The following is a 71,733-nucleotide window of genomic DNA, read 5'->3' on the forward strand; positions in this document are numbered from 1 at the left end:
GCCTTTAATCAGATCAGAGTAACACCCAAAGCAGGATAAAAAAAACCCTGGCATAAATATCCAGCCTTTTATGTCCTAAAAGAGACAGACTGCTGTTTCGGTTTTCTTGGGACGTTAGAAGCGAGCAGGCGTCGTGTGAGAAACTGATGGTATGTCGCCTCTTGGATTATTTGAGCCAAACGATTTGACGTTATTTAAAATGTAAGAATATTTTCCCGATAGAGTACCAAGCTACTGTCATAAGCCGGCACAACAGAGTTATTAAATGAGTTCACAACAGAAGAAAACTCAAAACGTCAAACCTTTGGAAGGTTCACAAGACTCGAGCAATTAAATCATTCTTACCGTGAACCTGTTGGAGTGAAAGTTCTGCAGGTGTCATAGGCCGAGTCTCAAAACTTTGTTAACTGTCAAGTGTGATTCGATACACAGCGCTGACCGTGACAAAACCTTGAACATAATTGATGTAAAACACTCTTTAAAGGCGGCAACTTTACTCAAGTGTCACTCTTGGTGAGATGCGAGACGTGCTGACGTGTGATTCGGGCATTAGCGTGTAGCTAAATTAACAATCAATACTCTTTACATTTAAATATAATAAAATATAGATCATTTAATATGGTAATAAATTGGGTTTAGATCAATTGGCTTAACGTATTTAGTATTCACGATACTTCTGAAGTAAATACAAATAATCATTTTTAACTGTATAAAAGATTGCAGTGCATTATGGGATATGGTATTTTGCTTACGAAATAGCATAACACAATTCTTAACTAATGTTCAAGGAGGCTGATTTATAGGAATTAGTACGTTTTATATCATGTTTTATGTTTTAAAAAAACTGTACAGTTTTGCACAGTTCACATCATATGAATTCATGCTAAATCACAGCCTCTTGAATTTGTACATTTTTACCATGAGATCAGGTTGGGTAGTTTAGAGTTACCCCTTTATTTTTCAACCTGATCTCAAGGGAATTTGTATTTTATTTTACAAGGTGGCTAATCCGTATGGATTTGTACGATGTGAATCGTACAAAAACGTATGATTATTGGAAAAAAGCAAAACTGAAGCCCCTCCCCTAGCTCCAATAGCCCCACCCCTAAACCTAACGCCACTGGTGCGAAAGCAAACCGTACTATAACCCACAAATAATAATAGTTACGAATTCCTGTGAGATTGTGTTGTGTTTTCTGACATCGCTGGGCTGCATTTTTTATCCTTAAATGGAACACGGAGGCGGAGCAATGTATAAAGAACCAGAAATGCCTGCTAGAAAGCCACCTTTGAGACACATCTCGATAATATCGGACACAGTAAGCAGCATTTCAGCGGTTAACCTGAAATCTAAAACTTTATGCTAATTATTTCGCGTGGTTTTGTACAGCGTGACTTGCAGCATGCTTTTTTACAATACGAGTCCCTCTGGATCAACCTGGGCTTAATGATCTCACTCAAGGACATGATGGTATTAGTTGATGGAACTACCCGTACCAGCCCAGATCTGTAACGACGAGGTCAATTCAAGTCAGCAGTTACAGCGCTATAATGAGAAGCTCGTAATTAATATATGACGGGGTAGGCAAGGCCGTAGGGTATACAGTATTAGTTTCTATATGGTTTTATTGCGCTCTGTTGTGATGTATGTTGGGAAAGACTGACAGGTTTAAACCCCAGCTGACGAACACGTTCCTCTCACCCGACGCATCCTAATATCTCAATAAGCACCTGGCTGAGACTCACGTCACACCTGTGCTTTTCCATGGTAAGGTGGCGCGGCGTCAGGAGACCAGTGCACCTGCCTACCACCCCTCCATAACTCTTGCTGAGAAGCAAGCATTTGGGATTAGTGCCTTGTGTCACTGGAGGGATGCAAATTTGTGTGGAATGTTGGTAGGTTTATAATTAACATCTGAAACCTAGTGAAGGCCTTCATGACTGTGATTTATTTTGAGAACAAACAGTTTAAAAGTTAAATTAAATTACGCAGGCACAGATCATTGAGAGCCTTTTATTCCATAATCACTCTGCAAATTGTGACGCTAAAATCCAGCAGGCTTTTTACATAATTTCACTCACCGTTTCAAAGAGCGAATGCATTTAAATTGCAAATATAAGCGTGGTTAATTATTTTCGATATTAGCAAGGAGAGCCAATCTTTCCTAATATGGCTTCACGCTCACGTCAAAACTATTTCCCGGAGAAAAAACGCAAAGTTGTGTAGCCAATGTATCCAAAAACATCAGGAAGGTATTAGTAGATGTTATGCGCACTAATCTGACGTAATGCGATTTAATGTGAACGCTGCGGCGGCTACAGAACAATTTTCATAAACACACCACATTAAATTGTTTAAATTCAATAAGCATATGCCTCTAAATGCAGCAACGCCACGGGGACCGAGCCGTTGATCAATATTATTGCACACTTCCCACTCTATCAATTTAGTGTCTGCTAAGAGTTCATTATCCACCCTAATACCGAGGCTTAAATTAAAGAGGAAAACTGGAATATATTAACAGTCCCTTTACCCGAAGGTATTTATTAATTTCACACAACAGCACAGTAACTCACCCCGCTGAATTTCCATGCAGATGAAAGATCTGCACTCCTAATACGGAAAATAAAACGCTCTATTTTCCATCACAAATAATGCCAGAACGCATCCAAATAGGTCACCGAACATATTATACCAGTTCTTAGGAGCAAATTTGTAATTTACTTGAATTAAATGCATGCCTCGGCGAAATAAGAAAGAACCCCGAATGGCTCTATTACAGGCCCATAATGTCAGTTAGTAATAACCAGTTGCACAGTCTTACTGCGTTTGATGCAAATCCCGCTACAAAGCCATTTCTGGGTGCTAATGGCTGTTTGGCTTAAAGCTGAGCTTCAGTCTTAATGAGGACTGAGCCCAACTCCAGTAGTCATTTGGATGCTCTTTGTAATTATGCAAATGACGGTGAATGTTTGATGAGGCTGAGTGCGGAACGCAGCGACTGTGACTGGGATCCAGGCAGGTGCTTCATCCATCAGTTCAATCGCACTGCAGACGAACACAAACACACGCCGAGGATTACAGTCAAAACTATGATGAGTGATTATTACTGCTTCTCTTTCAAATGTTGCGCTGCTGCAAAATAACTCGCTGCATTAATGACACCTTCCTCTGCGTTTTTATTTCTAGCAACTGAAAATGGTTTGTTGTGTTAATGTTTGGTTGTTAAGCTCCTCGTGTCCGTTTCACTCTACAAGATTTGTGGTTTAAGACGCATCTAAACATGCAGATGACAAGTTTCCTTTCCATTAGTGACCAGGCCACACAGGCATATAAAATGTGTGTCAAGCAAACCGCAAATACATTCAGAGATTTATTATTCTAACTGTGAAGTTTATTATGAGATGAACATGCATGAAGTCTGCATTGGGCATTCAGTGTATCGATTGAGATGAACCTTACCGTCTATAAGGGGTTGTTGAAGAAAATACAGAGTCTCTTTTGAAGCGCATTGAGATCCAATCTTACAGACAAACACCTGCAGTGTGATAACTCACTGTGTGTCTGATCATGATATTCATGAAAAGACCAAACTGAGCGCAACAGAAATCTGTAGCTTCGGGCGAAATCTACACCCCTGCATTACACCACATGACCTCTTTTTTCGGAAGGATGCGGCGGGCATAATGAAACTTCAGAGGATTGGCAGGTGAGGGGTTGTTTCTGATTATGTGTAGCCACCGTCATAAGCATCTCCATGATAAGAGCTGTGCGGAGAGATCATGTGATGATGACATCCCAATAACATCCTGCTAACAATCTGCTTTATCAGTGTTCGGAAAACTAGAAACCGGTGCTTGACAACCTATGAGCACTTCAGAATCAAAAAGTAGTTGAACCGCAGTACAGTTAACCTTTGGATAAAACAGTTATGAGAATTAGAGATGCACCGATATATCGGGCAATAATCGGTATCGGTTGACAAAAGCAATTTCACACTATCGGTTATCAGACGATAGTTTAAAAACTGCCGATGATCAGGGCTGATATTTCCTGTCAATCAAGTGAATACAGGAAAATGCAATGAATTTTTGCTCTGTATTTAGAAAATGTTAAGAAACATCACCAGTTTGATGTTTAAAATTAATAGTCATTATTAATAATTAATAATCTTATAATAATAATATTAATAATCTTATCAGTGGAGAAATTTAGTATCGGTGCATCTCTAAAAAGAATACAACCACGTTTTCAATGAATTGACGAAGAAATATAAAAAATCCGAAGACAATTTGCAAAAAACGAAAGAAATTAATGAGCATAACTCAGCAGTTGGGTTGTTTTCATTAAGTAAGCATAACTCAAAAATACAGCTGCCTAACTAACACAATAAAACAATAAAAACAATAACATTTAAATATAAATAATATTTTTTTTAAATGTAAAGTTTTGGCAATACAGTCAGAGGGGTTTTTATCTGCCATGAATAAAACGTTTTTGATTCCTCTGAGTAACTGGAATCTTTTGATTATTTGCCAAAACGTCCTTAGGCATTTACACTAAACACTAAAAAAAGAAGAAACTTGCAGAAGTTCATATTTTATACAACTTGAGTCAAAAACATAGCGAAAGACAGACGCATTAAACTAGGCTTGAATATTTCAATATAAGATTCACACATATTCACAAAGCCTCAAATTGAACCTGCGAGTTTGTTTGTTTGTTTGTTTTAACGTTTCTGCAATGTTAGAAAGATACATCTACAGTCACACCTCTAAAACACTGAGCTACTTTCAGTCAGTAACTCTGAAACAGACGGATGGGATTATTTCGACATGATTTTGGCCTACAGTTCATACACGCTCGTGTTGAGGATGTCGGCGCAGACGTGGCTTTTTGACAAGCTGAAGCACGTGAACGAAGTGCGTGGATTGCCGGTGATTATGAACTAGACTTGGATAAGGCCTGTTGTTATTATGCAGATTAGCTGCCGATGCAGCATATTGTACAGATGCAGGGCAGCAGCTGCTAGTGCAGATGGCTGTTGTACGGCTCCATCAGCACACAGCTATTGTCTCCACTCCGATTGTTCTGAGACCAGAGACGAGGGCTTCCCAACAACCCAAATGCAGTGAATTACGAAAGAGTAACGGAGAGCAGACAGCAAATTTATACACACGAGGCCGTGGGGACGACAATGCGGCGAACAGACACGCAGTCATCTACATACACGCCAACACGGTGGCGCCAGTCAACTATACCGTGCGGAGACGACATGCGATGCAGAAATGCACACAGACATATGCCGAACTGCTGCTGTTGTTTTGAGCTGGTGCTCTTTAACCGGTGATGGAGAAAGCAAATAGTTGAGTTGATAAATGTTGTGTTTACCCAGCAGCCCTTCATCTCACAGATAAATGCAACTTTGTGTTAAACTGTGTTAACAAGCATCTTTCTCTCCGTGTCTCGCTTCTGCCTGACGGGTTGTGTACGTGACAGACATCGGGTGTCATTATTCCATGAATTCAATTCCTTAAGTTCACCATTTATATTACATCTTTACACCTGCAGAGGGGTGGCATACTGCACCACTGGTCCATTGGGTGTACGGTTAATTCTTAAATGAATATTAGGTCTGGGTCATTTAGTATTGGGTCAAACTGCTTTAACATGTTGCTGTTCGCATCATTTTAGCTACTAAGACATTCTACTTGCCAGAAAAGAAAAAAATAGCTTAAAGGGTTAGTTCACCCAAAAACGAAAACTTGGTGTAAATTTATCTACCCTAATACTATTCAAGAAATAGATGACTTTTCAGTTAAATGGCCAAATAAAGCTGATTGTTAGCTGAAATTGCAAACTGCCACCCCTTTAAGAGTCAAAAAAGTAGAGACAGGCAACCCAAAATGAATATCAGCAAATATCTGGACTATATTGAGGATTTATGTAATCCATAGCTTCAGAAAAACAGAACCCAAGAGTCTGAAGAGTGAGCTTCTTGTCGCATTATAGCATATTGAGGTATTCAAGATTCTGCCATTTATACTTTAGAAAAAAAACAAAACAAGAATTTCATTGTACCAACTTTTTTGATTTTGATAAGGACGGCACCCATGAGCTTGCATTTTATGAATTACCCAGGACCATGATTTAAGCTAAACATTTTCTTTATTGTTCTGCAGAAGATAAGAAACCACCTACACATTGGATGACCTGAGACTGGCCGAAAGAACAGCTAATTTTCGTTTTGGGGCGAGCTATCCCTTTAAGCTGTACATTACATTGTGTAAAAATTGAGCTTAAGTTGTTTTTGTAGCTTAAGCTTCATTTGAAAAACGTGGTGCTAGCAACACCAATATCAAAGGTTAAATTCCCAGGTCAAAGATTACTGAAACGTGTACTATAATACCCTCTGTAAAATACTTTGCATGAAAGTGTCTGCCACATGCAAAACAAGTGAATGCAAATGGAAAATGGAAACAAAAATTCCAGTATCTCAGCTGAAATAGCATTGCGCTAACAGCACCAACATCATGTCTGATATACCTTAAATGACCCTTAAATAGCTTTGGATTAAAGTGAATTTGAACGACCGGTCAACTAGTAATCAGACTACCTGTGTGACCCCTACATGAGGCACTGACCTTTCACCCCACCAGACCACCCGAGACAAAATACACCTTTACGTTCTTCAACCATGGCAGCCATGTGGAACGTCCTTCATAAACGAGATGTGTCAGGCTGATTTGGGCTTCACACAGCGAGAGCTGGTAGATATGCAGATACGTGTTGTCAGCTTTGCCCTCCAGGGGAACCGTGGCTTGTCCGTTCAATGGAGCAGCTCTCCCCTGCTGGGCTGATCCGAGATCAGACCGCTGCAACCACAGAGACCTCTTGGCCCTGTTCAGACATGACACACCACCTTCACACACTACACGCTTTGTGTGCTGGGGAGGAGGTCACACACAAACGCTCTTAAGTCGTAGTGGCAGTTAAACACAGTGTAATGGTCAGGGAGGGTGATGCTGATCTGATACTACAGGGCGATACCTCTGACGGGAAGCGTGACCTCTGTACTCTGGTACAGCGAAAGGACGCCCTACCTCTCTTCATCCTGTCTTTTTATTAAGATTAATTAGAACGTGGTGAGGCTCTGTGCTCGAAGAAAAGGAAGGTAAAATAATAATACAAAAAGTTTAGCTGAAGATAGTTTTCGTACACAACTAAACTCAAAGGCATCAAGTTTGAAATATCTTCATGCAAATGATTGTAAATTTGTACTCAAGATGTTATGTTTTTATTGGTGATTTGTTAAATGATTAATGCATTTCTTTTAAATATAAATAAAAAAATTATATTTTCCTAAATGAGTGATCCCTTAAAGGGATACTTCCCTAAGTCATTTCAAACCTGTGTGACTTCCTTTCTTCTGCAGAACACCAAAGAAGATATAAAAAACCCAAACAACACTGACTGAACCCCATTGACTTCCGTTCTACAAAACCACAGAGACATTTCTCAAAGTATCTTATTTTGTGTTCCACTGAAGAAAGAGTCAAATACAGGTCTGAATGACACACAAGGGGAAGCAAATGACAGATTTCGCTATGTGGTTGCTAGGGGGTTCTGAGTGGTTGCTAAGCTGTTGCTAGGCTAGGTAAAGGGTGTTCGTGGTGGCTGCTCAACCCAACTCTATTATTGTAGTCTCTCTACAATAAAGTCTATTCAATGATTTATTAACGTAATTTAATACTTAACTGTGATCAGTATTAATCGTTCACCCCCAAGGACTGAGTATTCTTCTGAATTTAAAACTCACATCTAAGAAACTGAATTACTGATGTTTCCTTCTCCTATCGCTTTTTCAGCTTGCGCTTAGTAGTTACATTGTCTTCAAAAAACCCAAAACACTGCATCAGAAAAACTGGATCACATTTATTCTTCGGATGTATTCAGCAAGTATATTTGGCAATAGCGTTTTCCACATCAACGTTCAACATTCAACTCTACAATGAGAAAAAAGGCTATTCTGAAGTTTTGTACAATAGGCCAACTGCCACTGTCCCAAATCATAGTTTAAGCAAACAGCATATCCCATATTCTCTCTCAGTCTAGGAACTTGTGGACACACGACAGGAGAGAAGCGACGAAGGCAAGCCCCATTGCGTTTCTGAATTAGCATACATGTCAAATGAGATAATGATGGATATTTTTGTGACACCGAAGCAAGCCTACAACACTGTCGTGTCACTTTGACCCCATAACAAAAACACTTCACGTCCCCTCAACAGATCAGCGCACCCCAGCATTGGCCCTCGGAGCGGAGCCGTGTGCGGGGTGTGGAGGAGCAGGTTTCCCACAGCTGGGCTGCTCTATCAGCTCTTTAAAGCCGTTCCTCAGGGACCCACCACTCCTCACGGATTCTGACATGTACACCGCTTGTCATATGGTCCAATTTGGTCAATACGGTCACACTGCTGCCGTGTCGCAATACATTAACCAGACGCTCTGAAAGCAGGAACAATATTTGGGTTTGCGAGTAAAATGTTGACACGCATACGGAAAGAGCATCGGACTCCTTTATTTATCCGTTACTGACTCAGAACGCACGGTTTAACGGCACATAATCCGCCTCTCGTGATGAATTACACAGAGAGGGGGCAGAAGTGTTAAGTCAGCAGAGGCTCTCCAGAAAAGCCTGTCAATTAATATGTCATTTACACCCCATTCAGCCTCCAAACGCATGTTTAAATTTGATTAAAGCCTGTCTGTTTAAGTGCTAGTTCCAATAAAGGCGGCGTAATGGGTGAAAAGGATTAGCGTCTGCCACACAAAGCCGGTCCCCAAAGTGCTCTTTGACTCCTCCGTTGTCGCGGTTACAGCCGGGTCTGCATGGGGCCGATCTGATTGGAGGGCCCAGAGGGGAGGGGCCCCGGTCACCGGGGCATTGTTAGCGCCGTCAAAATGGCCCAAGAAGAATGGCTGATTATGCAGCTACATCCAGTGCCGCTAACAGGGAGCGGATTTGAATTTCTAACGCAGCAGATGTTGAGTGGGCACTGTTATGCTAATTTAGCAGTGTTTCCCTTCAACCCAGGCCAGAGTCGTCAGAGCAAATGCACAGATCCCTCTGTCAAACTCATAATTGGCCATTATTGATATTAATTAACATTTTTTGCACCCCATTTCCATTTCGTGACCCGGTATGTGTTGGTAAATCCAGTTACCGTGGGCCATTAGAGGCATCGAAATCCAAGAGACCTCATGCTAGTCACAAGCCATTTATCAGAAAGGAACACAGCCCAATTAGTGCGGCGTGGAGACGGTCGTCTTGATCCGCTGCTGACTGCTTTTTGATCACCATTATAAATTGCTAATAGGACGGTGAGAGTGGCGCGGCATGCAAGAGAGGCGGCCGTGAGGCCGGCCCATCAGACACTCAAACTAATGAGGCCCCAAGCATTGGGAGCCGGGGCCACCGAGGGTTAGCTGTCCCTCTGACAAAACAATACTTTGAAAAATCCTAAATCACAACAGCACTTGATATCGAATAGTCCAACCCATTATTCCACGATAAGGGCCGACGCTTAAAGTTTTTATCGCCGCAGATCAAGAGATCATAATAGGAGCATATTGACAGATATTTTTCTTGCAATGCTCCGAGGGACCCGATGCAGCAGGAAAATATATCAGAAGCCTATCATCAGTGCTGGGATCTCCGGTGTAAAATCGATAGTGAAGCATAGAGGGCTGGAGTTTTCACCGCTCCCCTCCGTCATTTAAAAAGACTGCAGCGGCCCCCGGGGACTCGGTAACTTAGCAACTGCGCAGTTTCTCCGATTAAGTATACAGTACTGTAATGCCATTGTTGTTTCCGCTGCCTTTTGTTGCAAATATTGATGCGGCGTAGGGACGGGATTGTAAGAGGATCACCTTTTAGCCCAGTTTACATGTGCTCTGCTGAAGTCTATACTCAACTGTCCATCGGTGAAGTGACAAGCTGTTGGTCCGAGGGCCAGACGTAAAACAGAAGACACACTGCATAATGAAAAGGCATTGAAGTACGTCAATAAAGCATCCATTTCAACAAAACACTTCCTAAAGAAGAGAGCCTAGAAGAAACAGCTTAACACAATGTCACAGTTAATGTTAACTATTTGACGAGGTGACTTAGTCGCATGAATTTGTAGAATCATGATCTGCTTTTGCGCCAGTGACAGAGGGGCGGGACTTCTTCGTTGCTTTTTCTCATAATCGTACAAATTCATACAAAAGCAGCCCAGTACTATGAAAACATTGCTCTGTTGGTTTAGCCAATGGTGTGCGGAGGCAGGACTGTCTATTTTTCAACCACTGGCACACAGGGATTGTTCAGGAAATGTATTTTCGCTAGGTGAAGCTTGTGGCGACGCACAATGTGTTACCTACCGATAGTCGAGATCACCGCTGCTTGTGTCTGACACCACAGTCTTATGAGCGTCAATACTGCAGACGAACACATCGCAGAGTACGTCAGAAAAACGCCGCTCTGATTTATCAAAGTCCCATTTATGGCGTTTAGCCTCGCCTCAGCACAACAGCTCAGCACGCTCGTGAAGTCCCCCTGTGCCCCGTCCAGCGTACTGGAACTCCTCGACTGTGATTGCCTTTCTCCCGCGAGACTATCTCGCAGAGCCCAATTACAACTTTCATCATCAATCATCAATGTTATTTATTCAGTAAAATGAATTTCTAATTAATAACTGATGAGCATTATGGCCTCGAAGACTGTAAAGCTATTAATTATGCCGGGCCGTGGGGAATAAGCTTGTAAAGAAGTACCTGCCGGATAGCCTGTGCCATTAGCGTTACAGTAGTGAATGTTTACCTCCTCCAGGACGACAGTATTTAGCCCGTGCCCAGTGAAGGATTATCGAGCTAATTAGACGACTGTGACTGGCATATGTTCCCTCTTCGGCTCTAGCGCCACCATAATAATGAAGTATAACTGCGGGACGATGACTCTCTCTGCCTCCGATTTCTCATAACGCCCAACTGCGGGGCCCGGGGGACGTGTTCAGCCCACAATAAAAGAGGACGCTTTAGACTTCCATTGTGTCTTTTGAGCGGCAAGCTCATTTTTACAGTGAAGATGGCTCTTTGTACTGCCACATTACGTGTCAAGGCCACAAGCGATGGGAGAAGAGTGTTTTTACTAGGCGCCGGTTACCTGAGCACCGGCCTTGTGGATAACAGATCGTATAAGAGGTGAAATGAGCGCAGCATTGAGGAGTTGTGTTGTGGTCTCAGTTCATCAGCTCCCTCCTCACCCAGAGCAGCGGTCCATGCCCAGCTCAGCAGTAATGATGACTTACAGACCGCCTTCACACACACACCTGCGTTTTCTTCTATGAGTACCCGGGGAAGCGAGCATTATGAGCCGGATGAAAGTATTTCTCCAATGAAGTAATGCAGCAATTATGCTGGAATACACCAAACGCTTTTGAGCATTTTGCCGTGGGTCTAACGAATAGTTCACATAGCATGACCGGCAACTAGTGGCAGGAGCTTTCAAGCTATATAGAACAATTCAGTACGTTCTATATAGTATGTGTGTGTGCAGTATGAACTCATTCCTGACAAACTGTCACGTAACCCGTATGTTCGGTCACCTATGACATATTAACTGGCCAGTTCTTTACCCATGTGTTGTTCAACAAGTACAAACACAGGGAATACATTTCTTGGTACCTATATCACATACACTTGAAAAGAGCTGTTTTATTGATGAACTCACCTCCCGGGCCCTCATAAGAGAGGTAGTTGTCAGTAGACAATCCAGGTTTTTCTCACTTATATTTTTGCATGCCGAGGTTTTCAGAAATTGGAAAGACTCGTACTGATTTTCACCTATTGTATTTTATTGAAGTAGGTTATCGGGTATGCAGGGCAGGTCTTCTGATGCCATACAAAACTAAACTAAATTCCTGTTTCACTGATACCGTTTTCTCACCATATTACCGCATATGACTCGCCATATTACTTTTTCGAGACACCGACATTAAACCTGGGCTGCGTTCAGCCCCGACAAAACGTTGCAAAACGTTTTTTAAACGGAAACGGTGGTGCGGTTGAACACTCTGTTGTGATGACGCAAGAGTTGAACTATGGCAGCTGAGAAGGCCATTCTTTGTGCCCTTTTTAAAGAATTTTCGGAGCCTGATGAAATCGGTATAAATACGTGTTGAATACTGCAAAATACATCTCTTCTAATATCTTTAATTGTTGCGTATACCGAGCTGCGGCGGACACGTTTAAACGACTTTACTTGGACCCATTGTGCGAGCTGTCTCTTTAACACCGCGTGGGTTATACACATGTTGCTGCTGATTGGGCCGACATTCTTGACACGCCCACCAAACAAGAGAAAACGTATCTCAAACCCTGTTGCACACCGTTGAAACCCGTTTCCAGGAAACGTGTCGTTCAACCCGGAAACCGTAGCAAAACATCGCGCACCGGTTTGAGCGTGAACATGCCCCTGGTGTGATGTATCTTCGCGTGCCATGTTTGAGAGAACGGAAAGCTTTTAATGAGATTTTCAGTAATAAATGAGTTGTATTTTGCCCTGTAGACATGTAAACTACTTCTATGTTGCTTTTATGGTTGTTAATGTGCTTAATCTTTTGGTTTTGGTTGACTGACCTATAGGTCACATTACACTATTAAAAATGAAGGTGTTACAAAAGTTTGCCGTAGAACCTTTTTGTGGTCCCCCCAAAAACATTTCTTTCTTACTATTTTATAACAGTAGCTTTCTTCTTTTATAAAGAACCTTTTGTTGCTAAAAACAGGCTTTTTATCTGGAACCATAAATGGTTTTTGGTTCAAATAGAAGAAAGCAGCATGAAAGGTCATCAAAATGACTCCTTTTTGTGTTATAGGGACAGAAAGTCACATGGGTTTAGAACATTGTGAGGGTGAGCAACTTTCTCTGAAATGATTTTATTCAGTCATAAATTTAGTCTAAAAACTATGGCTAAACACAGAGACCCTCTTTTACCTGCCGGTGACGTGTGCAGGAATTTGATGGATATGCCCCCCCAACGCACTTCCTCTCAGAATGTAAAGAATGCTCCAGAATGCTTATGTACTCAAAATATCAAGGTGAATATGTCGATGGGAGCCCTAATTGAAAGCAGAAGATCGATACTGAGCAGTTCTACGCTGTTCTCTCATAGGTCTGTCAGTCATTCATCTGCCGGTTAACCTCACACCACCTCGCAAATTAAGAGCGATTATTGTCTCATCTCAATGCAGCACATCCCAGCATCCGGTAGACAGGAATGCAAAACACAAGGGACGTCAAAGTTTTTGATGAAGAGCCATGAACAGATGTAATTCCTATATTTAGGAAACGAAAAGCAGTCGAGTGGCGCTTCAATTTACTCATTGTTACAATTCAGCACAATTTCTGCCCGTTTGTGTCGAATTGTTTTTTTTTTCTTTTGCATATCTTCATCTCATCTTGCGCAAATCTATCGCACTACAAACAGAGATGGATGGAGTCATGCATGGCTGTTTGAGGCATCTAGACCAAATACAATAAATGTACATGAGTCTTAAACTGAGTCGGAGCTCAGAGCTGTAATTTGCTCTCTTGGTTGGAGCTGCTCGCTTTTTCTGATATTCCCCACCACGTTCTGTGTGTGTGGTTGTGTGTGTTTGTGACTAAAATCCAGTAATAGATTCTTACCCACATCACTGTTGGTGTCACTATCTTCACTGCAGAAAACTGTCTAGACTATATTTTTGTGTTTGTATTGGAAGCACGGTGTGCAAGGAATGCTGAGCAAGACACATCTTATTCTTTCTTCCGGCTAGTTAGATAAACAATGGAAAACTTTTACAGGAAATAAATCCTGTAAGTGTAAAAAAGACACCCAGAAATCTGCAACAGTATCCCTCCAAGATACATAGATAGACAGACAGTCATCTAGTAATATTTTTTATCAAACTATGGCAAGGTTAGACACACACACGCACACACATAGAGTGATGTGCTGCTTCATGTCTGTGCGACAAAAGATATTGGGATTGATTTGTTGATTTGCTTCCTTGTTTTTTCGACTTCTGTCCATTTAAATGAAATAATCTACGGCAGCCATCTAGCAAGAGACATTTTGGAGAATCTATTTCGAAATCATTCGGGACGAAGCTCGGGGCAGTTTGTCTTCCGAGAGGACGGGCGTAAAGGATAATTGTCTGTACTCCAGTAAAACCCGGCATAACTGCCAGCACACTCGAGTGAGATTACAGCCGGAGGCTCGCAGGGCCCGGGGAAGATAGAGCAGTTAATGTTCCCTTTTATTTTAGAGGAGGTGTCACTTGCGTCTCAGATTTATGCCATGATACAGCAATTTCGTCCAAACAGATGGATAATAGTGTCAACGAGAGCAGACTGGAGAAGACGCCGCTTCTTTTATCGAGTTGAGCTCGGCATTGTTGTCGACGGAGGCCGCTCTCCGTTTTCCTCTTAATCTCCCTAATCTCGGCGGCATTAGGCTTGATCATTTTTGTTTGAAGGAGCAGAACGCGACGGTAATGGCGTCCTAATAGCCAGCGCTGGGGACGGGAATCGGGCGGACCTGTTTTCTGCTCTGCCTCCATAAGCACCTCTGATTTATTGCTCTCTTTATGACAGAGAGGAAAATGATGTGCTGCAGGTATATATCAGCGCAGAAAAGGAAATTGAACGCAGATATCATCTTGTCAGATGGTTAATGCTCTTCTCCCTGTCACATTCGATAGCACCAATTTGGAGAATCCTGCAGAGGTAAAAAGAAGACAATTAACAATGACAGAGCGGTAATGGATGAGGCCATAAAATGAGGCTGCGGGCTGCAGGATGCTTTGTATGATTTCCACATGAGATAGAGCTTTGGGTCCGCGCGAGCGTTAACGCCGCCCCTTCCTCCGTGGGGGTAAAGTAGCTCTGTATGGCGTATTGCTGGTGAAAGGGTCATCGGATGCACTCTCAAGGGGTTTGTAATTACCATAATTATTGGGCACTTGTGGGAATCGGTCTGTTTGCCGTTACATTGATTTCCCATATAGTAACACCTAAAACATAAACTCAAGGTAAATGGAAGTGTCAGATGTTATGGGATGGATTCAGGATGAGGTCTATTTATATGTAGGCCGGGTGATATTTAAACTCTCAGACGACAGGAAATTGTCCGTCTAATTTTAGGTCCTCTTCTTAAATGAGCTGCTCTGAATACGACTGCTGTGGCAGGCCAGGAACAGTCTCGCTCCGTTAGAAAAAGATTTCGGATAGAAAAACACGTAGAGTATAAAACTACAGAACCAAGGGCCCCTGAAGAAAACGGTTAAGAGCCAAATGTACAAAATATACACAGTACTCACACGAGTATGCTTTTGGACAAACATTTTGTGTATCTCAATGAAAATGGAGTGATATGGCTCCAAGATCCTCAGACCAACCCAAAAGCAAACACATCTGAAAAAGCTAATCGTGGTCTAACAGATGCGTTTTATTTGCGTTAAAACTTTGTCGTAAAGTCACCCTTCAGGACTGAAGATGAAAATTCAAGTCTTTACTACAAAAAGGCGACATTATTGCCTGTGAAATAAAGATGGGATTCATGTAACACAGGCTGACCTTTTTTGCCAGCTGGTGTGCAAAATTTTAAAAGTGAAACAATCACAAAACCAAACAAAATTTTTGTTTTGCATTGTTATGACTAAATTAACATGGTTAATAAATAAATTGTATAAAATGACATTGGCCAGAATAAAAATGTAAAATCTAAGCCTTGATTGAAATTATACAGAAAGTATACGTAAATAATAAAAATATGCTGTAAAAGGAAAAATGGCAAAACAACAACACACAACAACAAATTTTGTTAATACATAAATTGTATACAATTACAACATATTTCACGATTTTCCAGACTAAACATGTGAAATCCTGCCCTGGACTGAAATGTATAAAACCGTTTTTAATTCAGCTGTCATTGTGCATTTAACCCTTGCCAGTGACAATGATGCTTAATTGTGTTCACTTGCTAATCCAAGAGCAATTACAAACCAAATATGACTTGGAGCTCATTTTGAAAGATTTGCTGTGTTTAGTGAAGTACACTAACTATTCAATGCTCGAATATATAGTGCGCCGAGTACAGTAACAAGTTCAATGCGCGCCGACAGTTTGCTGTCTCCTCACAATAGAGAGGTCAAGCTGTTTTTCTAATGAAAATGACCAACAATTCATATTGGTGTGAAATGATTTGTTTGGTTGATACTCAGAAGTATGTCAATGACCATGAGAGATTGTGAGCATCTGAGCTAAAGATGTGCCCTTTCAGATGTGCCGGATAACACACGGGGTGATGATAGGCCTGGCATTTGTGAGCACTGGCATGCGTTTGAATACAGTCTCCATTCGAGCTACAGCAAGCTTTAATGACTTTTCTGCTCCAGAGAAGCTTATTGTTCCTGTCGGACAATTTATGGTGGGCTCTAGTCCGGCATGCCCGCGCGGGGCGGAGGGAAAATCGGCTCGCCTAAGTGTGTTTGGTGATTTAAATGGTAATTCGGTTCAAATCAACATATCTTTGGCACCTCGTGACCTTTTCGTGAAATGAATTCACGCCACTCAACTTTGTCTTGTGGCATTTAAGAATCACAGAGCCCAAAGCTAATTGCCAGAACTCAAGCGTCAGAACGTCTGCAGGCTCGGTCCGTGGCGCTGCACCGCCGATACGATTCTTTAATTCGATTTTAATGCGTCCCTCACGCTTACGGGGGTATGATGACTTTGATAATGATACAGTTGTCATCGTCCCACGGTGAACTCTAATTCCGGGACGTGTTAATTGCTTTTGTGACATTCAACTCATTATTGTCTCTATCGTTCTTCGCGGCGTCCTTACACGGCAACTGCGAAGGTCTAAATTGCGATATTAAAATGAGCCAAACTCCATTTGACGCAGACGTTCGTTTTTTTTATCGCCCTTCACGATTCACGCGTAATGTAAGCCAGACACAAAGCGAAACATAAGTCTTTTTTTCTTAAGAGGATTTTGAAGCGCTCACCCCAAAGGGCAGTAAATGGGAAAAGTGACACGGCTCGTGCACTTGTCTATTTAACTTATTCGGTTCTTCTGTTATATATATTCTGCCTGGAGCAGCGAGGTTATTTTCCTCCAGGGTTCAGAAGGCCAAGCTCTTTCATTTCGACAGAAAATTGTTTCTTAGGATTTCAATCTTTGGCTGCTCGATATGACAAAACACAATATCAAGAACACTTATGTTTCTTATCGGCCATATTTTCAGGGAATAAATAAAAGATCAGTATAAATCTGAGTCAAGAGACACGGCGCGTGACTCGGAGAAATTCAGAGAACGTCGGATTGGCCCAACAGGACCGGGCCGGGATTAACTCTGCTCATCTTTGAAAATCAATTAGTGGGTCACTGATTGCAGAAAGCACGTGGAATCTCCTTCCTGCGGATGAATGGATGTAAAGAAAAGACTAGATAATGCATCCTTAACAGTCTTTTTTTTCTTTCTCCACCTTTATAGATTACATATTCTCCTCATGCCAGCTGTGGTGCAAAGCAGGCCATTATGAATTTCTCGGAAATCTTTATTTTGCCTGTGCACCTGGGAAACGCATTCTTCGGGCATTCGTTATTACGACGTGTCGCACGGAAAATACCATGAAAGAATAGTGCAAACCGAACAAAACTATGGAGAACGTAACACAAATCTCTTTAAATGGATGGGAATTTCAAACACACCGAATGATATTACTAACAGTACACTACCGATGTGTCCAATCAAATGTCGCAACATGATGTAGTGATGTAGTTCGACTCGCTCGGGGTTTGGGGGTGGGCTGCCGAGCGCCCACCTCACGAGTAATTCACCAACACTTGATCTACATCATATTTGCTGGGAAAGGTTCAAATGTCCTATTGACGGGTTATTTTTTCAAGAGCGCCGGGTGCGTCTGAGGTCAGAGAGAAGCGCGCGCGCGGGAGTCAGGTGCAACTGTCCCCTGACAGTGATGCATTGCTGCGCTCAGGGGGTCACGTATCTGTAAACATGCATTATAAAATCCCAAAGACAAATGTAAGAGACTGACCTGAGAGAGAGCGCGTGCGTGTCGGGGGCGGCCCGAGCAAAGACAGCTCTCTTGTTGCAAATGAAGAGGGTCAAGTAATCAAGCTCGGCTGGGCTTGTGTGTCACTCCCATTATCTAATACTGTCCGAAATGATCAATGAGCTAAAATAAAATGATCACAAGCTAAAATAGGCTGCGTAATGAGAATGGACTGTGTTTTAACACATTCGTTTCAATGTCTCTCGGTGTCAGAATGGATGGACCGCAGGATGGGCACAATGCTGCAGGCCACTAACAGCCCTAACAACCCATTTCAGTCGAGCGCGAGCGCCCACACGCGCTCTCGGCCGAGGTCACTTAACCATTCAAGTGGCATATCAACTGACCGGCAATCTCCGCACAGATAACACCAGCTACAGCAATAACTACACATCTCCACATAGTAGCCCACCCATCCCAACTTCAGAACATCATATGAATGAATTAAATATGAAAATGTTTAAGTTGTGCAGGAATATGAGGTGGAGACTACAGCCATATCAGGGATCTAAAGGTGAAACATTGAAATCATGTGACTAACTGAAAGATCAGACATAACATATCATGTACAATGTATCATCGTTTTATTGAAAAGTTACACAATACATTTTTATCCAAATGATAACTAACTTTTTTAAATAACAGAGGATACGCATGTACTCCCTGAACCTTTGGTTCTCATATATTCTTATGTCTGTTACGCATATTATTTTCTGACAGACATCGAAGTCATAATAGTCAAATCATGTGGATTTAAAACAGATGGATGGTAAGCTATTAACTATTTCTTAACCGGCAAGTATTTAGTGATTGATGCCCATGAGTGTGTTATGACGATGTTTTTAGTGCCACAATTACATCAGCCAGCCGACAGCTTTTCACAGACGTGATAACATACAAACTACGTATAAAATGTTCTGGAGACGTTTTAAATGCTTTTTGCATAGTTCATTATACTTGTGGCTTAAGCAAATGACATGTTTGGCTTTCAAATAAGAAAAGCTACATTTAGCCTTCATGAATTTGTTGACTTGGAAAATCAACTTTTTTTTTTACAGGAAAAGGATTGGTTTTGATGCACAGACTTGTTTTATGGTCACTTTAAATAAATGGTTTAACATGCAAAAAAAGCAAACCCTAAAAATAGGGGAAATTACTTTAAAAATACCACAATGTTCCATTATTAGGCTACCCCTTAGCAGATTTTAACTTGCAAATGTATGCAAACAGGTCATTTCCACACTGAAATGAAGAACCTAAAACTCGTTTTAATATGATGCTGCATTCATACACATAGTTAACAGTGTGAAATCCACTGTTTTACATCAGCCAAATGAAAACGATAAAGAAAACACTATACTTTAGAATTACTAGACAAATCATGTTTTTTATTTTGAAAAAGGTCAAACATAAAAGGCACATAGGGCTGAAAATACTGAAGAACCATATGCAGTAATAAATAAACAGACATTCCGATGACAGTACTGACATGTAAACACGGAAGCATCTCTCCGAGCACAGCACATATGCTTAATACCAGGCACTAGGAAGATATTAATATCTATAAATATAAACAGACCTGTAAGGGGTCACTTTGGCATTATTATGTATCGTAAATAAGCATTTTAAAACATTCAGAGCTTACACTGGGAGTGAAACGCACGTCAATAGCTGCTTTTCCTGACAACTGAAAGAAAAACAGGTACGTGTTGTGTTCCTGCTATATAACATGTAAACGCAGACAATATATTCTATAATTAACCCCAGCAATATAACTCATTGCAGATGTATTATTTATCAGTATAATAAGCAATGTAACAGAACAAAATTCTCACAAAACTCCTTTGACCACCTAATGCTTCTTTTTACTGAGATTGACTGCACTAACCTATGAAATAACACTGCAATTCTAATCTGGTCAAATTAAAACAACAAGCAACAAACTAGAGGTAAAGGAAGAGTACAGAAACAAACCCTCAGTTGAAAACCAAACGCACACATTCAGGATAGACAGCTTGATTTGGCTCTCACTCTACTTCCATGGCGGACACATCCAACTCGCCGTCGGGTTTGTCAGACAGGCTGGTGTGGGCTTCTGGAAGACACGGCTTCTCTTCAGACGGGATGACTTCTGCCCGCTGATCTGCGCCTTCTGCCTTTAAGAGTCCTGGACTGGCTGCTTTACCTTCTGGCAAACAAACACAATGAGTGCTTATGTCAATAAAACTGGAACATGTCACTAAATCACATGGTAAACAGGGCGATACTTGATGGGTCATGCAGACATATTCTGATGTTCAGATATGTTAAATCTGGGTTTAAATCTCGGTTGTAATGCTGGTGTCGCATCAAATTCTGTGACCGTCGTATTCTGTGACCCTAGGAGGCACTGTTGTCACTGTGCAAATACGGCTTGTTGTTTTTGACTAAATCCTTGATGTTTAGAGTCTTACGAAACCCTTACCCTAACCCTGACGTATCTAAACTACATATGATTTTTAAACTTGCCTAAAAAACACAGCTGTGTGATGACGTCAGACTCGAAACACCAAGGATTTAGTGAGAGCCGTATTTGCACAGTGACAACAGCGCCTCCTAGGGTCACAGAATACGACGGTCACAGAATTTGACCGGTATGTAAGTGTCTTGAACACCTACGAACCGAACTACAAAGCTATTAGCAAGACGCTAGTTATGTTCGCTTTTATGTGGTGTTGCGCAGACCGATCGGCGTATGACATCACGGTGTCGCGAGAGCAGAGCTCCGTGTGTTTTCGAAACGCGGTACTCTGATGTCAGACATTCGCCGATCATGCAGCGTTTCAAGAAGTCCAACATTGCAATGCAAAGTCAGAAGACACATATGCAGTATTTTGTGAGGGATTATCAGTACTGTGAACGTGCACTTTTTAAAATTGTTATATGTTAGATATAATGAAGTTTAATTGAATGGAGGCCTAATGTAAACCTGCAAGTTGTTTATAAATCATGGAAATATTTCTTTAGAGGTCCAGATGTATGCACGGTTTTGTTTGTTTCACTGAAGTTATTATATAAATCAAGTTATTAGTATTGAAGACATTGAAAGATGTATATATGGCTCTTTTGCAAAAATAAATGAACCAAAACTGGAAAAATGGCTCTTTGGTTAAAAAAGGTTCCCGACCCCTGCTGTAACCAGTCATGGGCTAGCCTTTATATAGAGGTCAAATATGTACAATAGTAAAAAGAGTTTGATTCTTGTAAAACGTAACTAGCACAGCGGTCAATCATAATATCTTTGTTCACTTACAAAGATGAAAAAATGCTCAACAGTATAGAAATCTGTGCTAAACACCAACCAAACGGATTAAAAGAGAAGGGCAATGAAAAACAAAGAGAGAGAGAGAGCGAGAGAGAGATATAGATAGAGGGTAAAGCCCTACCAACTAGGCAGCACTGTGGGGGGGAATAAAAGACTCTAAAGCCTTTAATCACCTTACAGATCTGCTTTCAGACACAGCAGAACATCAGAAAATATCTCCTCAGAGGCCACGAACGCACGCACGCACGCACACACACCTGCAGTAAATACTCCTAAATACAGAGAAGCAAAGCTCCTCGCGCTTCTGAGGACATCAGGAGCATCTAAACATCATCTCCTCCCGCTGCTCAGGTAAACTCTGGTGGAGATCTGATACCTGGGGCAGGTGAAGAGCCCGACAGGTCCGTTTCCATGGCAACAGTGGGGGGGTCTTGGCTCATCTTGGTTTCTGCGGTGGATTCTGGGAGACGCGGGGCCTGGGGACGCATCCTCCTGGCAGGGTTCAGGAAATAACAGTAGGCACATCTGAATGCTAAGAGCAGAAATAAAAACAACCTCAAAACTCCGACTGATCCTTTAGACATTTATGTGAATATAAAAACCACACACACACTGCGCAAAGAACCGTGAACGCAGCGGAGGGACTGGAGACATGTTAAAAACTCAATCATATGCCAGAGGTTACAAGTTAAAGCGGTGCATATCCATCTAAATCTTACCGATATACTCGAACTCCTCCTTTAAAGCCATGCCATTATGAGACAAACACTGCTGGCATATTAGAGCATATCTGCAATAAAAACAGGAAAAATAAAAAAACTACAAATACAAAATATGTTCTGTTCCATCTGCTGTATTGTTAATGTTTAAGGGTCACGACTGAATCAATACTTTGGCTGTGGTACCATATCAGCCTTATGTTATCTCAGTATTTATATGAAATCAATACCTGAGACAACAAAAACCGCCTCGAGTGACTAATGACAGTCAATAGATTTAATATTTCAATGTCAATAATGTGCAATTAGTCTCATTTTTGTTGTTGTTCTTTTTAAAGATAAAGAAAAATGGGAACTGTAGTATTGCTAGTTTTGGGTTGAGAAAATCACTTCTGTGAAATATCTGTGGACACCGGAGATATTAAACATAGGAAATAATATAACTTTCCTCACATCAATAGCCTTCTTATTAATGTTCCTACAAATTATTTTACATTTGTTGAGCTCTTATAATACATCAATTATAATCACACAAAGATTCCTTTTGCTACATTTAAACATCCCATTTAAATGAGTTTTATTTGACTTTTGCCTCTATATCTAAATCGTATATTTGAAACATAAAATTGCATGTCACATTGGAGTCAAATGACATCAAACTGATATTTCCCGCAAAATTCGATATGACATTTCATATGATAAACCACTATTATAAGTTCGTGTTTGTTAATAGGGGCATGGAAGAGGAAAACATGAGAAAAGATCGAGTTTTGAACTCAATCAATATTTTTACCCTAAAAAGTTATCGTTTTCAGATTTAAATAAGTAAATATTTAATAATCACCATGTAAGAACACGCAAAGCATTATTGAGCAAATCGTTAAGCTAGAACTTGACAATGTCATTTCGTAAAGTAACCTGCAATGTTGCGTTTTAAACAGAGATGGCGATGTAAAGGCAACATATACAGACCTCAGAGTTTACTAGAAAATGTATGCAGATCTTCACTCCCCGTCTCCCATCTGAACTAAAAAACTGAACCTCTCTGCACGATATGGTGATTTTTCAACATTGCGAATTCATATCATACCCAGCGTACAGCGATAAATCATCATCTTGAGATAAAGCGCTCACCTGTTCTGAGGTCCATCACCCACTAGGTACTCAACGACCCTGTCCATGGCACCTCTCTCTCTGGGGAGGACGGGTCTGGCCAGCGGAGGTCCCGGAGGGTGCATTCCTACAAACACACACGCTCATCAGCGCACATCTCTGCAGACGCGTGGTGATATCCGTGGCTCTCCATGATGAATGATAAGCGGGACAGCGTTTAACACAGGGACCTCCCGACTGACGCCTGCTGTGATCCGCACTCATAATTAATATAATTTAACATCAAGAGCGATCATAGCGGGACGAGTGGTCATTTCTGCCAGCCTTGGCATAGCGTGGAATCCCTGCTGTTTACTCATTTACCAGCATATGGCGACGCCGCAGTGGACCGAGGTGCTTTTCACTTCCAATTTCCTGCTAAAGGTGTTTGCTTGAACTACGCCCAGAAGTGGCGTAGTCTCTCACAACATTCAAAAAACTACTTAAAACCCACCTCTTCTGTGAATACTTGACAGACAGATGAAAAAAAAAAAAAAAACACTAACCTTCTCGCTTTCTCTCAACAGGTAGTGGTCTAGCTTTTGGTAAAACTGGTAACTTTGTATTGGCACCTATTGCACCTGTATGACATATCGCTTATTGCTCCTTATACTCTTTGTAAGTCGCTTTGGATAAAAGCGTCTGCTAAATGACTAAATGTAAATGTAAGTGTTCGCGCACTGCATAACTTACTCCAGCTGTCAGTCATGACTACAAACTGGCTATAAAAGAGTATTTAAAGGCATAACCCTACATTTTCACAGGCCTTAAAAAGTTAACAAACATTCATATTTTCTTGTATTTTAGCAGCCTTTCATCACATCAATGCTCACTACCATACCATTTACTTCCTGTTTGTAATAAGATCCGGGTCAGATGTGATGATACGAGCCTTACCCGTTACACCCGGGGTTGCTGGGCCAGCCGGGGTTCCAGGCCTCCTGATCAGACCCTGTGGAGTAGAGGCGGAGAGACCTTTTTCAGGTGGACCACCAGGTGCGGCCAGCGGGGCAGGGGGGGCAGTCGCAGGGCCGGCAGGTGGACGTCCAACGGGACGAGGGGTCGAATGCCTCTGACGCAACTCTGAAAATGACACCATATCGGTTGTTATCAGGCGTAAGAAGTCTGATGGACTAAGCTCCGTGTTATAAATTGAACCCAAATACAAGAGTAGTCGATGGAAAATAACGTAGGACTAGATTTATTTGTGATTTCATCGTGAAAAGCAGACTTTGATGTAATTGGTTAATTCTTTTCCCATTCATGCAGTCCTGGTCACATCAAGAGTACAGATACACATATACAAGTATTTTTTTCCTTTTAATCTGACAGGCACAATAAAGATTTAGTAGTAAATAAATCAAATATTAACAAATGGTCCCTCCATTACAGCCCTACATGGTGACTTTGAAACAGTAGACATCTCACCTTGACCTTGTCTTGGAGTCGCAGGTGGACCTAAGGGTTGAGTCTCTAACTCCTTCAGCAGAAACACAAGAGGTATAAATGTACGACTGTAAATCAAGCCAAATGTTTCTTTACGGATTACCGTGCGATGCTACTTACAGTAAGTCTTTTCTTCGAGTCTGGGTCAAAGCGCTCCAGAATCAGTTTGGCATTTTTGTACGTTTCGGTTTCCATCACCTGCTCAAGCTGTGTGGGAACATCACACATTCACCAAAACCTTAAACGACTAAAAAACCTCATGGACTCGTGACGGTGAGAAACATCTGTCGCACTCAGACTGAACGAACTAGACCCGCTGCTTATTTTAGAGCGGAAAGAAAATCTGTCCGTCTTGTACTTGGTTTCACTTTAAAACTTCATTTCAGGGAAAGAGCAAATAGTGCTAATTATTTAACTTTAATGAATAGAATAATTACAAGAGCTACTGCGATAATGGGGAGTGTGAAAATCCATCAGCTGTAATTATTGAAAGTTATTAGACATGACAGCGGATGACAAGCAATTTCTCAGATTTATTTCCTCCCATCACTAAACACTATTAATTTAAAGACAAGACATTAGCCGAGCGCTTTACCAAATAAAGTCTCTGTGCCAATTAGCCGCCGTCTCCATTGATTCCACATTATTTATTAAGAGCAGAAATGATCTCTCTCTCTCGCGGTGACAGCGAAGGGGCTCAATACCACAGAAGGCAGGAAAACAGGACGATGTTAACATTAGTTTAGGCTGAACATATTTCAGCTAAATGTATCGGAGCAGGTCTGCGCTCAAGTAGCTCTGCACAGGTGTGAGGACAGAAAACATTCACCAACACAACACTGAACAACAGACACTCCCACTGATTACTCACGATTTTCTTTTTCTCTGCTTTCAGCTCTTCTAATTTGTCATCTAAGACGAAAAAGATAAACATACAAATATTGTGTCGGCATGATTAATACTAAACGCCTCATGATTTTGAATTTAAAGAGCAGTTAACACAAATTTGACCCTGTCTGTGAAATATAGGCTAAAGTCTCATAATCAAATCAAAGTTTGACTTTAAGGATTAACTTAACCATGATATTTTTAATATTGACTCAAGGATTGAAATCATGGTGATGTTCTTTACAATATGTAGGATGATTTTATGTACAAAACAGTAGATAGTAAAAATGACTTTAAAAGGGTTTTCAAAGGCAGGGTCAAAAGAGTGAAAATCCTCCCTCGCCCTCATGCCATTCCAGATATTTATGATTTCCTTGTTTTCAGTTTAAGCCAACATGGTGAAGCTTCAAAAAGCATCTATTTGTAAAGTAAACCAAATGATTCCAGTGGGTTAATAAATGTCTTCTGAAGCAAAACGATACGTTTGTAAGAAATGAATTATGAATATTTTGTGCTTATTCAGCCAACGATACGTGCAGAGCAGAATGGCAAGTTCATGGTAGCATCTCATTTGTTCTTGCATTTATCGTCACGTATCGTTTGACTTCAGAAGACATTTATTAACCCATTAGAGTCATTTGGGTTACTTTTATAATGGAGTGTGTGATTCTACCCATATAAGAACATAAAATTTAAGGCATTTAAATATAAAATGATTTATTTGTGTTCAACTAAAGCAAGTCACGTACATCTGAGATGGCATGAGGGTGAGTAGATTGAGAGAATTTTCATTTTTGTGTAAACAACTCCTTAAACCTCAATGATGGTAATAAAGTTAACAGGGAAACTCTTACTGTTTCTCTCCGTTCGTTTGTTGTATAAAACAATCAGCAGTTTCCTAAGAAGCCAGATTCTGTGGACAGAAGGAGAAAAAAATGAATAAACCCATCCACATTAGTAAATTCATTTTAAATAAGACTAAGCTAAATCACTATGTGGCTGGGTGTTCATTACAAAGCAAATACTTAAAAGCAACAACAATAACAAAAAACGGAAAAAATGGAATTTGTCTTTACACAAACACCAGAGTACTTACAACAGAGGAAATATCAAGAACGGTGAAGCCACTATTAATTTTCCTATCAGAAGCTCTGGGATGTACCACACGTAGATGACTAGAGACGCCACGAAGTAAAGGAGAACCGAGTACAACACCAGTCTGTAAAGCCATAACTTCAGCTGCCTCTGATTCTTCTCTCGATATTCCTCCAGAGCCTGGACGTCCTGAGAGCAGTCAACAATACACAACCCATAAGAGCCTCAGACAGGCAGGTTAAATATAGACCACTGCGCAAGATGATAACATTGGTCCAGAAGCACTTCAAGATTGATTTTAAAAATATTATTTATTATTTTAAATCTTACATTTGTATTAAAAACATTAAATACATATAAAAACACATTTTAATTGGGTTAGTCGGGTTATATATTTTCTGTTGGTTGTATTTTGTTCAAACGTTTGTGCAGTGTTAAAAAAACTGAAACAGGAAGTTCGCAGGAAGCGTTTACGTCTTCCAGCGGTCTACAGATGGTTTCAGCGGCAACAAAATAAACAAACGTTACGTGGCGCAAACTCAACTTCCGGTAGACCTCTGCAAAGAATCAGTAACTCTTGAGAAGTTTTAAATTAATTGAATATAGTAATATAAAAAACAACATTCATTTGAGTTAAAATTCATATAAATTCAACACACTTTTTTTTTATATTATAACCAAACACAGGCCTGAAGTTAACTTCAGGCCAAGCGTGTGCATCGAATAAAACTGTCTATAAGAAAAAAACTGTTCAAATGCGAGTATTGTTTAGAATCAATTAAAAACGTATTGTGTTAAGTTGTTAAAACTGCGAGTACCGAGTTAAAATCGGAAGAATAAAACTGTGCATAGATAAAAAACTGTTGCATCAGTATAATGTACAAAAGTGTTGATATCAAAATGATACTCCGAGATGATAAACTTGAAAACACAAAATTGCAGCATGCAATAAGCATGGAATGAAAACTTGTCAAACCTTGAATCAAATCTATGTGATCTAAATACTCGGAGCACACTGTAAAGTCAAAGTGTGTGGTATTGTATAACCCCCATCCTGAAATAATCCTAAGGTCCGCTTCACAGGGCCTGAGCTGCAGCAGACACATGTGTCTGTCTAAAACTCTCTCTCTGTTACTCTATAAGCCTCAGTGACAGACTGGAACAACATGAATGATTTGAAAATGACCTAATGAAATCGTTTTAGGTAATGAAAGAATTACCTGAAAAACACACTGCCAAATCTTTGAGAATATTGACTGAGCTATCATCAAACCCAAAGCCACAGTGTGTCTGTACAGGCTCACGGTCATTCAAGTATATACTCTGAAAGTTTTTGTGGATTCAGTGCAAAAAGAGAAACTCAATGTCACAAAATGAGAAACAATACTCCTCGAAGATTCGTTGCATTTTATACCTTATCGAGTCCCTCCAAAACCTCCACAGTGGACGGCTTGGCCTGTGAAAGAGCACACTACTGTTAGTACACTGAGAAACGTTCAACAACTCTCGGTCACATCTAGAATTGCTAGTATGGAGAAAATTGTTTGCTTTGTTTGACGTCAGCAGTTGTTCTTTCTGAAGTCATCTCAAAAAGGTATAAACTGCAAACAAATGACTACGCACACTCATACATCAATGCAACATAACATTAAAAGCCATTTGAAGGTGACTGAATCATTTACATCTATATTCACATTTACGCATTTGGCAGACGCTTTTATCCAAAGCGACTTACATTGCATTATACTACAGTACGCATATGTTTCCAAGTATGTCCCTGGGATCGTACCCATGACCTTGGCATTGCTAACGCCATGCGCTTACCACTGACTACAGGAAAGCAGTTATTTATCAGTTTATTTACCCTCCACCGAGACACCACGGCCCCCATCCTGCGAGGGAAGTCCTTCTCTCCAAGCCTGGGTTCTCTTACTCTTGTTACAGAGCTTTAAAACTCAACACCTGTTCACAAAGGCAAAAAGATTTTAGCCTCACACTTACAGTCACCATGCAATCAAACAGGACAATTCTAAGTGTTTTACACAGTGTTGCAGTGATTGTTATAAATGATTTATCCGTGCACACTATAATTGTTTTTTTAATTCATTTGCACTTGTAATCTTTAATCAAAAACGTTAAAGGGGTCATATGGCGCGGATACGTGTTTTACTGTGTATTTGGTGTGTTATAAGTTGCCCATGCATGTATTAGACACGTGAAATTGCAAAAATGAAAGTGTGGGAACAAAAGATGCGTTCTATCTAAAAGCGAATGCTCACCCAGACCTGCCTGAAACGCCTCGTGTAACCACACCCCCACAGGATCTGACTAAGACCGCCCAAATGTATACGCAAGTAAGGTGGGCGTACCTGTCAGTACAATTGAAGAGGAACCTGATGTTCCAAACATGGTCAGAGACGTCACATTTCTGTCAAATGCTTGCAGTATTCGGCTATGAGCTTTGTTAAAAATCTGCGCGTTTCAGAGAGGCGGAGCAAAGAGGAGATACAAACATGCACGGTATGTGGAAAATACAATGTTTTTTATCCTTAAATCCTGTATACACATTGCATTACATCTAAAACAAACCATAATATTCGTTTTAGCCGTGTCATATGACCCCTTTAGGCTCCACAACCCCCCCCCACCCCCACCGCTCAACAACAACTCTTCACCACATGACGTCAGCAACAAAAAAGAGGTTGGAGTATACTGACTGTTCAATGGCCAGGCATTTTTAGCCCTCCCCTCCAGGCCCAATTTACAACAAACCAATCAAAAAGGGAAGGGCAAAATAAAGCCACGCCCAACATTTTTTTCTATTTTCAGACCCGTTTCACTCGGATACACGTCACGATACGGAAAATAAGTAAATCGCAAATTCCGTTTGATGGTGACTTTAAACATGATTATGATAAGAGTTTTTCGACTCAAAATATCACGAGAGATTAGAGAATTTAAGAAAAAGTCATGCTTTTATTTATAGTGGCTCCCAAAAATAGTTTCACACTTGGGTGTATGAATGTCATTGCATTAGAAAGCCAATTATCAAGCCAAGTAAGTGGCAAAATCTGAAAAAAAAGAACTCTAGGCCAACTTCAAGATCTCACAGATGAGGGCATGACCCAAAATCATTTTACCACAACGTGTCGAAAAACTCCCTAATTAGTACAGCAACTGTTTGAAAATCAAAAAGGTTTGCATTTAAAGTGCACTTGATGCCTTTCATAACAACAAACGCCACTTTCTTTGGTCTAATCCAAATTAAGCTGTGACTCAAGCGTCCAAATAGTTTGTGAAACTCAAGGCAAGCAGTGAATGTGTCCGAGGAGCGATATCAGATATCATCAGGTCACACATTATCTCCAGCCTCTGAAAGGCAACAGGACACTCCTCTATTTTAAACTGACAGTCCGCAGAAGTTCGAAGACACAAGCAGACCAAAACTGAGATTCTCAACCTCAGTAAACAACGCAACTAAGTCTTTATATGCTGCACAAACAAGTCTGTGCTGCTGCAGGAAAAGTCGAGCGTGTGGTTATTAAACAGATTATGACTTATGATTATAAACTTCATGACTTGACCATCTCATTTCAAACACGCTTTCGAAGTCAATCTCACTTATCGATGGCGTTTCCCAAAGCTAGAATCATACAAACTTTTTAAAAATGCAACGCGATCAAGACATTTAACTTAACTGAAAAATAAAGGATCGGTTTAAAGCAGTTGTAAGCTGACGCACCATAGAATATTCGCTTTAGCGCATTATAACGCCGCTTTAATACGCAAAAACACGCAGCGAGTGAGACAAATATCGATAAACGTTTTGATGGTTTACCTGAGAATGAACATGAGCAGCGGTATTACTCATCTACTTCAAGAGAAAACGTCATCATACTGATCCCATAAGTCTACGCGGCACTGACTTCCGCTCCCCGTCTGTCACGTGATCAAGCGCGGGAGATGAGAAACTTGAGTTCAGGTGCACTGCAGCTGCCATGGGAACTGAAGAGCCTCATTCACTGTCGGAGCGAAAAGAAAACAGGAGAGCCCGTGCACGTTTATTCGGATGTCTCAAAACGTCGGAGCTGTATAAAGCAGCAGCATGTGGAAGGTATGTGTTGGATTTGAACAAAACAGCAGAATAATTACAACGATACAAAGCGCCTGTAAACATTCACTATAATTAGCTATAGTAATTTAGCTACAGTAGATTACAAAAATGTCATGCTGTTATGAAAAATAATAAAAGATAGTTGTAAGTTATGCTTACAGTAACTACTGAATGCATATTCTCTTTTGCATTTTTATTTTATATAAAAAAATATTTGATATTGATTTGAATATTGACTTTAAAGAGCACTATTAAAGTCAGAAAGGCCTGTTGCATTTGCAGTTGGCCTCTGGCTTTGGGCAGGTGTTGTAAAGCTTTATATTACATTGATTTACTGAGTCTGCTCTGTTGGTGCCCTAGGCAAGATTTTAGATTGTACCCCTCCCCAATAAACTAATACATCAAAATATCTGAAATTTCAAATGTTTTAAATTATTTTAAAATAACATGAATTGAGACTTACATGAATAAGAAGTAAATAAATAACGAAAAAAAATACTTCTAATTACCTTCTCACTGTTTGAAAATAATGTTTTTTTTTAACTAATTGTTTTATCAATAATACTTTATTTGAATATTAGAGAGGTCAAAAAATGAATATTTGATTTTGACACTTTTTTGATTTGACTTTAGATACATAAAGGTTAATGCTACATTTTTTAAAACATGTTGTCACCATCTGTGCAAATGCTAGGGACACAGATGTGCTTAAAGGGATACTTCACCCAAAAATGAAAATTCTGTCATCATTTACTCGCCTTTGAGTTGTTCCAAATCTGTATAAATGTCTTTGTTCTGATGAACACGGAGAAAGATATTTGGAAGAATGCTTATAACCAAACAGATTTTTCCACCCATTGACTACCAAAGTAGGAAAAATTCCAATGGTAGTCAAAAAGTGCCCCAGAACTGTTTGCTGTCCTACATTCTTCAAATGTCTTCTTTTGTGTTCAAAAGAAAAGATAAAGTAATTTTTCCTACTATGGGAGTCAATGTGGGGCAAAATCTGTTTTAAGCATTCTTCCAAATATCCTTGTTTATCAGAACAAAGAAATTTATACAGTTTTGGAACAACTTGAAGGTGAGTAAATGATGTACATTTTCATTTTTGGCTGAAGTATCCCTTTAACAAATATTGTTGTAGTGTTTTGCACTAGAGCACTTCTTGAGTTCGGGTAATGAGGTTTGCCTGCACAGCTCTCACACTAGCTGGCATCCGTTACACATGCTTAATAACGCATTAGGGTGATGAATTATAATCACATGAGGATGCAAGAAGCTCTTCACGTCACGTCATTATTTTGCGCCCTTATTTAGCAACGCCCAGTCATTTTACGCCCTAGGCAACCAACCGCCTATGACACCTAAGCCACGGGCCGGCCCTGTGCTAAGTTATGGTTTGTCTCGCCATATAGAGTACCAACCTGATCTCACAGGAATTCATAACAATTTTTCCAGGTGGCTAATTTGTATGAATTCATAGATTGTGAATCGTACAGAAACATACGATTACTAGAAAAAAGCAATACTGAAGCCCCACCCCTCGTCCCACCCCACCCCTGAGATCGTAAGAAAAGAGAGTATGCTCATGATGTCACTAACAGCTGGAGTGACTGTGGTTCCGCCCTCTGAGTGGCAAAAAGACTGAGGGGCAGCTTAGGTATACAGCGTGAAATCAAAGTTTTTTTCACATCTCAGATTAAAGTGAAAATAGTTTTGAAAATAGTTTTGTTAACCACATACCTTAGGCATTTAACCAAACACCCGTTCAAAAAATGTATAGACTTTGGGGTGATTTAACCGGGAGTGCTAAAATGCTACCTCGCTTCTGGGCTTTGCATACAAAAATACGTAATCTTTGTGTGCGGTACTTTATTGGGGGTAATAACTCTTAAACTTTGCTTTACAATCTGATATCTGTATATGACTAATATTTGCTATAGACATCTTCTTGCAATTTGAGAGCTTTTGGTTAATAGCACAAAAAGTGTTACAACCATTCCTAGTCACCCCCTATGTCAATTTATTTGGATGAAGGTAATAGAAAAGTATGGATTACATGATATGAATGTCTTATTTGACCTATATTATTGCAATACATTTAAACTGGTAATGAAAAAGCAGAAAATGATCTTTACAACAGTAACTGGCCATGCTTGTCATGTCACTATAATTATAACCTCAATTTTGAAGTCTTTCAGTGTGATTTTGTGTAACAGAGATGATGTCTTTGTTCAGGTAACATGTTGCGAAAAATGTTATGGTTTTTTTTCAACTCAAACAGAGAGGTTTGTGCATTATTGTTGATATATTACGTTATATACTACATTATTATCTTTGTTGTATTTGTATTGTATACAATACAAAAATAATAATATATTAAATGCCATAATAATGTGTATCTGCCACTGGGAACATAATTTGTTTAAATTCAGATAAAAAAAAATATTATTTTTTTTTAAGAAATTTTCTTAAATTGCAGTATGCCTTGTTAAAATGTACATTATCCTGCAACACTTTACAAAGTGATGGGCGTAGGTTTTTTTTTTTTTTTGAGAAATTAAACAACTGACAGACAGCAAATTTTAGTCCTGTTATGGGTGTGCATCTCTTTTTCTCTGGGGTATTTAACATGGATTCTGTAAAACCAGCACCATGGACAGTAACCCTATGTCACATTAGTTTCGACTAAAAGCTTATTCACACCGATCCAAAAAATGCCAACAAACCTGACTTTCTAATTTAGAATGAATGCATTTGTTGCCGTTTATTGGATCAGTGTGATTTAGCCTTAACACAAAAGAGTTTTGGTAACTTAAAAACAGTGGACAGTGTACCCTTAAATATAAACCAATCCCTTACCAACCCAAGAGTAAAAATGTTAATCTAATTACTTGGAATCTCCAATAAGTTGTTGTAAACAGTTTATTTATCAACACCAATTACAAAAGTTATTTAGTAAAATATCAGACTTTTTGATCTATTTAACTTGAAACATATGATTACCACAAAATTCTGCCTTATCCACAACTAAAACATATTGTGAGAAAATTCATCCCAACTCATCTCAGTTGACTATGCAGACAGACAGAAATAAACATTCTCGATGCTGGCACTGATTAGGTCTGAATCAAATCTAAAAGCAAAAGCTTGATTATTATGTCATGTTGGATGGTTTTGCTAAGGAGAAGGTGAACTGGCACCATAGTGGGGACAAAAATGATATTTTATTGGCTTATGTATTTGGAAGAAACTCAGGTTATTATCCTCTGGCTGTGAGGTTGGCTGTGTGGCCCATCAGTTGTCCCCTCATAACATAAAATCCATAAAGCTGAAATTCATGAGTGCATGAGAGACATTTTCTTCTTGTTATGAAACACCTTTTATGTACATCTGAGCCTGATTTGTTACTGTACTTACACTGTATTTAAAACCATGATTTGTAACTGAAAAACTGAAAATTGTAATTGTGAATGAACTTAACATTGTGTGTAATACTATTTCAATTTCATTTGACTTTTTTCAACAATTTAACCTGTTTTAAAGAGACATGCATTCAAAACACAGCAGTGCAGTTTCATTATTTCTTGATTGATTAAAAAATGATTTCACCAAACGATTTCTTGTTTAATAATACAGTTTACATTGTAGTTTTACCTACAGGATCTAATGGCGATTATCTATTTTATGAGGTTGCTTTGTGAATTCATACGATCTGCGTTCGCGCCATTTACAGTTAGGTTTATAGGTGGTGCTTCGTTATTGTTTTTTCTAATAATCGATTAACGTCCTACAGATTTATTCGAATTAGTCACAGAATTTACTTACGATTTTTTGTGAACCCAGGTAGAGGTTTACTCAATTCCATTCATTTTTTTGTAATGCATTCTAAAACGTTTTTTTTTAGCTCACCTCAACGTGTAAGATTCAATATAAATATTTGTTTTTGTTTTAAAGTAGACGTGTCTCTAATTTGTGAAATCACCCCCACCCCCTCCTTACTGATTCTATCAAGACAATAAAATAATTCTAAATAAATAGCTGAAAATAGGTTATTTGAATGTTAGAGATGGCAGAGATAGATTTGTTATAAATTATGGTACCTTCCTGACATTATTCATTAAATAAAGGTGAAATGTGAGTTGGTTTCGCAGTGAAGTTAAAAGTATGGTTAGTATGGAAGTATGGGTTTAGCATATGAAGTTAAAAAAATAAACAAAACTGAAATCTGAACATTAACCTATAGCCTATATAGCCAGATAGTGAGGGGTAGGCACCCTACATTATATACATCACATCCAATATTTATATTGATGGAGTTTTTAATTGAGAAAATATTACATCAAAATCACTTTAAACTTTGTGTCAAACAACCTCACACAAACAGATAGAGTTATTAATATAGAAAATAAATGGCATGAGATTGATTTATTAAGTTTGTGTACCAATGTCAAGAGTTCTCCGTTGAAACTGTGAGGTATTTATATTCTCTGTCTAACTTTATACTAACGGCGAGATTGTAACAGATTGCTTTTGAATCGTGAAATCATGAAGCACTTCTCAGCGGAATCTTAGCAGCTGTCACCATTATTATATATCAATACGTGCTCAATATAATGAGGTGTCAAGGTAGTGTATAATAATTATCATCACACTGCGTTTCTGTAACTCACTCAGAAATCCGATATATCCACATCTAACTCTTGTGTGATATCATGTCTGTCGTAAACGCCTTTGTGACGCAACACTTGGAGAGACCTAACCCCACAGCAGTCTCGTTGTTAACCATGATCATTCACAAGAGCTTGATCACATTCCCTTTTATCGCATCTAATTAAAAACAATCCCTAATTATTGTTTCGACAATAGTATGGCGCCCTGTCTCCGCGTCAGTGGAGATGTTTACCAGGCGCTTGTGTCTGTCACTGAAATGCAAGTGGCACAGTCCATTATGAAGCTGGAATTTTTCTTTGCTCATCAATTTTTCTTTGCTCATCAAGTTTTTTATTTTTACTTTTTTATGTCATATGTTGCATTTCAGACAAAGGGTTAACTCTATAAGTAATTAATTTAAGTAATAAATGGTGCAGCAGTATTATGCGTTGACAGCAACTTGAAACTGCCTGTCAGGTTTTAACAGGGAAAGAGAAGCAATATGCGTGTATGCGTGAGCGTACATATAAGTTGTGTGCCAGATGACATCAACTTGATGATGTATAGGCCAAGACAGCATTAAGAGTTTATAATCGGAGATGGCAAAAATAGCATGCTTATCTTACTGTTGACGTTTTTCCTTTTACAAAATGCATATCAAAATGTACATCGGTTTTACGATATACTTCAAGTGTGTATTGTTTTTGTAAACCAGAATGTTTGGACCGTCCCCTCCAGTAAAGCAAACCCTCTCACTGGCAGTCAACCGACAGCTCTGCCGTTAAAGCGAGTGAAGGCAATTTTCAAGGATAATTGCGAACACGTTTTAATACATATGCATGAAAAACATTTTCTTTTTTCTCAGAGAGGGAGAGACTTTAGCGTGCTTATGCAATTGATTGAGGGGGTGACCTGCTATTCAAAATGTTATTTGAGAACTATCAAAATGTGCAGACTTGCAAATTGCCCAGCTTGTATCTGAATTACTACCTCATTCATCATCATTATGGGTTGATAAGTTAATTTAACCATTTCATTCTGTCTTAATGAGCTATAGTTAAATTAATGTCACATAATATATGAAAGCAACATTTGAACAGAAGCGTTCATTTGAGACAAACAGGGGTGGCCATAGTTTCATTTGATGCATAAATCTCCTCATCACAGCCGGTGCCGATGTTAGCACGACCCTATTCCCGTCTGTTTCTTCGATAATGACGACAGAATTAAGCGAGTATTAAATCTTTGACTGACCGTACTCGAGCATTTAAAAATATAAACTCCGTCAAATATCTCTTATGATTTTTTAAAATCAACCACTAGCTTGTGTACTGATGCTTGCTTTAACGTTTAGGCCTATAATGCATACGGCATATGGTGTGCTATTTACATAATGTCTTCAGGACCCTAACAGATTAAACTTGTAGGGCGATGCGCTCGTTAGGATGTTGAAGTAGGTATCTTAGGGATCGTCTTCTCCTATATCACGCTCCGGTTTTCGGAGAACGCTCAAAAACGTCGATTCATATAGCGGCATATGCCAAGTGTTTTGATTGCAAAAATAAAGCAGCACGAGTACTTGCTATAGCAAGACCGGCGGTAGGCTTCTGCCAGCAAGTCCTGTTCGCAGCCAAGTTCCACCTTAAAACAACAGAGTGTTTTGGCCCCACGTGCTCCCCGCTTGCAGCTCGGATTTTGTCCTCCCCGCAGCAGCTGTCACCTCGCATTACTCGCAGTCAGCTAAATGAAACATTATTCTAAACATATGCATCGTAATCAGTTCGGTCACACTTACAAGAACACGCGTTAATAAGGCAATCAATCACGGTGGAACAAGCGAGTTGTTCTGCAACAGCTCATAAACAGTGTGTAATGAAGAATTGGAGGTTAGCATGACACGCGCTGATCAGATAATCAATGTCAAAGATGCGATGAATGTCAGTAAATGCAGTTTTTATGTCGTTTCTATAAAATCTCCAATTTACAACAAGCAGTTCAATTACCCAGAAAATACAGTCAATTAAATGGGGGTGATTGGACAGTAGCGGGAGCATCATCGATCTTTGCATTTCTATCTCGGTGGTGGACATTTAATTTGGGTTTTCTATTAGCACCGAAATAAAGAAAATATAAAATATATTAAACAAGCCGCAGATTTATTTTCTTGTCAAAAGCGATTCGCCTAAGGTGACAGACAGTTTGCTGCATTTTATGATGAATTCTTTTTTTCAGTCCTTGCACATTGGATACCAAACTGATGGAGTTATTGTGGCCAGTGTTTTTCTGCCCTCTGTCTTCTTCGCTTTGCCTCTCCATCTATCTCAATGCCTTTGTTGTATGGGTTGTAACCCTCGCCTTGGTAAAGAGCATAAGGAAACATGGCGATACATCACACCCGCGCTTCGCCTCTAATCTCATTTCTTTAATGGGGACGTTCAAAAAAGAAAGCAACTTATCTCAAAGTCCCCGGGGAGTATTCCAGTATATATTTAACCAGGCTGCAATTAACGACAGTATCAGCTTGTATCATTTAGAGGTAATGTAAAAATAATGGTAAATTATAGGGCCGGAATGACCCGTGATCGCAGACTCCCTATTCCCTATAGTTTTAGTGTCGTTTTAATTAATGCGAGACTCGCTAAGGAGCAAGAATTAGTACTGAAACTGTGCTTTTGGATGTGTTTTTCGTTGCAGTGCTGATTTTAAAAGAAATAGCCTATTGAAAGGGTCTTATTTATAGTAACAATTTGCTTTTAATTTAACGAAATAAATAAACTAATTTCGTTGTGCTTATTTCTGTTATAAACAGGACTGCACCATAAACTACAAAAGAAATTGAGGTAAAAAACGTGAAGAATTTTAAATGAAACTGCCACATTATTTAAGATTTGACTCGGCAATTGCGCGCTCGCTATTACACATACTGTTTGCAACATGCAAAATGATAACTATATCAACATTTTTGCGTTTTTAATATTTATTTTCCAAGAACAAACACCATCAATAAATAACATAATATACATTTTTATATTGCACATTTTTCTCAAGTGAAAATATGAAAATTCATACAGTCGTTAATATGTAAAATACAGAGACGTAATGTACAGAGTCATGTATCACAGCGACCCTTGGGAGAGAGCAAAACACTGGGATTTCAGTATTCTCGTTTACTGAACCGACTGCAGCCAGCCCCGCGCATCCACTCTGTAACATTTAAAAAATCTTTCGTTTGAATCGGTAACATCAATGTAATATGTTTTATATACAATGGGTGTAAATGCATTTTGGCTTGGAAAATGCTTTGAGGCCTGCGCGTCAAATTTGTTCTGTGGTATATGCTGAAAAAATAGAGGGGTTTGTGAACCTGTAATCCTAAAATAAATCAAATAAACATTAAGCGAGTCACACAAATTATAAAAAAATATAAAAAGGCATCTATGTCGGATGGCAGTCAAAAAATGTGGTTTCGTACTATTTAAAGGAGACTATGCGTGTTATGATAAAATATCTCACCATACTGTACAAGTGCTATTTTGATATTTTTAAAATGCGGTTTCATGTGAGGCAGAATTCCTCCCAGTGACAAAAATATGTATGCAGACAGAAATGCATGAGCAATTTGTCTGAAGTTTGGGGTTGTGTGGATAATCCCATTATATTGTGAGTGAAGAGTCTCTACTGGGAGTATTATGGAAATATCGGTTTGGATTTAATGAGACTGCTCGCATCAGCGGAACATCTCTGAGAAAAAAAGTGTACCCAGGCCGGCCAACGCTCCAATAAGATTGGAAATAGGACTCGGTGGAAAGGGGATTTTTCAAAATTTCCTCAGGTAACGAATACCACGTTTAATACTGTACAATCTACACACCAAGAACAATGCGAAATGCTCAAGGTCTTTTATCTATCTTGTCTAATGACTTCCCACAGCGGGTTGTTATGGTTTGACAGCAAGTCTCAGAACGGGGAACTTTCTTACATTTCCACATTCAAAGGAGGTCCATCAAGGTACATGATTGGCAATTTTCGTCATAATCTTCACATTATTAACAGCAGAATTGACATTGTAGAAGCAGTGCGGATTTTGTACGCCACACTCTTGGATCAGGGAGAGTCCCTCGAGCAGCAACACTTTGAGAACAGCATCATTATTTTTGCCTGGTCCTCTTGGTAAAGTGGCACATCCAGTGTATATTCTCTATACTGCACTGTATGGTCTAATCTCATAGAAAATATATTTTTGCATACAGATAATAATAATAATAATAACAATAACAATAATAAATAAAATGTTCTACGATTTAAAATAACAAAAGAAAAAATAAATGAACGCATAACGTATTTACTTTTGTAACGCTGCATGTGTTTGAAGGCCTTTAGTATTAATTGTATTAATTTTGTTGTATCATTTTTCTAATTCTGGGCGTAATACATTTAATAACGTTTTGCCAAAAAAGGGGGAGCCTATTATTACATGTGCTTCAAAAATGTTTTCTAGTGCTAAGCTATCTATTGAGTGCGCTTTCTTCTCTCTGGTCTGGTGAGGGCACCGCAGTTTTGCTCAGAACCGCCGCTGAGTATGGCAAAAATCCGCTCTCGGACCTCTGCCCGGTCGCCGTACAGATGAAATCAGAGCTGGCGCCCCTGGAGCCCAGTGCACTGGCCGCCTGACTGCTGTGGCAGCTGAGACACGAGCACGGTCCCGTGGCCGACGGTGCGCTGACCGCCGCTGCCGCCGCAGCAGCCGCTGCTGCTGCCGCCGCAGAGCTGTTTAAGCCTGGGGGTGACTGGTATAGTCCTGGGTGTCGGAAGCTACACAACAGCTCTGGACGCGAGTAGGGATGAGAGAGAGCACGGAAGGTATCGAGGGGACGAATAGAGGTAGCAAAAGGTGAAGAAGCGGCTCCTGAGGCGGCTGCCGCAGCAGCTGCTGCCGTGACACCTACATGGGGGTAGTAGTGTAGTGGCATGTGGGAATGGAAAGGGTATGGCAGACTTCCGGTGGCGGCTGCATGCGTCATCATATAGGTGTAGAAGCTGGGATCGGCGGGATGTGGCCAGGACATGGCCAGGCGCTGCCGCTTGTCCTTCATTCGCCGGTTTTGAAACCACACCTACACACATTCACAAAACACACAGGTAACAATTAGGAAACAGGTGAGCAATGGCCAGAAGCGAGATCAAAAAGAATGAAACAGAACTATTTTCGTGCTTAAACCGCAGCGAAAACTACTTCGGGGCGTTCATTGGCTAATGCAATATTTTACATTTCGAGAATTTGTTGCCTATTAGAACCCCATTTGGTTTGTGTGGCTAATAGGTTACACGAGCACAGCTATGCAAGTTTCAGTCACAGAGTAAAGCAAATCCAAATATAGTTTTCATATTAAAACAGTTTAACACATCACAAGTTCAAGTGTATGAGCTGTATAAACAAAAAAAAAATGCATATTAGAATTTAAAAAGGACACGCTAAATTGGAGATATTCCAAACGTCTGCGTTGGATGAAAAAGTGCGGTCGATTTTAACGTAATATTTTTAAATCGTATTATGCATTTGCAGGTGCATTTACGATATTTGTGTCTATGATTTAAAGCTCTAACCTTTATTGTTGTTTCGGGTAGGTTTAACGCTGCGGCCAGTTCACATCTCCTGGGCCTTGAGACGTAGTTTTCCCTGTAAAATTCCTTCTCCAATCTTCCAATTTGTTCTCGGGTAAAGGCAGTCCGATATCTTCTCACTTGGTCCGCGCTCGAGCTGCTGGAGTTACCGATGGAATTACCATTAAGATTGGAGAGAGACGATAAACTGTTTGAGGTTCCTGAATTACTGTCCGAGTAACCTAAACGAGATAATGAAAGAAATGCACAAAATAATTGCATTTAAAAGTGACGATAATTTATAACAAACTAATAATTCATCATGTGAAATTGCATATTTTCCTCGCAACGGGATCATTTTATTTGCCTCTGAAATTCAATGTAAAATTCGGAATAAATGTAAACCCAAAAGGAAATCCAGAGAACATCAAAAATCAAAGGCGAAAATCTCTTCTAAATAAAATACATAATTTTTTAATAAGAAAGATGTAAACTGTACACAGTATGGACTTTAAATAAATTAACGTGAGACATCGACGTTTTTTAAAAATATTTCCCCGGTTTCTAACGGCATTACAAAAAAAGGCTTTTCTATAAAATATAGGAACTATAACGATTTGTGTTTTTACTACATACACCGTTACTCCAGAATCGAATATTTATAGAGCTAAATGAAACAATGATCTGGATCAAAGTTTCTGTGTAAATCGTTGTACCTTTGCTGTTGTTTTCTTTCTGCTGGCTGACGCTTCCCGGCGAACGGTGAGACGGGCAGCCCACCTCCACATCGCTGTTCATGTCGGAGTCTGGAGAAACTTCGGGATAGTGATTTATTTTCTTCCTGCTTTCAGAGGACGAGATTTCCATGGATGAGGTATTGTCGCTGCCGTGGTGGTTTCCGAATAGGCTGTCGATCTCGAATTTGCCTTTGCTGGGGATATCTCCGAGATTGCCATGCAGAGAGGCGGAAGTTATTCTCGGGCTGAGGCGACCCGAGGCGTGCTGAGAATTTTCCAGGGCCTCAAGCACCGCGTTCCCGGCCGACTCAGAAAGGTTGGAGTGTCTCTTGCCTGCCACTGGACTGTGTAGTCCCCTTTCCATCAGAATCATTTCCTTTCTTATCCTCTCCATCATGAAGTCGTGCAGAAAAAAATCCAAAATCCCAGGGCTGGTACTCAGATGACTGGTGGCGGATCTAATCCGCATTCAGCTCAGCCGCCTCCTCTAAATAATATAACACCTTTATGAGCTGGACGCAAAAAAACAGAGGGATGCCGGTGTCGGCAACGAATGACTGCTCAAAATGACCCGAGCATCCTCTCCGGTCCAGAAAGTCATTCATCAAAAAGTGGTTTGTGCCTTCGTCGTTAAAGGTGCGCGTGACGCGGTTCGAATGATCATTTATTGTAACAGGTTTATACGCAAATAAATAGGAGAGAGACTGACATCGGCCCTTGATCGGTATATCCAGGTGGAGAGAGAGAGGAGAAGTGAGGAGAGCAGCTTCAGATCTGAGTCTGTTTTAGATGGCTCCTGGGGTTGGCCTCTGGGGTGAAATTGACAGTCTGATTAATAAAATGAGCGCGGCAACATTTCCCTCTTCATTTAGGAATATCATTATGCTTTGATTCTCTATTGTTCCTTCCTTCTGTTCTGGCTCTCCTGCTCCCTCTCTCGCTTCGCGTTTCTTTTTTTTTCTTTCTTTGTCAATTATTTCGTGCAGACGTTTTCGAATGAGATGCATTAGTTAAAGATTCTGTTTTGATTCAATTATTCGTTCACGTCCAGTTAGAAGATGCGAATGCGAAGACGATTGCAGAATTTAATCACAAAATAAGACATGGTTCACACGAAATCTTTTTTTAAATCAAATTTATAAAAACACATTGCTGTGATCTCCTATTTAGTAGGTGATATACAGTACAACATTTATTATTTGACATTTATTTATTGGTAAATTCAGTCTAACATTTCTTGTCTATTGTATCAAAGAATACTGTTGAAATACTGCAGATATTTTTTTTGTCACAAAATATTTTCGTTTAAAAATGACAAGGTTATTTTATCAGATGGCTTTAAAAAATATTACTTGCAGTAAGAGATTTTTTTTAACGAATGTTCATATTTTATGATACTAATTGTGTAACCAAAAGTATGCGATAAAAGTAATCTGTAATTATTTTACGGATTTTAGGTCCTCTTTTAACGGCGTAATAAAATAATCGGTCTATTTATTTATAGCAGCATAATTAAAGTAGTAGCATTGGGCATCTTAATTATGATAAATGACGATCAAAGTCTTCGAATATACACACGCACACGAAATAGAACACGAATGTTTTCTTTACACGGTAATATATCGAGCACAATTGCACAAACGCGAAATTGTCTAGTTTTAACTTATTTAAATATTTCGTCATTGCATCTCTCTGAACTCTACACAATTAGTAGAGCTGGCCATTCTTAGAGTATGTGATCTACACTGAGACTACAGTCTATGCTCTCAGATCCAGTGTGCGCGTGGGGGTGTGAGTAGCTTGTGATGGCGAGGTCAATCTCGCTCTGCTCTTCGGGAAAGAGAGAGAGGGGGGGTGATTAAAAGAGCGTAAAACTGTTTTCGCGTTCTTTGGCGCCCTCGCCAGTTTATCCTCTGGTAATACAACCGATCGAGTGCAACGACTATAAGACTGCAAATATTTTGTTTAAATTGTTCTGATTGCCCAAGCAGTTCACAGTACTTCCATATTTTACATGTTAGATTTGCAGTAAGAAAAACATACTGATTGCGCATTGCCGTGTGTTTCGTCTGAAGCAAGTTTGAACCTGCAGGAACTATCAGGGCCGTAGCTAGTGGGGTGGAAGGTGTGACAATTCTAGGGGCCCCCACTGCCCAGGGGCCTCACAAAATCCAACAGTTACACTATAAAGCCACCTGTTTTGTAAATAATTTTAATACATGAATTGCATACATGAGATTTTAATGAAATCCACATTCTACCTATATAAAGACGTAAACACATGAACATCTCCGAGCTGCTCTCCGAGTTTACTTCACACGCATGTCACTGTTTCCTTTGAGAAAAGCTACTCGCACTGAAACTCAAAGGTCTTTGCAGCGGCCCGCCAAAATAAAAGTCCGGTAAATTTGAACAAATTATGACCCACACATAAAAAAGCACAGTAGTACACTGTAGCATAATCTGTATACGTTACTATTAGTTTATTGTCATAGTGAGGGTATAGTATAGTATAAGAACAACATTATACTATATACAACAGTATTCTAGAAAACATCTAGAAGAATTAAAATATAAAAAATAGACTTGTAGAGAATTTTTTTTAATTTAAACCGGGCTCTGCACGATTCATTTTGTGGGGCTTTTGTATATAGATACATTTATTGGCTTTATTTAATATTATTAATATTATTATTATTATTAAACTATTATGATAAAGCAGATGAAGAGAGAGTGTGATGTAATTACTTACAATTACTTCAAAATGTACAGAAGATTACAGTTTTTGATTCCCAGAGTGATTCAATGATGATCAGTTTTATGTGGACCGTACCTTCTGTTGTAGTGCTTAATGTTGATTGTTCCTATACAAAAACAATGCAGTTAATGGCAAAGAATGTTTAGAAATCAGAAATAAAAGCTATATATTCTTTTTGGATATTTAATAGGATGAAGACTTTAACACTGTTATGTATGAGCTTTTTTCCTCAGAATTTATGTTCACACATGATCCCAAAAATCGTGACATTTTCGAAAAAGTGTTAAATGGGAGTTTAAAATCAGCGAATGTCGTTGATACCATTTCAGGGGAACTTGTACTTGCCCGACATTACATTGTCTATCTGAATATGACGAATAGGCCCTAGAGAAATTTGAAAGTCAAATAACTGAAACGCCTATAGGCCCTAGGGTGATGTAGAAACAATAACATTATCTACTTTGTTATCTTATTCACGTTTATTTATTTTACTGCTGATCTGCATATGTAAATGAGCATTTTTATATAATCTCAATACTGAAAAAAATCTGTAAATTAAAACAAGGAAATGATCGTATTGGGGCAGATTAATGCCATCAGGTGACAAAAAAAGTAAAATAACACGAATTCATGTGACAATGATAACAGCGTTCTTTTACCCACAAGTTGTTTTCATTCCATTACAAGTTATGCATTTGAAATGTTTGTAGACTTTTAAAATGCTATTTGCCAAAATATGGCGTAGTTCTATTTTGAACAGTCATTTGTTTTTGCAGTATTGCCACTTTATGCTTGCTTATAGCCAATTATTCCAGGGTCTTATTTTAAAAAGAATTGTGTCAGTGTATATACACATTATTAAGTTAAAATGAGATAATATCGTATTGGGACAGAAAACATATAGCCTAGCTGTTTCCTAGTATGTTTTCTTCAGCTCTCGCGTCCTCGCTCTCATCATTAACTGTCAAAGTCTGGTTCTAATACTCAGGAACACAAGAACAGAGAAATTATGAAAATACCTGGATGTTTTCTTGATATCAAGCATGCATCAAATGCAGAAGTCATTGCCACGCCTCCATCTGAGTTCATTCTTCCAAGGTTGCCTGGCAAAGTCCGGTCTTCCAAGATATTTTACTATAAGTTGAATCACAATAGGCCTATTTAGACCAAAGTACTGTGTTTACATGAGGTCAAGTTTAATCACAATATTGCCAAAATCTCATTATAATCACATTATGAGGGTGCACGTAAACATAATCAGTGTCACCAACACCATAGCTTTCTTCATTCATCAGAGGCTTTTTGATTTGTTTCCATTCAGACTATTAAGGAAGGCAACACACTTCTCCGGGACATCCTGTAGATTTCAATCAATCAGATGACAACTGATTTATTCAAATTTAGATGAATATATAAACGTTCACACTGCCATCAAAATCAGATTTTTGTGCATATGTTTTTGCATGACAGTGTGAACAGCACAAACCATATGGAATCTGATCTGATCGTTTCTGTTCTGATTTGAGCCACTTTCCTATCCTGAATCAGATACAGGTCTGATGTTTCACAATGCGACCTCAGTATGAACAGTCATATCAGAATTCATGACATGTCAGACTTTTATGTGATTGTAGATAAAAATGCGTCACAATTCTGCAATGTTTCAAAGCTTCATGTGCCATATTGGTAATGCAAATGCACCCCCAGGTGAAAAAAATGCACTTCCATAATGTACTTAAAGTGCTCTGTTTTCGCACACTAATTTTGTACTTAATATACAAAAAATGTACATTTAGTACTTCTTAAGATAACCTTAAGGCTATCTAAGTGTACTCAACTGTGCTATTTTGACACACTATTTATATGAACTAAAATATGCTTTTAACATACTATCTCTGTATTTATTTGTTGTACTTGAAGTAAACTTGAACACACTCTTATTTGGAAGGATGGGTTCAAGTGTACTTCAAGTGGTTAAATACATTTTTAAATACAGAGATAGTATGTTAAAAGCATATTTTAGTTCATATAAATAGTGTCTCAAAATTGCACAGTTGAGTACACTTAGATGGATTTAAGATTATTTTTAGAAGTACTAAAGATACATTTTTAGTATATTAAGAACAAAATTAGTGCGTGAAAATTGAGCGCTTTAAGTACATTATGGAAGTGCACTTTTTCACCCGTCACCTGTGTTGCCCTTAAAGTGTAAGGTATAGTTGTGTTCTACTTCATGCTGCGATGCACAGACCGGCTGGCATGCATCATAAGTGCAGACTGCTCCAGGTATGCTCTTAAATTGCACCACATAGTCGAACACACCCGCTGACTTGACCTCCATGCTTACTTCCATATAATAGCGTGCTGCATGTTGTGTGTTATTGTTCTTTTGTCAGATCCGGCAATTCAGTTTATGACCATGACAAGTTCACACTGGAAACTAATATCGGCCACATTCTCAAAAATATGTGAACAGTCAAGCAAAAAACAAATGAGTTCTGAGCAATAAATCAGAATTGAGCATAGGGCGTGTTCACATTTGGTGTCTTTTTTGACAAGAAAAGGTTGACAGGGGGCCCTTTTTTAGATTAGAATAACTGGCAGCGTTGTGGTTACAATTAGCAGCCATGAGTGTCAGTAGTTGAGTGTAACAGTAGCCGTCTGTTTACCGGCACCTGCTCCATGCAAACGCTTAGGCAGCTGACTTGTTGCCTCGCTCAGGACTTTTTTGAAAATATGGATTTTAATAGGATCATAATGTTATACAGATCATGGTAACTTCAAAAAAGATGCCAAATGTGAACATAGCCTAAGCCTGGCGGTGTGAACGCAGTCATAGTAAAATGTGTGTGTGAGTCTTTAAATGTTTAACACACTATGGACCTCTTTGGATGACGTAAACAACGCTGGTTTAGAAGAAATTACTGTGTCAGTCACACAAACGATTAGTTTAAATGATCCGATTAATCACAGAAAAGTAATGCGATTAAAATTTTTTAGCGTTGCCCAGCACTACTTATTTATTTATTATTCATATTTTTAAAATCTTACATATATAATTAAATCTTAAAGATATTTGTTTCATATTTATAAAGTTCTGTTTTTAAATATTATATACACAACAGAACTTTTAAAATATGAAACAAATATCTTTAAGATTTAATTATATATGTAAGATTTAAAAAATATTAATAATAAATAAATAAGTAGTGCTGGGCAACGATAAAAAAATTTAATCGCATTACTTTTCTGTGATTAATCGGATTGTTAAGCGTAAAATTCAATAATGAATTCAAAAGTAGTGTATTGTGCACTTTTATTTCGAAAGTACTGCTATATGAACAAACGTGCAATAAGATTTGGTTTGCAAACACAAATAATGTGCTTTTTTTACAACAGTATTTCCTTTACATAGCAGCATTAACAATTTTAACTTTAATATTTAATTTGAGATTTACAAGAAATATTTTATGTAATCAAATTAAATATCAAACCAAAGCTATCTGCCACTGCCAGGGCATTAACGTTCTGTCTTGATATAGAAAAACAAGTTATAATGATTATTCATTTTATTGCTTATACATAAACTCTCTTTCAACACTCTTTCAACACAAAGTGTAAAGTGTACCGTATTTAAAGTGTATTTAAAGTGCATCTTTTAACAACTAAATAGTTGCATGCTACTTTTTTCTTTATCTTTCAAATTCATATAAGGAGAATACAATTCCTTTAATATGAGTGAGTGTTTTGGGCCCGTCCTTTATTATGCTGCTGCCCCTTTAAGAGCGCTCTATACATATATACGGGTCTAATACACTGTGACCCGTCCGTTTTGTTTACCAGCTGTTAACGTTCATAAAACTGACTACTTTTACATGGACCCTTGCTAATATGGGAATTTTAACGTAATTTTGTGTTTATTTGTCCATTTCAGAGCAAGAAGACGTGAAAGAGAACTTAGTTTAGTAGTTTGCGCTCTGACTCTCTAGGCACGCATGTTTAAACATGTTTTCTGCATTAGCCTCACACTCCATACAATACATGCAACACAATTCATTATCGTTGCACTGTAAACCCGAATAAGTTGGGAAAACTCAAAAAATTTGAGGTAATCAGTTACATCAAATTTTTTGAGTTACGATGTTCCCAATTTTAAGTAAGCAAAACTAGTAAGTTTTGAGTTTGTTGTACTATTGTTGACTCCTTTTAATTTTGAACAATTTTAAGTAAGCAAAACTAGTAAGTTTTGAGTTTGTTGTAATGTTGTTGACTCCTTATAATTTTGAACATTTAGCAAAGTAACTTTTTTTATTTACAGCTAAATAAATGAAAGGTCTTAAGACAACCTAAACAGTTCAGCTGCATCAACAATGTGTGCAACAAGAGTGATGCAACACACACACACACGACTGCTATTGCACCCCCCACAACCTAAGCATAAGCACCACTCTTCTGAACGATGGTAACCCCAAAAGTAAAAAATACAACAAACTCTTCTAAATATCCAAGATAATTGAACATTCATCATTAACAAGGCTTTTTCCTTTCTAAAAACTCATAAAATAACACTTCATTTCAAAATTTACTTTCCTAATGCAGTCTCACGCAAAGCAATATAGTAGCCCAACATCTTTAAAGCATTAGGGAAGTTTGAACTGAAATCGTTTTGTGAAGCTGCATGTATTGCCACACATTTGAGAAAATACGTCCCATCGTTTTACTTTGTCAAGAAACGCACAGACATGTTGTGACAGCGCTAGAGACAAAACTCCGGTTGTCTGGTTCCTTTCCGGCTGTAACTGTTAATTCTCGGGGGTTGGGTGAAGAAAGGACAAAACTGCTTACTCTTTTTTTTTTAATGTTTTTGTTAACTCTTTATAAGAATTGCTTAGAGTTCATATCTACAGTGTTTGTTTTGTGTTGATTATGATATCTGAGTATGTGTGGTTACTTTGATCATGTCTGAAGTCTACATTATCATTGCCTGTTTTAGAATAGCATAAAAAGCGCTACCTTACTTTCTGGAAACCGCGCTAAAGTGCCAGTTATTTTATGATCTTATAGTGCCACCTAGTGATAAAAAGATATTACTGCAGTCGGTTTGGAATGGATGGATTGTCAAATTATTTTCCTCGGTCTGCTTTGTCAGTTAGAACGTGGTTATGATTAAAAGGGGGGGATTCATATATCCAGAAAACAAAACAAAATGATTAAATCAATCAAGTATTGATTTATTAGACATTCTATAACCCGATGCCTTCAAATGAGGTTTAATCTGCATAGCAAAGTTTTGGAAATACAATACTGTTTACATGCCTGTTTCAATAAACGGATTAAAGCAGATCAGAATTTAAACTGCATACAAAAAACTATAGATAGGCTACTACAATTTCGGGCAAATCATAGTTCGTAAACTGTGTATAAATCCATGTTACAATGTGGTGCTGTTCAAGTTCAGCGTGGCTGTTAGCATGTCACATGGGAATCGCCAGCCAATCGTGTTCCAAGTTATCTGACCGATGCAATTATTCCGGAAAATAAACATAAAAGGGTTACTGTCACAGAGATGGGCGCTTTGCGCACGATGTTTTCTTGATTTTGGACCTATAGGCGATGAGTTGAGTAACCAGTCATATGCGATGTGCAAGTATGGAAGCAGGGGGATTAGATGGGGAATTTAGAAGTTTTTATCCGTCTGCCTTCGGGACGCACACAACCACGTCCTCCTCGGAAACTCCAGTGTTCTCTGTCGCGGAACGACCGACTTTCATAAGCCATGAGTCTCTCGCGCCTTACATTTCTTTCCCGACGAATTCCAGCGCCAATGAATCAGTCACTTTTGGGTGTTACTTAAGCAACAGTTGTTGTGGTTTTAAATGGTCTCAGAACACAGTGTTTCAACCCTGCGTCATGAAGCAAAACGAGAATCGTCTTGTTAATGGACACACAGTCAAAAAACCCTTGGATATGACAGTTTGCAACAGTTCAACGCAACATTACGGAGAGACCTCGTCCAAGCCGAAGGAGTTCGCTTTTTACCAGGGCTACACAGGATCCCACCCAAGAGTGTCTGGATATGTTGATTTACCTGTTGTTCACAGAGCAGTCAGCCGAGACCTCAGGCATGACGCTTGTTTGTCAATGGATGGCCACCGGCAATGGGACTGGAGTAGTCAAATAAATAACTTTAAAGACCAAAGTCAGAACACTTATATCTGGAAGTCTTCATTAACAGGTAAGTTGGGTCTGTGTTGTTCTGTGAATCACTCCTCACCTCTCTTTATTAGCAACGCATAAATGTCCTGAACACCATGAAAATGTACAACCGCGAACTTGTGAAATCCTCACTAAAGTCTCAAAACCTAATTATGAGATAAGAAGTATCAATGTTTAATTTCAGTAATGAATTAGTGTCGTTATGATTTCAATCTTTGACATGGTCTTACTCAATATTAAATATGTCGATTATATTTACATCATGTATGGAAAATATGTAACGGTAAATAACAAAAAAATATTTTATCTGGGTTTGATTTTGGCAAGGTCACAAATCATTACATAAAACATATAATAAAGTGTTGTCATGTTTTGGCAAATCTTTTATTCATACAATGATGACTGCATATAAAATGTCTAAATATTATAAGGCCAATGTACAAATCAAAACATGTATGAGCTATGACATGAATTGTTTTAAAATCGTTTAGATGCCGGATCATGTCAGTTCTGTCGTTTAATTAAAAAGTAGATAAATGAATAAATAAATAAGATAAACATAACAAGGTGCTGAAAGGGTTATTTGCAGGGACTCTGCAAGACATTTTCCGTTCCTTAGAACATTTTCTTCACTACCTGTATGGAACCATACAGCCGGACAGAAAGCTTTTATTTTTAAGTGTAGAAGCATTCACTTTAAAAATGCTGGATTTTCAACCCACAGCTGGGTCAAACATGGACAAACCCAAAGTTGGGTTCGATTGACCTAGAAAATGTGCATATTTCACCTAATTACTGGTTTATAACAGCTCAGCATTGTATAGTTAAGATGTTTTTTGATGAAAAGTAAAACTAACTAACACGTGTCTCTACACATGTAAATGTAGCCCTTTGTGGTTTTTGAAGTTGAATTAATTATTTAGGTTATTGGAAGGTCTTTAAACGCCATGGACGTAAATAAATGAATACATTGATTAAGACATTTGAAAATCATGAAAAGACCTTGTTACAGCAAATCCAATTAAGAATTATGTTTTATTTTCTCAGAGGGAACAGCAGCGAGTTTTTGTCAGCGCGGGAGAAAGAAAAGGGTTCCTTACACGAAACTGCAGCTGAAAGAGCTCGAGCGCGAATACAGCAACACTAAGTTCATTACAAAGGAGAAGAGACGGCAGATCTCCTCTTCTACCAACCTGTCTGAGAGACAAGTGACTATATGGTTTCAAAACCGCCGAGTCAAGGACAAGAAAATAATACCAAAACTCTCAAAAGAATTTGAATATTATTAGTACGTAAAAAATAATTTAAATATTAAAGGGTTTAGCATATTATTATATATCCATGTGTATAGTTTTATTACATGTGTTGTTAGGCCTATACCTATAGGTATTTTAGCTATAAAAGACGTAGCCTAATCAATATCTTGTTTAATCAAACATTTTATAATGGTTTTCAGGTCTGCTGTAACGACAGTATTTTTGTGATTATTTTGAATTATTTAATCATTAATAATACTCAAATAACAACTAAATAATTGCATTTTACAGACTAAACTTATTTCATTATCAGAATGTATCTGTTTAACGATTTTTTTACAACAGACTGTGTGACAAACTTAATGCATACAATTATGTAACATCGATGTGAGAAAATAAACACTTTAGAAAATGTAATGTTTGTTTAAAGATATCTTGGCCAAGAAATATATATATTTACAAAATATTTAAGATATATTTTACCAAAAATAATTAGATTTTTTTCGTTAATACTAAAACCGTGAACAAATGTACCATTACGATGCTATGTATTTGCATTAGGCTAGTTGTGTTTTAATGTTCTCACGATTAATGTACATTTTACAAGACAGTTAAGCACTGAATCAAGGTATCCACACACAATGTTATTTTTTTTATGTGAAATTCAGCACAAATTTATAATAACGTGTAATTTATCAGGGTTTTTTTTGTATAATTTCTCAGTTTGTGTTTATTTCTTTATTTAGGCCTATAATATATACAGTTGATATATAACGATATAAGTATCGTTCAAACATTTTAAATCCTCTTTCTGATCTTTTGGGTCTTTTCAATGACCTTGAGACATAAACATTGTCAGACTAGACCTTGACTGAAAGGAGCCTCATGAATAAAACTTCCCGTCTCGCCATCTATCGGTTAGCATGTGCCTTGCATTAATCCTAAATTAAAACTTTGCACCAATATCACAATACTTTGGATTTATCATAGTTATACTATTTTGTTTCGTAGAATGAGATATATTAATACACGTGTAACAGGAAATATAAAAACGTGCAGTATAGTGTAGCGCTATAAAGCTACCAAATTCTTCTGGTCAGAAAATACTTCCTTCGAAGGGCTAAAAACTCGTAAAACAGGCACAAGGGTTTAACAACTGTGTCCTCAAACTTTGAAGAAAAAAATATTTAGCTTTTTCCTTAATACACCAGTATCCTTTTAAAACGCCAGTGGTAATTTGATAACAATAATTTTGATAATTTTAAACAAAATTTACATTACATCCAGATTTTATCAAATGGCTATTATTTGCTTTTCTAATCAAATGCAGTTGAACTTGTTTTTGGTTACATCTTCGTGTGGACTTTGACCTTGATCTATACTGATATTTAATGTCGGTGTCATTAGGTCGGTGTGTATGGATTAAACGAGCTAGCCGTCTGAATTGTCCACCTGCCTCAGAATGTGAAACCGTCTAAGAAATCTATTTTAAAGGTTTTCATGATTTTACTGCATGGACTCGTAAAAGTGGGAGGTTGTGCTGTCTCTACTTCTTCCGGAGATGGTTCTTCTATAATAGTCATTTTCCCTGCACGTTCAAATGTGTTCTTTTAAGCCGATTTTGGATCATCTGGCCGAACCTCGGAGGTAAGAGAACTAACATAAGATATGATGGCCGCCCAGTTTCCAGACTGTATAGTTAAATTAGGGTATTTACGTTGTTTTTATAAAAATGCCTTAGAAAAACATAACTGGTGTGCTTGAGACAAAGCAATGCCTCTGACCTATTTAGAAATAAGATCATTCACGTTGTTTTTATAAAAATGCCTTAGAAAAACATAACTGGTGCATCTTGAGACAAAACAATGGCATTGACTTATTTTAAGATATGTCAGGGCAAACTATTTTCAGTTAAAACAGCTCAAACATTCATTTTAATCTGGGACTAGATTTAAACATGGTCTGTAAAATTCTAAAGATTAGCCACAAAAATACTAAATGCATCTTTTATACTAGTGGTAATATTTTTGCGCCGAAAACAAAAGCACGGCATCTCAAGGCCAATGTAATCACAAATTGCCTAAATGTTTCCCCTCTAAACAAATTGTCTAGTTGTTAACATTTGTTTTCTTTAGAAACATTTGAGTAATATTGTATGCAGATAATGGAATTAAGTTGGCGACATGTCCTTAACATTAACATTTGAATAAAACTGTTATGTGAAGCGACGTACAATGCATTTAAGATATACATTGCCTCAATACGTGTATTTTCTGGGTGAAAGAAATGTTCGAATGGTTCATATAAATGTCAGATAATAACAAAACAACTCAATAAAATGTATTTAAAATGTGAACGCATGCAGTTTGCAGGCGGCCTTGTCGTTTACGTCCTCTTTTAAATTTGAATAAATGAAAGCATCATTTGGTTTCATGCCAGTATAAAACCTAAATGCATTTATTTTAGACAATGAGGACCAATAAGGGGCAAATATTTAGTGAATTGTGGTACGTTTGTAAGTATAGGTTTCATAGACTGCGGCGAAAGCATAGTTATTTTTTAATGAAATCTATAATAAATAATAAACATTATAGCTTGTTATTTAAATTTTGTATATTTATTTTAGCTGCATATTGCAATTAATCCATAAATAGAGAGGACTGTGTTTTGCATATATATTATTTGAGTGTATTTGTGTGTGCGTATGTAGGCTACATCGTTTTTTTGTCGCTACCCCCTGGTAAAAAATTAGTCACACAGGCCTGATTTTTAAAAATTGTCGGGATTTTGAATCTGAATCTGAGTGTGTCATTTTCGTACATGTAATATCTTGACACTGCTGCTTTACTGTCAAGACGTGGGCGGGGCTGTATACGTTAGTTTGCATATCACGTGACGGTGCATTAACAAATCAACAATTACCTTGCCCGTATTCTTTGGGGGTAACTAAAAACCACTGCAAGAAGCTTTCGGTTGAGCTCATGAGAAATGTGTGAGCACAATCTAGTTAGTTCTGGCTATGTTCCTCCGCTCTTGAATTTTCACTCCCCAGACTCCTTGTACCTCCAAAACTTGCGAGGCAATGGAGCCCATTTATCTGGGCTTTCGCAGATATCCTACGGTAGAAGAGAGGTGTGCTCGCTCCCGTGGAGTTCTCCAAATTCGTGCAGTAACCCGAGCCAGAGCCGCGCCTACAGTGGCTACTCTCAGCCGTTTTTCAGCAATTCATCCGCTGTGAGCGCTAGCCTCAACAGCCACAACAAGAGCTCGCTGGAGGAATCCGGGAGGTACTACTTCCAAGATGTCAGCCACAAATCAGGGGAGCCGGTTCGATCTAGTGCAGCCTTAGCAAGTGAGCAAGGAATCTCTGGGTCTGCCAGCAAGTATGAAGTTTCAGACTTGGAAAGGCTACAGCAGAGCGGGGTTGCACATAACACGTTGAACAACATTGACCAGGCACTTGCCGACGGGACAAAACAGTCTGTCAGCTCACGCGCTCCGGTCCAGTCATCACTGACCAGCCAGAGCATTAACGCAACCTTCTCCGATGGTACGCAACTTCTTCCTTGAGCCTTCCGTCATATTAACAAATTATACTGATGTGACTGTGAGACAAATTTTTGTGGAGTTTAGTCTGTAGGCCAAGTTTGTTTATATGTGCTTTATGTGTGGTATACAGTGTGCTGTTTGACTCCGCTTTTAAAACTAGTTTGTTGTTTTCAGGTGGATTTAAAATATATATCAATATGTATTTGTAAAACCAATGAAGGGAATTCTCGACTGTAGGTAAAGATACTGATTCAGTGATGGGAAAGAATAATGACAACCACGCTGTTCCTTAATTCCTTGTTCTTCCTCATTCCCAGGACTGCCATGGTGCCCTTCACAGGTGAGATCCAGAAAAAAGAGAAAACCTTACACGAAGACACAGCTAGCCGAACTGGAGAACGAATTTATGCTAAATGAATTTATAAACCGTCAGAGACGAAAGGAACTTTCGGACAGACTGGAACTGAGCGACCAGCAAGTGAAAATCTGGTTTCAGAATCGAAGGATGAAGAAAAAAAGACTCGTGATGCGCGAACATTCCTTCACTATGTACTAGGAATAAGTGAACAATTGTAGTGTTTGTTTGTTTAGTGATGACATCGTGCATACAAGAAAATTCATTTGTGACCACCAAACGCCGGAAAAGTATGAATCCCCAGCTTATGAAGTGTACAATAATATAAGATAAATATTTTGAGATTTATATTTATTTCCCATATAGTGCCGCTACGTGTTTTGTCGTGTTTGCTGGGTGTTTATAGTGGAATAACGAAATGTCAGTGTTATATCAGCTTGCTTTACAGAGCCTAAAATATTATCCGAAAGAATAGTTAGTAGTTTAGCAAAGAATCACATTTCGAGTATACACATTTATTATAGTTATAATAAACATGCGTTCTGCCAGCATTTGAAAGTCTAAAAATGCAGGTTAAATTATTACCATTTCAGAAACGTTCCAGTCCTTCGAGTAATTAAACCTAATTTGTATCTGACTTTTTCTACTAAAGTGTTAAGAGTAATATTTATGAACTGCTGTGAATTATATTAAACTTTTTGGCATTCTTCTATCATATTTGTGGGTTTTGTGGCTTTTAATTTACTTGACGATTTTGAAACACTAATAAGAATAACAGGAGCGCCTCGTTGACTTAAAAGTCCAAGCTCAAGTTCGTTTGTCAATGCACAGAATAATAATGGAGAACATCTCTATCCCTTCAATAGATAATAACTCTAATTAAAGTATATTAGCAAAAATAAACTAAGCGACATAACCAAGTGGGCTTCTTTTTTTGATTGCATTGTATATGCAAAGCTACCTATAGGCCTCACCACGCTTAAAGGTTGTTTTGCTTACGAAATGGAAAACTAAAAACTTACTTCAACGTGCTACTTTCAAGATAATTAGATCTCCAAGAAAAAAATCTAAATTCGAAATCAATTTTCTTATTACATTGATTGGAATATTTTGAAGGAAAAAAGACACAAATTGTATACAATACGGTTGTATGTTGTTTCTGGTGTATGCTGGAGATGGTGAAGTAGTTGTCTAATATGTAATTGCACGCAGGTTGAATAAACAACAAATAAGCCAAATGGCATTTTAAAAGTTTCTTGGTAATGATGAGAAAAAACTCGCGGAGAAAACGCGAAGTGAACATTGGACAATCCCATACTGTACACATGTTATATAATCAGACCTCTAATAAGTTTTATAAATAACCCTGTTCTTGAATTGTGCGTGTATTTGCGCGAAACTATCGTTAGCCATTATGGTGTTCTTGATTACGGATTTACAAAAGGCCAAACCTCGGGTAAATTAGGATCAAGGAATAATTTATCAAAGCTGAAACACGAAAATAAGGGTACATATGTTGTCATTTTGCAATGAGAAACCTCTTTATTGTTTAGGTGGCAAAACTCTCTTTCGTCGATCCATTTAAACGTCGCTAAAAACAATACATATGTTTATATTGAGTTTGTTACCTTGACAATTCCTTTAAAAGTGATTATTTTAGAGTAAACAAAGAAGAAACACGAGTGGTAAGGTTGCTTGAAAAACATTGCCAGACGTTATCAGAGCGCACTGGGGGCACTAATACAAAGTTAAGGTCAAGTTAGTGACTTTCTTGCACTGAAATAGACGAATTTTGTAAACTTCCCATGACGCATGCAATTTATTTCGAGATTTTTTCTCACAATTTGTAAAACAATCTTTCATTTTTTGCAAAAATGTAAGAAGCGTTTGAACTGGTGTGATTTGTCTTTGTTCTTCCGTTCATATAACATGCACGGACAGCTGCCTTAAACATACACAAACAAATCAATCATATGTTTTCATTTTTTTTTGTAAAAGGTTTTCGTGCTGTTAAGAGAATTGTTTTGTCTGCTTTAAACTTTTTGAACATTACAACGGCGAATAAATATATATATCTTGGCTCTTTGTGCTTTGTCCAGCACTTAACCAAAAACACAAAAAGTTAATATGGATCGATTCAACAAACCAGCCTTACAATTGAGCTGTCTGTTAATTAAATACGTATTTTAAAAAGAAATCTACAAGATCAAATGAAATAAAATGAAAATCTAATAAACTTAATCAGTTGGAATAACAATGTGCATTATATCTTAAATCAAATAGCTATATTAAAAATGAATCGTGATTGTCTCATGCAGCCAATGCAGTCTACAGACATTATGATTGGATTAAAATACATAATTAATTAAATAAATAAAAATAATGTGACAAAATTTGTTTTCACATCTCTTCAGTACGTATTTGTTTAACAGTACAATTGGAATATTCTTCCTAATTCTTCTTTAAAAATCCCCTAAAGACGTGAAATGTGTATATTTTCAAAGATCTCTTGCTAATCTTGTAGCGGTCACTATTCACCTCCACCCAGCACACTACACCACAGCACATCCTTTTGTCTGTGCAATAAAATCATTTGGCTGACGGTTATTGGTGATTGCCGCCTGTGTATTGTCTCAGACCACAGACGTTCAAAGCCAGTTGTTTTGTACTTGGCAGTGTGAATTCGGGTGTCTTTCCCTTCTCTTCCTTCTCTTTTAATTTTGTCGAGGAATTCTTTTTAAACTGTTCGGTCACTGCATGGAATACGATTTACACGTTAAAATACACAGGTACAGTTCAAAATGTTTTCTTTTTTTAACATGTGTGTTCGGTGCCATTAGCATTTCGTTGTCTGCACGATGTAAATGTTTACGTTTTGCTTGGTTTTCAGTAATCTGTGCAAACAAAAAATCTAGTTTCATTGAAGTTGTTTTTTTATTTTTCTTGTATGTATAGCAAAAGAGCGATGCGATTAGACATGTAAATTTAAAATTTAGTAAAGTTTTCAACTATTTCTATAAATTACCCCACAGGCTCTAAAAGAGGAATAATTCAGATTTTAACTCTTTGTACCTCTGTTGTGTATAAAAACACAGTACGTTATGATAAAGAAAGAATGCTAATTTGAGCATGTCAGTATACAGAAATATGTTGAACAATTTAGGAGACAGCAAATAGATTTTTACTTCTGTAGTAAATGATTTCTTTTTTCGGGTTGTAAGGCGCAGTGATTGAGAAACGCAAAATAGTAGATTAAACAAGTAAACGAAAACGTTAAGCGATGCATTCCATGTGCCCTGTAGTATATTATGTGCCCTGTACTATAATACAGGGCACATGGAATGCATCGCTCAACGTTTTGATGACCGTTTCATTCCTTATAGCAATCCCTTTTTTAACATAATCTATGACGTGGTGTTTCTGCGATTGTTTACTAATGCCTTGTAATACACACGAGGAAATCAACATGGGAGTTTCAAAAAATACAGGCAACCAATGACCTGCCTCGTGCGTTTACCTATGACTAGCTCAGAACCGACTTAATGACTGATATTGATATATGGTAATTTTTTTTACCAGATCACATGACACAATTACCTCAAGAATCGATCAAGATGAATTGCACGTCAGCGCGCGTTTCCGATTTTTCTCCCTCGCGAGTCCTATCCGCACGCATATGGTGCAATAGATGGGCAAAGTTTAACACAGAAAGCAGCCGATTTCTGCTCTCTGAGACCACAGCGAGCAATGACGGATTACGATGATCGCAGTAACTGTGCTTCAAATATGTATTTGCCGTACTACGTTTCTGCACCAGATTTTTCGTCTGTCTCGTCGTTTTTACCACAGACCACGTCGTGTCAAGTTAATTTTCCCTATTCTTCAAACATAGCTCAAGTCCAACCTGTTCGCGAAGTGTCTTTCAGGGACTACGGACTGGACCATCCGAGCAAATGGCATTACAGGGGCAATTACGCGTCTTACTATTCGACGGACGAGATAATGCACCGAGATCTCCTGCAATCATCAAACAGAGCGGAAATGATTTTCAAGAACGACTCCGTGTACAGCCATCACGGCGGCACCAACTCCTCGTGCAATCTCTTTACTAACGTGGGCCGAAACGGAGTGCTTCCGCAAGGATTTGATCCATTTTTTGAAAACGCGAACTCTGAAAAGCTCAACCCAGAGCAGTCCAAACAAAAGCAGGACACAAGTGCCCCCGGAGATGCTGCGTGTGATAAAGCGTCTCCGGATAGCGCGGAGCAGAGCAAACGAGAAGAAACCACAGAGGAGGAATCCTCAATATCAACCTGCGATGAAGACAAGAACAACGGCTCAAGTAAGTCCCGCGCGTTAACGGCGCTTCAGTCTACCACATTACTTTGTCTGTTGAGTTTTATGTGCCCCTTTATAAGCATGCAAAAGTTTTTATATAGCTGGTAAGATTCGCTTTGCTGTTGTAAAATATTTACGATGATAACGTGCTTTCGCCGGATCACATCAGCGCTAGCAATGTGTCATTCATCCACTTCCGAAAAGTAACCAGTGTTTAACTGAAATTACCATTTTTTTTGTGTCATCTGTGGTTTTTGAAGTAAAACGACCGAAATACAAAAAACAATTAGTCAACAAACAAGACTTCCCTTTGACTATAATTAAAGCATGATTCATTTTCTTAAAGTTGTGCATAAAAATAGAATGATTAGCATGGCGTCACAGTTTCTAACTAAGGGTATTTCATAAAGAAATAGTCAAAGACACATCTACAGATTACATCTACAGTGTGCGCCTGCGTGCGTATGTACGTGAAGTCTGTGTGTAATTCCATATTTGTGTGTTTATGTTTGTGTTTGTGTTTGTGTGTGTGTGTGTGTGTGTGTGTGTGTGTGTGTGTGTGTGTGTGTGTGTGCGCGTGTGTGTGTGTGTGTGTGTGCGTGCGTGCGTGCGTGTGTGTGTGTGCGTGCGCACTGGGCCGCTTAAATGCATGTTTGTGCCTGTATCAGTGCATGTGAGTATATACTTCTTTTTAAACAGGGCTTTGATAAGTGTGGTGTTGACAACACAACAGTTCAAACTAATCTCCATGCTTACATTGATACTTTTCAAAGTCATCTACCAAGATTGTTCCAGTTTAAAATCACAGTAATGTAACCAAGATACGTTTCTTTTTGTAGGTGCAACAAAGTCCAGAAAAAAGAGATGCCCGTATTCAAAATACCAGATCCGAGAACTTGAACGAGAATTCTTTTTCAATGTGTACATAAACAAAGAGAAACGTCTGCATTTGTCCAGAATGCTCAGTCTTACAGACCGACAAGTGAAGATTTGGTTCCAGAACCGAAGGATGAAAGAGAAAAAGCTCAACCGAGATCGCCTCCAGTATTTCACTGGAAATCCATTGTTCTGAAAGTCATGATATTGTCTGCTTCGGCATACGACCACGCTTATATTTTTGTCATAATTGTGGAAGAAAAGACACATGAGGTATTTTCACGTCAACTGTATTTTATAACTATGCAAAATAATTGTTAAACCGGTTTTATGCGCAATGCTAGTTCTACAAAAATTGTCGAAAGCCGATGTATATTTACAGAGAACGAAAATAACCATTATGGCGAACATAGGTACCAGGACAATCTCTTAATCCTTTATGCTTATCTGTTAATGACATTGAAATTCAATCGCTTTATGTTTGTATTAATTTATTGTATTTTCCACTGTTCAATGAAACTTATAAAATCAAAAAACAGTTCACATTGCGTAAGCAAAATATACCTTTGATTACAGTAATCAATACGTAAATACACTGAGTTAGAGTTGTGTATGCATTTATTCGTGAGTAGCATGTAATGTATTGGTGTATCAAATAAATATAAATACAAAAGTTTTTTTGTTTATTTCTGTCTATCGCTGTGTCAGCCGTGTGGTAGTGTGCACGTGTAGGTCAGCTAAAGAGAAGTTATTTATCACAGCTGCATTTCAAGCTCGTATTTCTGTAGAATATACTGTTTCATTTTTCAATTTATGAACAAATGTGTTTTGAATATTATACAGGAACGGAAAAGGGGACCATGAAATAAAGAGAAACCATTTTCAGGTTTCAAAGCGTGAAAACTTTATGGGTCTATAACTAATTCCTTTCGTTGTATGTTGTTTTACACTAAGGCTGTTTACGAAACCTTGAACAGTCTAGACAGTACAATAAACTGTGGGCAGTAAATTAAATTGGGGCTATTGGACCCCTATCCTCTTCAACTGCGACTTTGCCCTGAAACACAAAGGGTACAGATGTTTTTTTTCCTGTTTAAAATGAAACTCAGGAAAATGTGTACATATTAAGTAGCATTTAAAAAAGAGATCTATCTTTTGAATAACCGTCATAAGCGTTATGTATTTATACGCGCGTATTTGTCTTGGTGTTTATTTAAAATTGACAATATAGACGCTTACAGTGAAACCAACTTGACTGAAATCGGCTAACCTTGGATTTCGTCAACTCTGAAAAGTAAAATGAAATATGAAAATTGTATTTGAACTTCTGTAATGTCAAGGTCGTCACCCTTAACCTTTCTGAATAAGTAAAGTTGGCTTTTTGCGGTTGTCTTTGAAAAACTACGCCCTCTCAGAGGCGCCGCAGTGCAGCACGGCCCAACATGGCCGCTGCATTCCACACATTTACACTGAAAACTCGTGCGCCTTCAATGGCCTACTGAACACTCAACATGGACACCCTTTGAATAAGTGACATGCTCAAATGTAAAATAAAACAAGTATCATTTCTGTTATTTTGATGATGATGATTAGCCTATTATTATTATTACTTCTTATACTAATTCTAGGCTACTAATAATCACTTTATTATGTTTTGGCTGCAAAGGCAATATATACAGTATGAGACAAATAAAATGAAAATGATTACATTCAATTACGTTCTCTTTAGCTTATGTTTTAAGAAACAGAGCGCTCCTAAATAAATATAGGTGAGAAAACTACCTTCATCTTTCCATTATACTTTAAACAAACATCTGATGTGCAATTTGAATGTACTCTGATTTAGGCAAACGTGCATCTACAAGCTGATTTTGTTTTGTACATTTTTTTTTCTATTTAGGCGTAGAAAACATGCCTCTATTTCCTTAGGTAGAATATGTATATTTAAATACGAAATGTTGATCAAAAAGTGCTACAATAAGTTGTGATGGTATCTTTTAGCTACTACCACATGAATACTAAGGTGCATTACAAATTTAGAATAGAATAATAACAATATATTTGCACAAAAATAATGCATATAATTCTAACTGAACACTCAGTAACAGATTGTAGGCTATGTCCTGTATTTTCATTTTGTATTAATTTTGCAATGAGAAAAACTTTACATTTCAATTTCACCCCATAAACAGCTGAAAACATAACAATAAGAAACAACAAAAATAAAATAAATCAGACATCAGAAATCAGAAATGAATTTTATTTTACACCTCTTTTATATGGTTTTGACACTGCTTAAAGCCACAAGAGGGCGAACTTACAGCAATGTTTGGGCCTGGTGCAGGGTAATCCAAGTGTATGTCAGTAACAACAATGACTATGATCTTGAGCGAGTACGTGATCTAAGGTTTTACACATAGGCCTTATGTTGTTAATGTGCAGTATGAAACCTCTTAATGTGTTTACTTATTTTTACCCTCAATACATTTACACTTTTATAAAAGATTCTATCTCAAATTAACCAGGGATACGTATAAAGGCAATAGTTGAGACGACATTTTCTACCCTGTCTCAGAGGTTAGCTTCTCTGGAAGAATACTTCACAGTTCTCTTTTGAACCACCACAACAATAACCACCACATCATATTATTATTGTTATTATTATTATTATTAGTATTAGCAGCAGCAGCAGAATTGCCTAAATTTAGCAGATGTATTGTGTAAGGCGATAAGCAGGTTTTTAGTATTTTTTAACACTTTTATGAGAGAGATCAGACTGTCGAAAAATGTATGAATAGGCCTACTCCTATCATCGATGGGTTATGAAGGTACAACACAGTCCGTGTGGTATCAATAGGCCTATTCGTTATATTACTCATTTGTCCGGTCTGTTTATTGTTTATAAAAAATAACTTTAAAAAATAAGTTTTAGAAGTTAAACTCGATAACGGAGGGACATTGATGTTTTTTTAAACAAACACAACAATTAATAATTATTACAAATAACAGATATGTTTAATGTGTAGCCTATCTAAACGTTTATCTTTTTACAGATGTCGACATGTACAGTTATTCTGTTTTTTGTTGTACTTTTAGCAATGCTATCAGTCATATTAATGTTAAGCGGAAACTCGCGCGATTTTTTAAAGGAAAGTGATGTTAAATTTAGTTCACTCATTTTCATTAATATAGTGTGTAAGGAAACATAAAATCCATGGCCGTAAGTGTATTATTTGTTGTCTTACTTTGTTGTTAGTATTTAGCAAACATGTGCACATGTCCCCAAACGTTTACTTAATTTGTCACCAATTTTACAATAAGTTGATGACGGCTTATCGCTATTTAAAAAAAAAAAAAGATAATATTATTACTTGAAGATAAATAGGTTATTGGCTACACTTGTAACGTACGTAATACAAATAATTTCAAGACGCTTAACAGACATCCATATTTATGTTTTCCATTTTACCGAGTTCCAAAACTGAACATTTCTGAAAAGAATTTGCATTTTTACTTGAAGCTTTTGATTTTTTTCTCCTGCAATTTTATAATGACTAATCGACCTCAATGAAAAACACCAATGTTATACCAACTTAGCTAAATACAGCTAAATACATTTATACGTATTTGTATAACCACGGAGTTAATTAAAAATGATATAAATACACAACATAAATTCAGTAGCCTACATTATAAAACAAACACACACAAAACTTAACACTGTACGTATGAGACAACTGTATTAAATCATTTAAATATTTCGTGAAATATGTTTTGAATTTGCCTGCTGTAGTATTAACTTAAATAGCAAATATACACATATAAAGATGATACACAATTACCGATTTGCTAACATATAATTATCATAAGTATATTTTAAAAAGTGTTTTGTTCGGTTAGGCATTCTTCGATCATATGCTCCATGCAAAAACAGAGAACAGGCAACATCATTTGTGTCGCTGAAATGAATGATAAATACACATATTAACAGGTAACGTGGTTTTATTTTTCAGACATAAAACACAAGTTTTGCCTTTCAGCCTTAATTCAATGTGCAGTCTGTGTACTTTAGGCTCACGTCCGTTGCATCAGTCTGCGGCATCATCTGCATTTTCCCACTGAAATATTAAACGACCAGAAAATGCCTCAAGCATCTGCAGACATTTCGTTTCTTGACCTTGAATTCGACTCGAAAGGAGTACAAAACAGGCTGTGGTAACTGGTGCAATTTATTTTCATTGCACGTGATCCTTATTCGCCGTACACCCATTTTGTCCACACTTTACATGTCATGTTGAAAGGTGAGTTTTAAAACGACATTCTGCTAATCTTGAAACCAATTTCAAGTCCTTGTTCTAGGTGTCGCTGTTGACCACGTCTAAAACTTCAAACCGCGTACCAAGGTGTCCACGTGATGGGGAAGAGCCTGCGTCTCAAGGCCATTTTCAAATTTCATTGGTGAGAATGTCATGTGGTTGCAGAGAGACGCTGTAGGTTACGCCGGGATTGTTTTGCTAGATATGTAAGCCTACAGAGGACACCTCTCTCCTTCGTAAAAACGCTCCAAAATGTCCTTTCCCAACAGCTCTCCTGCTGTTAACACGTTTTTCGTAGATTCTTTGATTGGTGCGTGCAGAACAGATTTTTACTCCAGCAGTAACATGTACATGCCATCCACTGCAGAAATGGGAACCTATGGAATGCAAACCTGTGGACTCCTGCCGTCTCTTGGCAAACGGGGGGAAGTAAACCACCAAAACATGAGCATGAACGTCCACTCGTACATACCTCAAACTGATAACTGGGCAGATCCGACTAGGTCCTGTCGGTTAGAGCAACCGCTTAACCAGATGTCCACCTTCACATTTTCACAGAATATAAAAGAAGAGACAAACTGTTGTATGTACTCCGACAAGAGAGCAAAGGTCAGCGCGTCTGAGATACCCGCGTACTCCAACCTGATTACCGAATCGTGTTCCGTTGACAGTCCCGAGATTCCGGTCCCTGGATACTTTAGACTAAGCCAAACTTACGCGACGGCGAAAAACATCCAGGACTATGACAACGAGGCGATTAATCCAAACACCACGTTAATGCAGCTGAACAGGGTGACTCCAAAAGCGCAGTCGACGCCCTTTGTGGAGGTGGAAAAGAAACTACCGCAAGAACGTGACACAAGGAGCTCGTCCCCGGCGCAAAGCCCGGAGCCCAAAGCCAGCGCGCAGGAGGACAAGACCTGCTCCACTGGGGCGTCTGTCTCGAGCCCTGAATTGCCACAGAGAGAAGGGAAAGGTGGGTACAATAAAAGGATTAATCGCGTCTTGGTGTAACGCGAACGCTCCAGCATCATAAAACCCAATATAAAACACAAACAACCCGAAAGTCGTAATGTTTAATGGGAGTCTTACTCAGGTTGCAGTAAAAGCCTTAACAGGAAACGGCGCTGCGAGGGCGCGTTAACATCAAATACGTTTTGTTGCAAGTGACTTGGAACCATTCTTCTTTGTTCGATATAAGCAGAGTGAAATGGTTTTTGTATTTCATCCGTACAGCACAAAAATAAAACGTGTTTCATGAACGAAATAAAACGTTCATTTATTTGTCACTTATTTGATATTGAAAAATGCACTCTTCTGGATTTGTGGAATTTGGTATTGCCATATTTATGGTGCAGTCAGTGGAGGCGCATAATCCAAATTGCATGTATTTTCCTGTTACAACATGGGAAAGACAAGCTGTAAACATAAGCATAAAGCTATAAACGTTAACTAAACTGAGAGAACGCACTGTTAATAAATGAATGATGGCAACATACTAAACATTCAAATTGAGGTTTTCGAGATTTGTTGTTAAATACCAGCAGACGTAAAGGTCGAAACGAGGTCACATGCAGACACAATTACAACATGTTGTCCCATGTACGTTCATTTAAAATTCAGTGTATTACAATATTTCAAAATGGAAATATAAAACAACCCATAGCAAACAATTAATTTATTCATATTTTATTTGAGGGGAAATAGAGCCTATCCCAAAGCGAGGCAGCAGGCGGCTGGTGCTGTTGGATCACTTTGTCTTTTTTGTTTTGCAGAGTCCAAAAGCGAAACGCCGACAAGCAACTGGTTAACTGCGAAGAGTGGAAGGAAAAAACGATGTCCATACACAAAGCACCAGACCTTGGAATTAGAAAAAGAGTTTTTATTCAATATGTACCTGACTCGGGAGCGCCGTCTAGAGATCAGCAAAAGCGTCAACCTCACCGACAGACAAGTGAAAATCTGGTTTCAAAACCGCAGGATGAAACTTAAGAAAATGAGTCGAGAAAATCGTATTCGTGAACTTACCTCTAATCTCACTTTTTCGTGAGCATGCAACAATCAAGAATTCACCCTCCCTCTCTTTCGGCCCATGTTCTCGTGTGTAATGATAACACGAGGGCTGCGGGCATTGTTTTGGTTACTTTCACGTTCCAATGTTGTAATTGTTGCTACATCCTTGTGATTTGTTGCTACGTCCTTAATAGGATTTTCAATGTGAAGCGTTGTGTATTTTGAATATGTTTCACAGGGTATACAAATGGTGTTGGGTCCTAATTTAAGCAAAAGCCGACATAAACATAAACTGTTCGAAGCCGTTTTATTTCCAACGTGGACCAGCAAAACTGTCGCAAGAACAGACAAAGAAGTCATGGCTTTGGACATGAAGGCACGTGTAAAAAGTGTGTCCATCCTTCCACCAGTGAAATCTAACATCTGAAATGATTACGTAATCAATGTTTGCGAAATACATATTTAAATGTCTATATCAGTGCATGTTTATGGCATGTGGTCAGTGGATTAATAAATGAATAATGTAAGGTGTAGTTTGCTCTGTGTTTTCTTAAAGCATATCGGATAAAATTGGAAGTTGATTTCTTTGCTCTCCCTGCTTTAAATTCAAACCTGTTCTGTACAAGAACACCTATACTGATGAATAAGTCTATGTCATTTAATTATGCACATGTAAACGTTTAGATTTTCACTGGGCAAAGATAGCAAAGAATGCAAAATATGATGTTTTATTCAAATGTAGCAGTCTGTAAATGTAAGTAACAACAGACTAATCCACAGCTACAGGGTCTTGAAGAACGACAAAGAATTATTCACAATGCAGTCGAAAATATTAGTAAATTCATCAAAGTTAAATCAACAATTGCGTGATGTTAGGTGCCAGTTTTGAGAAGAATTAATATTATAGTTAAGTACTACATTTTAAAACTCAAAAGAAAAAACGAAATAAAATTGGATTGAGGCACAACCATGTTTTATTTAAAAAATGCTGCACTTTATTTTAAGATGAATTGATTTGAGAACGTCAGTATAGAAAACATTACAGTACAAATAACGAATGCTGAAAACTCAATTCGAAAACAAAAACATATATCTTTTTGCAGACTTTAGGGGAAAATGGCCCACATCTAAGTACTGCAGAAGCGTAGCCTACACGGGGGCTTCAGAAGACTTGCATGAACACTTAAAAGTGGAAATGATTTGGACTGTCATGTAGCCTATCACATGATGTCCCTTAACGCCGCTCTTTCCACAAGTCCCAGATAATTATTTTAAAGCTCTCTTCCGCATTTTTGTGTGTGGCCTCGACCACTAGCTCTCTCGCGCACAGACACACACACACACATACACTGTAAAAAATGATTTGTAGTTTTTTGTTGTTTCAACTTAAAAAAATAAGTTACCTTTTTGCCTTAAAATTTTAAGTTAGTTCAACCTAAAAAATATTAGTTCACTTAATGAATTTGTTGCAAACTCGTTGTGTTGACTAATATTTTTAAGTTGAACTAACTTTTAAGGCAACAAGGTAACTTATTTTTTTAAGTTGAAACAACAAAAAACAACAAATCATTTTTTACAGTGTACATACACACACACACTAAGAATTCCGTACAGAAGTGTGTGCGGCCACAATAGAAGCACAGACAGAAATATACTGTATCTATAACATTTCTCCACGTTTCTGTTCTGCATGAATATTGTTTTCAAACACAAAAACGTGTATTATTAACTTAAATAATGGAAATGCTGTTTTCATCACCCTTTACGCATCTGTTTGCAATAAACAGTCTTAAACCCTATATTAATTTGAATTATGTGACGCAGCAATATCTGCCTTCTTTGAAGTCAATCCACACGCAGATCACCTTCTTACTGCCCGATGTGTTATCTAAAATAAAGAAAATGACCCGAAATATTTTACATTGATGTATTTTTTTCATCCAATGACAGACACCCAGGCCCAGACGCTGTAACGGCAAGTTTCTGTTTTATTAAGGGCACATTAATACATAATCAAATGCACCTCATAAAAATTTTATTGATAGACATAAAAGTAGGCAAACTATGGCTCGCTTTTCAATAAATACAAAAATAGGAATATTATTTTCTTTGTCAGTCATACAATAACAAAACCACATTTAAAAATGAAAGATCTTAACATTAATGCAGTGCGGACAGTTTATAAAATATGAGAATCTGTGAGACTGTGGTGGATCGTAGTTTTACAGCATGTTATTGCATTTATTTTACGAGGACTTGCAACTCAGTACTCTATAAAATACTTTACAAGGCCAGAGTATATGACATACATTGTGATGAAATTTTGCAAGATTTTACACTCTACTGCAATCATTTGTTAATGTAGCCTATTACTGGTGAATGCTGGTTTGAAATAAATGGGGTGGTGTTAATATACCCGCAAAGAAAAAAAAGACCGGTACCACCTCCGTTGGAGTGGCGCGTTAAAAGCACGAGGAATCACGGGAACGGAATGTACAATGTAATTACACGTTGGTTGTGTTAAACGTAATTTTTTGTCCTCATTTTTGAAAGTACAAAATCAAAACATACCGTTATTGGCGGACTGATTTACTCTCAGTATTAGTAAATATGATCACGTGATCCATGTAACCAATCACTGAAGATGAAGGCAGCAAAATACTATGATTGTTCAGAGGCAAGGTTTCCGTAACGGAGTAACGTTTTATATGAGTTCGCAGGGGTCTGAAAATGTCGACTAGTTCAGCGGTCAGCAGCTATTATGTGGACTCCATAATGGGGCACGAGGCGGAGGATGCGTACGGAGCGCGTTATGTTCACGGTTCACACGCCGCGCCCGCGAGGCCGTCAGGTGTGGGTGAGAATGCGGATTTCTCTTCTTGCAGCTTCGCTCCCAAGTCAGCCGTGTTCCCTACATCTTGGTCCTCGGTCCATCAGTCTTCTACTGCGGCGGTGTCCGGAATTTACCCTCCATACGTTCACCAGACCCACCTGGCAGACAACAGATACGTGCGCTCCTGGATAGATCCAGTCTCCAACCATATTTCTTTTTCCGGGTTCCACTCTAGCAACCGGCAGAGCGGGTCAAAGACTGAAAATGTACCCCCGAAAAGGACCGAACGCGCTGCGTTTGAAGCAGAGACACCGATAGTTGCCGAGTATAGCTGCAGCATAGCATCCGAATGTGTAGACAAAGCTACTGAAGAAAGAGTTGGCAGTAATGGTTCGAGTCACAGTGAGCCAAAAGACGAGAAACAACAACAACAACTTGACCCAAGTAAGTATGAATTGCACTGTGATTTACAGCCGTCGAACTGCACGAACCGGTTTTTCTTAACTAGAGGTTTTACTAACCTATAAAAGTGTCCGGGCTTTTACCACGGCCCGAAAAAATGTCATCGGCTGTAAAGGGTATTTTAAGTCAGCTTGTAGAAATAGCTGCATTCACACATGTCAAAGCCCAATTAAACTTTCGAATCTCGAAAATCTAAGTCGATTGTGGATGTTATTTACACGGTTCTTATTGTTTGTTTTCCAGGCAACCCAGCAGCAAACTGGATCCATGCACGTTCAACAAGAAAGAAGCGATGCCCGTACACCAAATATCAGACTTTGGAGTTGGAGAAGGAGTTTCTTTATAACATGTATTTAACGAGGGATCGCCGCTATGAGGTTGCACGGATCCTCAATTTAACAGAGAGGCAGGTGAAAATCTGGTTTCAGAACAGAAGAATGAAAATGAAGAAGATGAACAGAGAGAGGAGCATTAAAGACCCTCTGTGAAGAGCGTAATGCTACAGCTGAACAACTCCTGCTTCTTTTTACGTAGCTTAGTTTAGATTTGTGTCGCTCTTTGTCGTTTAGTTTCTTTAGAATTTGAGACTTTTACCCAGGATTGCCTCAGCATATCTTCTATTCAATTTGACAATATATTCGGAGTCAAAATAGCTATTCTTTATGTGACCTTCAAAAAAAATGATAATGAATGTACATTTCATATCGTATACGCACAGTTTGTTGGATGTATCGAACGCCCGAAAACGCTTTTTTTCTGATGTACATTCAGTCTTAGAACAACAGGAATTTTGTCTTGTGTCTTGCCCACTGAAATGTTGCACTTATATTAACTCGTAGCATTTGATTAAAAAGTAGAGTATAATCGGTGCTCTGA

The 71,733-nt window shown here is 38.4% G+C and overlaps 7 protein-coding genes across 8 annotated transcripts in view; 5 read left to right on the plus strand and 2 right to left on the minus strand.

Annotated features, from left to right (window-relative positions):
- Positions 1-19,522: 19,522 nt before the first annotated feature.
- Positions 19,523-30,718, minus strand: lnpa (limb and neural patterns a). 2 transcript variants are annotated; one of them, XM_057336707.1, is made up of 13 exons: positions 30,619-30,718; positions 28,645-28,742; positions 28,195-28,236; positions 26,782-26,969; positions 26,540-26,598; positions 25,669-25,709; positions 24,918-25,004; positions 24,780-24,831; positions 24,249-24,434; positions 23,334-23,439; positions 22,200-22,270; positions 21,857-22,012; positions 19,523-20,361 (listed from the first exon to the last, which is right to left on the minus strand). In XM_057336707.1, exons 2-13 carry the CDS (start codon positions 28,669-28,671, stop codon positions 20,204-20,206), a joined length of 1,173 nt encoding a protein of 390 aa, XP_057192690.1. In that variant the 5' UTR covers positions 28,672-28,742; positions 30,619-30,718; the 3' UTR covers positions 19,523-20,203. The 2 variants fall into 2 exon arrangements, with proteins under 2 accessions (XP_057192690.1, XP_057192689.1); XM_057336706.1 differs by having other exon boundaries at positions 19,524-20,364.
- A 9,130-nt stretch (positions 30,719-39,848) lies between these two features.
- Positions 39,849-42,652, minus strand: evx2 (even-skipped homeobox 2). Its single transcript, XM_057336260.1, has 3 exons — positions 41,865-42,652; positions 41,152-41,390; positions 39,849-40,661 (listed from the first exon to the last, which is right to left on the minus strand). Exons 1-3 carry the CDS (start codon positions 42,352-42,354, stop codon positions 40,053-40,055), a joined length of 1,338 nt encoding a protein of 445 aa, XP_057192243.1. The 5' UTR covers positions 42,355-42,652; the 3' UTR covers positions 39,849-40,052.
- A 7,609-nt stretch (positions 42,653-50,261) lies between these two features.
- hoxd13a (homeobox D13a) lies at positions 50,262-52,257 on the plus strand. Its single transcript, XM_057336261.1, has 2 exons — positions 50,262-50,878; positions 51,907-52,257. The coding sequence occupies exons 1-2, from the start codon at positions 50,278-50,280 to the stop codon at positions 52,146-52,148; spliced, it is 843 nt and encodes a 280-aa protein (XP_057192244.1). The 5' UTR covers positions 50,262-50,277; the 3' UTR covers positions 52,149-52,257.
- A 2,846-nt stretch (positions 52,258-55,103) lies between these two features.
- Positions 55,104-56,620, plus strand: hoxd12a (homeobox D12a). Its single transcript, XM_057336443.1, has 2 exons — positions 55,104-55,665; positions 55,982-56,620. Exons 1-2 carry the CDS (start codon positions 55,104-55,106, stop codon positions 56,218-56,220), a joined length of 801 nt encoding a protein of 266 aa, XP_057192426.1. The 3' UTR covers positions 56,221-56,620.
- Positions 56,621-59,737: 3,117 nt separating this feature from the next.
- Positions 59,738-61,732, plus strand: hoxd11a (homeobox D11a). The gene is made up of 2 exons (XM_057336370.1): positions 59,738-60,361; positions 61,197-61,732. Exons 1-2 carry the CDS (start codon positions 59,767-59,769, stop codon positions 61,427-61,429), a joined length of 828 nt encoding a protein of 275 aa, XP_057192353.1. The 5' UTR covers positions 59,738-59,766; the 3' UTR covers positions 61,430-61,732.
- Positions 61,733-65,273: 3,541 nt separating this feature from the next.
- On the plus strand, positions 65,274-68,085 carry hoxd10a (homeobox D10a). Its single transcript, XM_057336204.1, has 2 exons — positions 65,274-66,525; positions 67,325-68,085. The coding sequence occupies exons 1-2, from the start codon at positions 65,802-65,804 to the stop codon at positions 67,597-67,599; spliced, it is 999 nt and encodes a 332-aa protein (XP_057192187.1). The 5' UTR covers positions 65,274-65,801; the 3' UTR covers positions 67,600-68,085.
- Positions 68,086-69,689: 1,604 nt separating this feature from the next.
- Positions 69,690-71,733, plus strand: part of hoxd9a (homeobox D9a) — a 2,914-nt gene continuing 870 nt past the window's right edge. Inside the window, exons 1-2 of the mRNA XM_057336064.1 lie at positions 69,690-70,839; positions 71,101-71,733. The exon at positions 71,101-71,733 is cut by the window's right edge and continues 870 nt beyond it. Of these exons, the coding sequence (XP_057192047.1) occupies positions 70,293-70,839; positions 71,101-71,345 (792 nt within the window). The 5' untranslated portion in view covers positions 69,690-70,292 and the 3' untranslated portion in view covers positions 71,346-71,733. The remainder of the gene's footprint in view (positions 70,840-71,100) is intronic.

The sequence above is a fragment of the Triplophysa rosa genome, linkage group LG6 (assembly GCF_024868665.1).
Source record: "Triplophysa rosa linkage group LG6, Trosa_1v2, whole genome shotgun sequence".
Taxonomy (NCBI): domain Eukaryota; kingdom Metazoa; phylum Chordata; class Actinopteri; order Cypriniformes; family Nemacheilidae; genus Triplophysa; species Triplophysa rosa.

Coding starts and splice junctions, on each gene's coding strand:
- lnpa (XM_057336706.1), bottom strand. CDS start 28,671: ATGGGGGCCGTGGTGTCTCGGTGGAGG. Junction 25,005..25,668: donor AAGCAGAGAAAAAGAAAATC/GTGAGTAATCAG, acceptor GTTCCCACACAG/CTTGAGCAGGTGATGGAAAC. Junction 24,832..24,917: donor ACTCGAAGAAAAGACTTACT/GTAAGTAGCATC, acceptor TTTCTGCTGAAG/GAGTTAGAGACTCAACCCTT.
- evx2 (XM_057336260.1), bottom strand. CDS start 42,354: ATGCGGATTAGATCCGCCACCAGTCATCTGAGTACCAGCCCTGGGATT. Junction 41,391..41,864: donor GAAAGAAAACAACAGCAAAG/GTACAACGATTT, acceptor TATCTCGTTTAG/GTTACTCGGACAGTAATTCA. Junction 40,662..41,151: donor TACCCGAAACAACAATAAAG/GTTAGAGCTTTA, acceptor GAATGTGTGTAG/GTGTGGTTTCAAAACCGGCG.
- hoxd13a (XM_057336261.1), top strand. CDS start 50,278: ATGCGATGTGCAAGTATGGAAGCAGGGGGATTAGATGGGGAATTTAGA. Junction 50,879..51,906: donor CTGGAAGTCTTCATTAACAG/GTAAGTTGGGTC, acceptor TTATTTTCTCAG/AGGGAACAGCAGCGAGTTTT.
- hoxd12a (XM_057336443.1), top strand. CDS start 55,104: ATGTGTGAGCACAATCTAGTTAGTTCTGGCTATGTTCCTCCGCTCTTG. Junction 55,666..55,981: donor TAACGCAACCTTCTCCGATG/GTACGCAACTTC, acceptor CCTCATTCCCAG/GACTGCCATGGTGCCCTTCA.
- hoxd11a (XM_057336370.1), top strand. CDS start 59,767: ATGACGGATTACGATGATCGCAGTAACTGTGCTTCAAATATGTATTTG. Junction 60,362..61,196: donor AGACAAGAACAACGGCTCAA/GTAAGTCCCGCG, acceptor TTCTTTTTGTAG/GTGCAACAAAGTCCAGAAAA.
- hoxd10a (XM_057336204.1), top strand. CDS start 65,802: ATGTCCTTTCCCAACAGCTCTCCTGCTGTTAACACGTTTTTCGTAGAT. Junction 66,526..67,324: donor GCCACAGAGAGAAGGGAAAG/GTGGGTACAATA, acceptor TTTGTTTTGCAG/AGTCCAAAAGCGAAACGCCG.